The 72,089-nt window shown below is 39.6% G+C and overlaps 1 protein-coding gene across 1 annotated transcript; it reads right to left on the minus strand.

Annotated features, from left to right (window-relative positions):
• Positions 1 to 19,518: 19,518 nt before the first annotated feature.
• Positions 19,519 to 45,007, minus strand: LOC131226189 (protein DMR6-LIKE OXYGENASE 2-like). The gene is made up of 4 exons (XM_058221943.1): positions 44,779 to 45,007; positions 43,709 to 43,956; positions 40,319 to 40,637; positions 19,519 to 19,900 (listed from the first exon to the last, which is right to left on the minus strand). Exons 1-4 carry the CDS (start codon positions 44,971 to 44,973, stop codon positions 19,658 to 19,660), a joined length of 1,005 nt encoding a protein of 334 aa, XP_058077926.1. The 5' UTR covers positions 44,974 to 45,007; the 3' UTR covers positions 19,519 to 19,657.
• Between the last annotated feature and the right edge of the window lie 27,082 nt (positions 45,008 to 72,089).

The raw sequence follows: 72,089 nt of genomic DNA on the forward strand, positions 1-72,089 counted from the left end.
ACAGCGGAAATTGTACACAAAAATCAGGCCGATTAGAAGTTCATGTAGGCCATGCCACTTGGACAGTGAAAATTGTACACAAAATACTTATATTTTTTTTGGGGCCGACCTTGGTGATGAAAGGTATATCTGGGCCATTCATTCACTCCTTCAGACCATTTTAAGTCATGAGTAAAAGAATGAGGCAGATCCACAACTTAGGTGGACAACACTATAAGAAACAGTGGGAATAAAATTCCCTACTATTAAATCATTTGAGTTCTACTGTGACGTGTGACTGCCACCAAAGTTGAGTTAGTCATTAGATCTTAGAGCCAACTCGTTACATGTATTTTACATCCCAGTCGTCCATCATTTAGACCATCCATGTGTCATAAGTCTCACTCGACATATGTACCTTATATCCATGTCAATCATCTAATGGGTGGTATCAGCTATGATGTTGTTTGTTATATGAACTGTTCATGGGGTGAACCCCACCATGTCAATGAGACCCACAATTATACAAAATATAATAATAATAAGAAGAAAAAGGAATTGCATGCTTACCAATGAAAGCTTCCCTAGACATAATGTGATGCATGTGAAGCCCACCGAGGTGCATGTGTTATATACCCACATTGCCTATGTATTTTTCAGTCACTTAGGAAGTGAGCCCACCTCTTGCCCGTGGACATAAGATGAAGTAGAACTCAATTTTAGGTGGGCCAGGCTATGCTACAAGTAGAAACAGTATAATAACCATTAGAAATTCTTAGGCTCTATTATGCCCTTATATGCTGGGATGCTTCCTTGGCCATAGACTCCACTTTGTAGTATGATGTAGATCTATGCCTTTCATCAGTTTATCCTCATCATTTTAGGGTATGGTTCTATAGACTAGTCAGATCCAAATCTCATGCCACGGGAGCAATATTGATCACTTGTCCATCTATTCCTTTTAATCGATCATGGACCACCTAATATACATGTTTTACCAGCCATTCATCTATTTTGATTAGATCATTTTATAGTGTGGGGCTGCCTATATATTTACGACAATCTAAGTCGTTTTCATGGTGCCTATTGTAATAGTTATTCCTCATTTAGTCCGCCAGTTGGTAGGAATCATGTTGATCCTACACTATAGGAATTTGGGATCTCGAGTGGCCCAACTAGTAGTGTGGATTGGTGGAAGTTGTGTGGACCACTACATGAGAGTGCTTGATTTTCTATAGCCCACCTAACTATATGAAAATTGGGGCAATCGTGTGACTACTTGTTTAAGTAGATTTATGATTGTTATGGCCATTAACCATATGATCACTGACGGGATGAGTGATAACTAGATTTGATAAAATGGTGCTAAATATGTAGCTCATAAATCTTGTGATCATGCGTAACGTGGATAGCCATAAATCATGTGGGTATGTGGGGAATGTGTAGCCCAACCATATGATCAAGTAATGCTTTGGTGACTACTAAACTATGTGAAATTGTGGTACTGGCCGCTCGGCTACATGAAAATTTAGTAAAGAGGTTGCCCCATTATGCGAAATATGGTATAATAATAATAATAATAAGTAACCATCTTACTTTAAGTCCCTTATTATGGCAAGTAGAGTGACATTTGTGTGGCCACTCAACCATATGGACTTCTGATAATGGAGTAGCCATAAGACCATGTGGGTATATGAGAAATTGTGTGATTACTCAGACTCATGGACTATGCCGATGGTGTAACTTCCTGGGTACATGAACTTAGGACTTGTGACAGATTGATCATAGGCCCATTGAGATATATTTCTGGCCCATATGATGAGGCTCATTGTGATGTATTTGAGGCCCATGTGTAGGGCCCACCTATTGTGTATTTGAAGCCCATGGGTCGTGAAGCCTGATGTGGTGTATTCATGGCCCATAGGCCGAGGCCCATTACGATGTGTAGTGTACATATGATACAACCCAATGTGATGTATATGCGGTCCATGAGTGAGGCCCAATGCGATGAATGTGCGACCCTTGTGTGAGACCCAAAGCGATGTATCCGAGGACTGATGTGATGTGTGATTTCACCATGATGTATGTATTGATGTTTATGTGGGTTATTCCTTGGGGACAATGTTGGTTAAATGTCCACATTGTCGAAGCCGATTGTTGAGGCCGGTTTTGATACTGATTATGAGTATGTGACAGCATAGCATCATTATACATGCCCATACGCGTCATCTGCATGTTTGTTATGAGATGTGGTTGGCCATTGCATATGTCGTTGGGCAGATTGTTATGAGACTCCCCGATAGGTGGAGGTTATCTCACATGAGTACACGGTATGCGCAGGATTGATGCATGACTGTATTGTATGACTCATGTATCTTACATTGTGTGCCCTAGCGACATCAGGGTCGTAGCCTCCACAGGCATATCGTGGATGGCCAAATGAGACACAGAAAATGTTTGGTTCTAGCATACGGGCGTCATAGATGTCCGTGGGTGAAAATTCCTAAACCTCCGAGGCTAGGAGACGCCCCAACGTCGAGACCGAGTGGATACATGAGCGCCCGAGTCCCGAATACCAGGAGGCCGCATCTCCTAGTGTGTCGTGGTCGGTTGGGAGGGGGTGTGGCCTTACCCACACGAGGGTAGGGGGCATTACTAGGCTGAGTTTGACCAGCTCGTGAATGAGTCCGCTATCGACGTGCCGGATAGGTATTAGCAGACTATTAGCCAGGCGGATAGTGAGGTTTCTTACACTCACTTGGACTGTGCTGCTGGAAGAGAGACAGTACCATTTGGAGTGTACTAAACCCCTATGATGATCCCAGAGATGAACTGTACTGATATGTGAACTTATTGAGCAGGAGTTGCATACTCATTCATTCATTCATTCACGATCCACTCGGGCTGGTGGTGCGCAACTATTTATTACGTGTACCTTCGTAATTGCCAGGATTTCGGTTGGGGCACACGACTAACCTGAGATCAGGAGTTTACCACATTGAGTCTAACTATCCAAATTAGGTATGGGACTAGTTTAGATAAAAGTCCTTTGTGATAGACCCCATAATCTATGATACTACGTACTATCATCCTGACTTCAAACCAGCATAGTCATTTCATTCGCACCACATATTGCATTACATTAGTAACATTTACCATTTCAGGTTACTATGTTTCAGTATTTAGATACGGCTGACGGTATTCGTGAACTCATCCGGAACTGTATATTACATTGCATCCTCGACATCTGATATTTGGCTCTTTATAACTCTTCATTTGCATAGCTGATTTATATTGCGTCTCTGATATTGTATGACTCATGGACTTGTTAGTATTTTCAATATTGTATAATTATGGCATGACAATATGATGATGATGATGTGATTACGAATACATGTAATATGGTTATGGCTGTGGTATGATTTCCTTGTAGCATATTTATCTTACTTGCAGGTAGGACACACTGCACACACGTGTGTACTCACTAGGCTTTTTGCCTAAGCCTCCTATTTCCCATTTTTTTCAGGGCTGGAGTAGCTTAGAAGACTTTTCTTTCTCGATGCATTGCATCTATTTTTCAATTTGGCAATGTTGACGTTGTGTACCTTTGGAAAGCATTGTACTTGTAACCATCAGAATTTCTATTGAAGAGTGTTGCTTAGTAATTTGATCATGGATCTTTATGCTCAGGTATTACTATGTATATAAATAATTAAAAAAAATTCAGTCAAACATCTCCCTTGTGGTGCGCCGAATTCGGGACTTGGTGTATGGAAGTCGAGTGCCGAATTCGGGGCATCACGGAAGCTGTCCGTCACTGGATTTGGGGCGTGACAACCGGTTAACCAAATCAGCCCATTTTTTACCGATAAAGATTTCTAACTCCACTAATGATTTGGCCAGGTTATATATCAAGGAGATAGTGTGAATCCATGACGTCCCGTTGGAAATTGTGTCGGACCGGGACACACGATTCACGTCGATCTTCTCGACTCACATCTAAGAAGTTATGGGAGTGAAGTTGAAGTTTAGCACCGCCTTCTACTCGCAGATAGATGGGCAAACTGAGTGGGTGAACCAGATATTGGAAGACATGTTGCGAGCTTGTGTACTGGACTTTCAGGAGAGTTGGGATGACTGTCTCCCATATGCCAAGTTCGCCTATAACAATAGCTTCCAGGCAAGCATCGGGATGGCGCCTTACGAGGCTTTGTATGGGCGTCTATGCCGCACCCCTCATTGTTGGGAAGAAATTGGCGAGAAAAGCTTACTAGAACCGAATTTGGTGCGGGTTACAACCGAGAAGATTGGAATTATTCAGCGCCGCCTCTTGACGGCTCAAAGCAGGCAGAAAAGCTATGCCGACACAAGGCGGAGGCACTTGAAATTTAAAGATGGGGACCACGTATTTCTCAAAATCTCCCCAATGAAGGGTGTTTTACGCTTTGGCAAGAAGGGAAAGCTCGCGTCACGGTTCATCGAGCCCTTCCAGATTTTGGACCGAGTTGGTGCGGTTGCCTATTGCTTGGCCCTACCCACGCCTCTCACTGGAGTGCATAACGTCTTCCATGTATTAATGTTGAAGAAGTATGCCCTCGATCCTTCATATATCATCAAGTGGGAACATGTGGAGCTCAAAGAAAATGCCACATACATTGTCTGACCCACTTGAATACTAGATAAGGAGTAGGTCCTACGCAATAAGGTCATCCCATTGGTCAAAGTACTATGGACCCACCACGATGAAGAAGAGGCCACTTGGGAGATAGAACCAGAAGTCCACAAACATTACCCTAGCCTTCTTTAGCAATACGAACAGGTACGAAATTTCAAGGATTGAATTTATTTATAAGGGGGGTGGATTGTAACGTCCCGTCCAACCAGAATAATGTCCTGGGGCATCCATGTGGGATTTGCCACAGGACCATTCATTTGAACTACTCGTGGTGAGGTACCACAAGTAAATTAATCAAGGATTAACCCAACTAAGTAAACCAGATGGGTCATGATAGGACCTAGTGCGGGCCGCCAAGCCAGATGGCCATTTACACTTAGCAACAGCCCGTGCCGATTATACCGGGATGCGGGAAGGTCGGAAAAAAATCTAAAAATTTAGAAAACTGAAGATCTCCCTAGGCTTGTGGTCCATCGCAGACCACAGACTGAGTGGGCACCCAAGAATTAATTATCTGTGCCGTTCCAGCAGCACTTGTCAAATACAACCCACCCAAGGCCAATATTGAAATCTGACACTCTTAAATGAAACTGAAATGTGAGACATTTCAGCTGTCAAATTTCTTCTAAATTTATGGTGAAGGTCTAATGTATTTTCCTACGCCCGGCCATAAAATCTAGGACCCGATCATGGAACGGTGACCGTTGATCGCAAATCAGACCCGTACGGTCAGATCCAGTGTCTGATTAGCTTTAAATTTTGCATGGCCCTTCATCGAGCCATGAAGCACCTACCCTATAAGTTTCAGGACTTGAGGGCCACCAGAACTGCTTCAATCACCGGAATGGACCCCATAGGGCCATTTAAAGATCGGAAGCGTATGATCAAACCCCATATTCGTTCATCTGTTTGTTTCCAAATTTTGCATGACCCCTCATCGAACCATGAGACACCTACACACCAAATTTGGTGGCCAAGGGGGTGTTAAGGCCACCCCAACACCAATAGGGAGTCCTAAAGGGCTATTTTGGGAAGTTATTGAAACTTAAGGCCAAAGGACCCAAGTCTAGGAAATAAACCCTAGCTCTCTCATAACTCCCTCCTTTACCACAACTACCAAAGAGTAGAGTGAGAGCAAGAGAGTAAAGAGAGAAGAAGGAGAGAGTGAAGAAGAGCAAGGTGAGCCTTAGATCGAGGTGGGGCCAAGCAAACCAAATCTTGCAACTCCCTATCCCTTCTCTAAAGGAAAACCCTACACCACAACCATAAGACTCATTTTGTTGATCGTCTAGGTAAGATCCCTCATCCCTTTTACTTGAAACTCTTGTGTTGAGAAGGGTTTTGCATGGGATTCTAACATACAAATGTTTGCTTTAGGGATTCCGACCGTTCGACTCCAAAAATTCACATTCCTATGTCGTCTCCCAAGCTTTCAATGATCCAAAGGTGCGAACTATTAACCTTAGGTGGCCTAGCACCAATTGTAGTATGAGTCTAATGATTTTATTTGTTTAGATGAGATATTTGGAGAATCTAGAGAAACCTAGGAATCATATGATTGTTGAAATTATGTGGAATTGTATGTTTTAGTTCTCATATGATGTTGTTCATGCCTCTCACATGCTCGGTTACAATGGATGATTTCATGTTCATGTCTTGTATGATTTTCTTATATGGTGTTGCTTTATAACATGTATGATTCATTAACTCTTGTGCATTTTGGTTCTACGAGATGTAGGAAGTTCTTAACTTCCTCACTAACCCACACAACACACATGCACCTTGTTCATAATGTTGTTAGCTTGGTTGTAGAAAAATCTAAATTGTGTGTGATAAATATGGATGCATGATATTGCCTATGCTAGTTGATAACGCTGATGTTTAACATGTTATGGATGATTATCAACCCTTAGGTTGGTCAGGAAATGAGGAGAGTGAGGGTGGTCCTGTTGGTAGGACTACCCTGGGGCTAAACCCATGAGTTTGGGCGAGTGTGGATAGGCGACAGTAGTTAGACTACATGGGTCGCCCGTACCTGATGTCGTTTGTCGCGTGCTTACTTGAACTTGTGCGGTATAGTTTATTTACTGACCAATCTTGCCTGTTAACCTTGATTGCTCACATATGTATAGAACTTGGAATACCCTATAACCATTGTAGCCCATCGATAACCAATTGAAGCCGATCCACCATCTCATGGGCCGGGCATGATGGAATGGGACACTATGTCTGAGCTGTTAGCCTACGCTGGGGTAACGAACCTCCCCGTAGTGACCGTAAGCAATCCCAGTTTTCAGCACTCCCCATGTAAGCCCCGTATCCTAGACCGTACCGTTCCATAGGCTTTCGCGGTCTTTCCGGTCGAATTCTGGCAACCTTCGACCCTTAACCGGTATTTGCGCACGACCCTGATTCTCATGCCGTCAACCCGAGTCGACTCAACCCAGGACTTGTACCTTAGCGACCGCGTCGTCGCCGCGGTTCCGATGCCGCGACTTGCGCACCGAGGCGATACCCTGGTCGGGAGATGTGGGCCAGCGTTCAGTGCGAGGAAAACGCCGCGCGTGCGAATTTCGAGGGAATCTCTACAAGGTGTCACATCAATCAATCAACCCATCAATCCCATCATGTCAAGTACACATCACCTTTCACCCATTCCCAAGCAAGCCCCAAAAGTCAAAAAAAAATCTTACAAGCCCATACCTTCTCTTACAACTTTTGCCAAAAAAGTCAAAAAGAGCTCTTACACCCATCCCTCTCTCTCCCATCCATCACTCCATCACCCATCACTCCCTCTCTCTCTCCCTTTACAACCCTCTCTCTCCTTCATTTTTTCAAAAAAAAATCCAATCCAAGTAAGAGAGCCTCACATCCAAGCCCTCCCATGGTGAGAAAATGCAAGTGTGGTCCACTTTTCCATCCCTAGATCTCTCATCCTAGCCATCCATTTTTCATCTTCCTCCATCAAAGAGAAGCACTAGGAGCTAGGGAAGCTAAGGGAGCAAGAAGATCAAGCGGTGGGTGCCTTGATAGGGTAGTTTTTTGATGTTTTTAAGATAGGCCAAGTGAGGCCAACCGATCAATGGTTTGGATCTCACTTTGGACCCTAAGATGTGGCCAATGGCCCACTTGGATCATCATGATCATTCCATGATGGGGCCATTCTCCATGGACCCCATCTGATGTTTATTTCTTTGCATGCTTAGGGTCATCTAAACCGTCTATTTTAGTGGAGAAGGGATCTCCACCGTTGGATTTTGATTTCATGGACCCACATGTAATGGGACCCACTTGATGTATGATTTAGTGCTAGGAAGGCCCATAGTGCCGGGGTCCCTCCATCACTCGTGTCCCACTCCCTATCTCTCTCTCTTCCTCTCTATTTCTTTTTCTTTATAAGATTATGATATGGTTGCATGGCCCACTTGGATGGACCCCTCCACGAGGAATGTATTTTTATACAAAATATATAGAAGTGGGGCCCACCTTTTAGGTGTTGCACACACACCATTCATCATGAGGTGGCCCACTTGAGTAAAGCCTCCATGTATGTGCAGCGTGTATGTGCAACGTCCAGGGACGCTGGACGTCACTGGAAAAAAAAAAGTGTTAGCTTATTTCCAAATGGGGTGGTCCATTCATGTAGGCCCCACCTTGATGTAGGTATTTAATCCACGCCGTCTATTCCTTTTCCAAGCTTGTTTTAGGCGTTGAGCCAAAAGATGGGACCGATCAGATTTTCAGGCGGGCCATAACATGGCAAACAGTGGGTTTACCATTGAAATATCCATATTGCTTCTATACACCGAAACAGGCGCAATATTGGGCTTGTTTTGCTTGTCTTGAGCCATGGAGGGGCATTGGACGGAGTGGATTATCAGACGTGGGCCCCACCTGTGAAAAACCACAGGAAACATCAAAAAAAAACAAACCAACACAGCAGCTGCTGCTGCTGTGTTAGAGAGCAGCAGGCGCTGCCTGCGCACAGCGTCCGGGCGGACGACGTACGTACAGCCACCCATGGCCGTAGCCGTGGGCCCCACCTTGATGCTTATCTGTCATCTGACCCGTCCATCGGGTGGGCCACCCCCTGACATGGGCCCACTCCAAAAATCATCCTGATCCAAGACAAAGGTGGCCCACATCATTGGAAACAGTGGGATTGAACCTTTACCTTTGAAACCCTTTTTGGGTCCACAGAAGTTTTGGATCAGGGTGGAAATTGTGTTCACCCTTCATCTAGGCCTACATGGCCTTATCAACGGGTTGGATGGAATATAAACATTATGGTGGGCCCCACATGGAGCCCACAGTGATGTAAGTGTTTTATTGCCACCGTCCGCCTGGACGGTGGAGACCGCTGTGATGGTTGTGTTATACCCCCCACCGTCCAGGGACGGTGGGCCTGTTGTGTGCGTGTGTGTGTGGTGTGTGCGTGTGTGTATATATATATATAATATTATATTATATATAATATTATATGTAATATATATATTATATATTATACCATATTTAATATACCGGTGGTGGGAGGCCCACCTCAGTTTACTTGTGGCCCATAGTTGAGGCCCACTTTGATATATATGTAAGGCCCACCTCAGTTACTTGTGGCCCATGATTGAGGCCCACTTTGATATGCATGTAAGGCCCATGGGTCGAGGCCCATTGATGTATTAGGGGCATATGGGTTATGGCCCATTAAAAATATTTTGGGGCCTATGGGTTGAGGCCCTTTTGATGTACATTTGGGGTCCCATTGGGGTGGCCCATTTGTTACACATAAGGCCCATAAGATTAGGCCCATTTGATGCATTCGAAGGCCCACGGGTCATGGTCCATTGCAATGCACATAAGGCCCATTGGTGCGGCTCATTGATGTGGCCTACTTGATGAATATAAGGCCCATATGAAATGGCTCATTTGATGTATTTAAGGCCCAATAGGATGTACCTAAGGTCCATTGTAATGTACGATCCCAACGTGGGTTATGTAATGATGTTTACGACGGGCTATGCCTTGGGAGCAAATGGTAGTTTGACGTCCCCATTGCAAGTAAAGTGTTAGTTAAATGTTCGTATTATGACTTTTCCTAGGGCCCATGCGTGTAATGTGTAGGCCGTCTAGGCCCATCTTCGTTATGAACATTATCCATCCCATATAACATGTTTAGTTTCATGATTCATGATCATATGCATCATACGTGTACTTGATATGAGGAATGACTGATCATAGCATATGCCTTTGGGCAGATTGTTTAGGGGCTCCCGTATAGGGGGTGTTGCCCTACATGAGCGCACGATACGCGTAGGATTGCTGTATGACTGGATAGTGTGATTCATGCATTCGTATTGTGTGATATGGTTACTGTACGCCTTAGCGACATCAGGGCCGTAGCCTCCACAGACGTATCATGGTTGGAAGGATTGGATACCGAAAATACTGTTCTACATGGGGTGCAATAGATATCCTTGGGTGAAAGTTCCTAAACCCTTATGGTACCAAGAGGTTGCTCCAACGTCTAGACTGAATGGGTGCATGAGCGCTGAGTGCCGATTACCAGACGGTTGTGCTTTCCACTGTGTCATGGTCGGTTGGAAGGGGGTGCGGCCTTACCCGCCCGAGAGTAGGGGGCAATGCTAGGCTGAGTCTGACCAGCTCGAGGAATGGGTCCGCTATTGACGAGCCGAGCCCGATATTGGCAGGCGGATAGTGAGCTCTTTTCCACTTACCTTATTGTGCGCGATGGGGCGGCAATCTGGCTTGGAGTGTACTAGACCCCAGTGATATTTCAGATTTTGAGCTGTATTGATATGTGGATCTAGATGAGGATTTGTATGCTTGAGTTACATTTCGCATTGCATGGCCTTGATATGGCCGACATCATTCTTTACACCGCATGGCCTTGGTACGGTTAATGATATTCTTGGCATTCATCAGCATGTTCCGCATTATTATGATACTGCATAACTGCATTACCACCTTGAGCATACACTTTCACCACCCTCTAAGCTTTCTATAAGCTTATGCACGACCGTTGCGTGCAGGTGACGTTGGATGGCAGCAGCGTTAAGGCTTGAGCTGTAGCAGATTATTTTGGAGCTTTTGGTCTATCTTCATTGTATTCCCGTTTATGCTCATTGTACTTATAAAGTTTTTTATCATAGTGGAAGTGTGATGGAGTTTTTGATTGTTGTTTGTGGGTTATGCCTTTGGTTATGCTTATTACGAATCAAACTGATGTTGAAAATCCTCCTTGTAGCATCCTAGGATCGAAACCTGGCGAATGGGCGCTGGGAGCCGAGAATGGGGTTCTACGGAGGCTGTCGACGCTGGATTCGGCGATCGAAAATTTTGTGAGCCCGATTTCCGAGTTTGGGGCGTGACACCCCATGTGCTTGAAGTCAGGGATGGAAAACCCGACGGGATCAAGGATCACGGTGCCTTGGCCTCGCGCGTTAAGGGGTTTTGGCATCGCAACTAGTTGAGGCATTAATATGTGGGGTGTATTAGATTCCCCAACCTGCTGGATGAATGGACTTAACTAAGAACTCGGCTAACACGATCACAATACATCGCAGTAGTTAGGGTGGCAACTCGGCAGTCGAGGTCACTCTGAGGGAGTGTTGGTTATACGCGATCGTTAGATGGAGTCGCTCGAGGGTGTGTTGTGACGAGTGCATGCATCATACCATCTATCATGCATACGCATTAATAAAATTTGTTCAGTGTTTATTAATGATTGTTTTTCATTAAATTTAAATTATAACTAATGCTTGTTACTACTTAAGATTAATAGTACCCACTGAGTTGATCACTCACTCCCACTCTATGACAGTGTTTTAAAATACCAACCAGACTTACCCATAGATGCAGGTGATGAAGAGTATGAGGAGCCCGACGACGCGAGCCTCGAGGAGGAGGACGAGTTCTCCTACTTCCAGTTGATGAGCGGGTCTTCATCGGCTCAGTAGATGGGATGTTGGATCGTTGAGTAGTAGACTCAGCTTTATTATTTTGGACATACTATTCTTTTATGATTTTGTTGGGCAATGCTTGGTGCGACCCATGTATATTTTTAGACCTGTATATATATACTTGATCTCAGTAGACATGTGTGGTTGTGCATCATGTTCCAGGAGATTCTAGGCTGCGTATTTAAACCTGATTAATTGCACTTTAATAAGAAAATTGGTTATAAGTGATACCCGGGAACTCAGGAGTCGAGTGTATGCACGACCCCCAATTCCTATGGTGTTACATGATCATAGAAAGAGCTATTAGCAAGAATAATAACGGGTAGATCTATTCTATCTTTTCTAAGATTTTGGTACTTATTTTTCTAACTTAACTTTGCTTAACTTGACTTGGCTCTGATACCATTCTGGCCCATATAATTGTTTTAATACTTAAGTAGTTTAATTATTATAATGTCTAAACTATCTAGTAGGGTTGAATTCAATTTCTACAGATCCATCTGAATGTTCGATTATTTGTTCTAAATTTCTATTTTCAACTTGTTAGAGAGGTTGTAATTATGTTAAATTCTAACTTTGTGGTAGTTGAATTTGATTCCATATAATGGCTTTTGGGACTACTGTATTAGCTTTATTCATATCTGTTTGCAATAGTATAGTTTGACCTTTTTGATTTCCTCTAATTGCTCTTGGTTCTATACTAGTATTCATAACTTTATAATGAATCCGGTATACTAAGGCTAATGATAGACTCCCATCCATTAATTGATAGCCACTTGTTTTAATATTAAGTGTTAGTGCATGTAGAGATCTTTTAAACTTATAGTAAAGTTTGGATAGCAGTTGAAGTAAATAGGTCCATTACATAAGCTAGACTCAATAATTCCTACTAGTAAAATTATCAGAAATGATATTATTAAAATGCTTATTAGACAAATATCATTTTTCGAAATATAAATATAAACAATAAATTCCATATACTAAAAACATAAAAACACAAAGAAAAATGCTTAGCGGAACATACAGAGGCATTACTAAACTTTGCTAAGAAAATTTCTTCTTAATAAAAGGATTACAACACAAAATACATCAACTAATAAAATACTTACAAACTTAAATGGACACTACAAGGTGATGAAGATACAAAGACTATTTGGGTTTACAAGGGTTGAGTAAGAAGGGAGAGGAAAGGCTTATGAGTGAGAACTATCTGATCTTCGGAGTTGAAGGAGTATGCTTCTTTGATGCAGGAACTATGCTTATATAGGCGACGGATTCGAAATAGTATGAGATCCAGAAGCTGCTACGGAATTGCCTTGGATTTAATCTTGTTTAAAGTCCGAGCGCATAATGCTGCGGATTTGAATGAGAATGGAGTCCAGAAGCTTCGCGGAAGGTGCTAGACTTGTCCTTTTGCTGCTATAGTATGCTGCAATAGTAGTTGCTACAGTATTCTTGGCGGTTTTATCCTTTCATGCTACAGTAGTATTTTTGTCTTGTCTTCGCTTCTGCAACCGTTATAGTACTTTTGTCGGAGTCTTGTCTTCTTATGGCAATAGCATCTTGAGAATATTCTTGGAAGACCTGGTATATGATTACTGTTGAAATTACTAATGTGTTATTACTTGATTACAATTGGGGTATACCGTCAATCCCATAACAATTATCTTCATTTTGTTGCAAATAATGTGTACTTGAAACATCTGAATCTTCTTCTGGTTTTAAGGCTGATGCTGCTTCACTTAATATTGCCATGTATTCAGCTTTGGTCTTAGCGGCTGCTAATTTTGCTTGAATGGAGGACTTTGAAACTAGGAACTAATGATCTTGTGAAGAAACTATTTTGACTTTTAAAAGATGGGGATTTTCTTGAAAGTACTTTTGAAGTGCTGGTTTTAAAAATCTGTCTAGTTTAAGTTGTTTCCACCATTTACTTTTAAAATGCCTAACTAAATATGAAGATGGAGATGAAGAAACTTGTTGAATATTGTATTCCCATGTACTAATCCATGTGATTGAAAATAATGAGAAAAATACTAAAGATTTTGATAATTGGTTTTGTTGATCAGAAAACTTGTAATTGTCTATAAAGTAAGTAAATCCTTCTTGTACTGGAGGAGGTAAAATTCTTGTATCTAGTCCAAAATAATTTCAAAATGTGTGAAACCATAAAGGGAATTTAAATTTATTTTCTGGTGAAAATGAAAAAACCATGAATGTGAAAGACTCGAGTTTTAGTAGAAAAATGTGTACAACCATGCCTTTTGGTAATCATAATATGTAAAACTAGGTGGACTAAATACTTGAGAAAATTGTCGTGCTGAGTTGGGATTTGGCCCCCAGTCTGAGAAAGTAAGGATTTTTAAAATTTGGCATTTTGAATAAGCAACTTTCGAATTATCTTGTCTGTCTGGTATATGAGTGAAAATGCAGGAGTCAATATCCACTAAAATAAATTCATAGTACTTTTGTATTTTACTTCCGATGGTTGTTGGCCAATGCGAAGATGGAGGAAAACATTGCTGGATAATGAGGGGGATAGGCTTATCTTTGAATTTTGCTTCAATGGGTATTATTGGGTAAACTTCTGGTTTGTAAAAATATTGTGGTTCTAGAGTAAAAATGTTTGTAGGGGATGGAGGAGAATGAGGGATCAGTTGGAAAGAGGGATGATCTTGTAATCCTGGATTGGTACCGACTAATTTACTTGCAAATGTTTGATGAGTAGAAGAGGAAGAAGAGGCTAGAGAAGTTAATGGACTAAAAGGATTTGTAGAAAGAGGAATGGTAGGTCTTAGTCTTGTTCCTATTGAAGATCCTAATTGTCCTCCAAAAGGACTCCCTAATCTTGTTTTTGCTGGAGAATGTGTGGTTGGAGAAAGAGAAATGGGTCTTGCATTTAATGGAGATGGCATAGCATAATCTTGTTTACTTGTAGGCTTCGATCTGTGAGTCATTGTTGCCTTGTAAATACTCTCTGGATAAGAAATCTGGTAAAGAATTGGAATCGCCTTTAATAAATTCAATTTGAAAATCAAAACTTGATAAAATAGCTTACTATCTAGCAAAAATCTGTTTATGAGCTAAATTTTTAACATCTTTTTCTAAAATATATTTTGCACTTTTACAATCTATTCGAAGAAGAAAACATTGATTTAGAAAATCACTTTGAAATTTTGAAATACATAATACAATAGAAAAAATCTCCTTTTTTATAGTACTATAATTTTTTGAGTTTCATTTCAGGAACCAGAAGTAAATCTTATTAGTTGTTCTGAATCATTTTTCTTTTATTTTAGGATTCCTCCGTATCCTAAATCTGATGCATTAGTTTCTACAATTTTAAGGGCTAATGGATCGCTTATATGTAATAATGGTAATGGTTTAATTTTAAGTTTTATTGATTTTCCTATATTAGTGTGTTGTTGGGTCCATGGAGGAGGATTCTTTTTTAACCTATCATACAATGGTTTACATATTTTATGCAGGTCTTGATAAAAATATCTTATATAGTTAAGACTCCCTAGGAATCTTTGTAATTGTGTCTTATTTTTAATTTCATTGAAAAATTTATCTGCAAATTCGAGGCTTCTTTCTATAGGTATGATTGTTCCTTGGGATATATGATGTCTTAAAAATCTAATTTTGGTTTGAAATAATTTGTTTTTTGTTGCTGAGACAACTAGTCTGTTTGTTTTGATGACGTTTAGAAATATTCTTAAATGTTTCTAGTGTTGTTCTAAAGATTCTGAAAATATTAAGACATCATCGATATATACTATGGTGAAGTGAATATAGGGATTGAAGATGTCGTTCATGATGTTTTGAAATTTTGATAGTGCATTTTTTAATCCAAATGGTATAACATTCCATTCATATTGGCCAAAAGATACACTAAAAGCAATTTTATATCTATCTTCTTCTGCTATTTATATTTGCCAAAATCCTAACTTCATATCAAACTTTGAAAAAAAAAATTTGCTGAATATAATCTCCCTAATAAATCCTTTTTATTTGGTATTGGATATCGTATCCATTATAATACTTTGTTTAGTGGTTTGTAGTTTATTACTAATCTTGAAACTCCTCTTTCTATTTTGGCTGATTTGTTAACATAAAATGCTGAACAACTCCACGATGATTTACTATATCTTATTAAACCCTTTTGTAGTAATTCTTCTATTTCCTTTTTACAATATTCTAATAATTCTTTTGCCATTTGAATTGGTCTGGCTTTTGTAGGTATTTGTGATTCATGAAAATTTGGTTCATATGGTAATCTAACAATGTGCCTTTTTCTATTCTAGAATGTTGTGGGTAGATTAGAACATATTTCTTTCTTTAATAATTCTTTAAAACCTTTAATTCAATTTTTTGTTTCTGGTAATTTTAGATCTTCATTGATTTTAATATGTTGAATTTGATTTTTAACTTGCTTAATATGTTCTTTTTTATGTGTAATTAGATTTATAAATTTTGTTATTAAAACTGACTTTAATTGGTTTACGTCCCTAATTTTTGGAGGACTGATAAATTCAAATGTTAGATCCTGACCTATTAGATTAGTTTTTATTCCAAAATTGTCTGCGCTAAATGGTTTGATTAATTCTAAAAATGGTGTGCCTAGTATGACAAGTTGTGTTAAATGTTTGATTAATTAAAAAGTTATTTTTAAACATATTCCTTGATTACATACTTCTGCTTTTGATAATTTATAATTTATTCAGAGTTTCGATCCACTGACAGTTGTTAATTGTTCTAAAATTTTCTCAAAATATTTACTGGGTACTAATCCTTCTTGGATACAATTCATATCTGCTCCAATATCTATTAAGACAATTGTATGGATATGAAATTCTTTATTTATAATAATAGTTAGGTTTATATACCATTTTTTATAGTCTATGTTGGTAATTATATTTAGTGCATCTATTTGGTTATCAGTAGTATTTTCTATATGAGGTTCTTTATTGGATTCTAAGAAGTATACTTGTTCTTTTAAGCTATTATGATTTTCTAGTAAGTATTTAATCTGTCTTTTTAAATCTTGTATTTCTCTTTTATTTTCTTTTACTTCTAAATATAAATCATTTAAAGTTAATGTTTTTTCTTGGGTTGGTTAGAATCTGTCTAAAATTTTTGTAATATTATATAGATTTAATAGATTATTTATTTCTACTGGTTTAGATAGAGATTCTTGTATGTTTTGTACGTACATTCGTTTTAAGTCTAAATCATGTAGATGTTATTTGTTCTTTTGTTAATGTACATATAGATTTTGTTGACCACTTTAGGCATGTACCAATCTTTTCTTCTTGGTCTGGTTTATCTACTTCTTTTGAACTAGAATCTTCTTCTTGTTCGGAGTCTGTTGATTATATGTTACTAGTATTTTCATTAATATTTTGTATATTATCTTCCAAATCTTCTGAGTTTGTTTGGGTAGATTCTGAGGAGTCAGGTGATGAATACTCTTTTAAAATGTTATATAATCCTTGTTTTAATTTTTCATTTATTTTTAGTTCAGTAATTTTATTTTTTAAGCTGCAGTTTTTTTCGAAATGGCCTATTTTACCACATTTGTATCAGGTTGGTTTTTTCTGAAAGTAAGATTGGAATTGTTTTTTCTTATTAAAGTTAGAATGATGAGCCTTTTGGTTTTTATATATTTTTCTTTTATGAGTTTGATATTTTTGTTTCCAATGATATAATTTATTAAAATTTTGTTTATATTTTTTCTTTCTAAAATAATTTTGCTTTCATCTTCTTTTTCTTTCAGAAGGAGCAACAATGTTTTAGTATCCAAACTATTCACAGAAATTTCCTAATTCATGTCGAGTTAGATTTCTATCTTTTTTTCATTTTAGCTTTAAGTCTAATATCTGTGCATAAAGCTAGTCCTTCGTTTGTAATAAAAGCTATTAAATCTCCATATGTTATTCAATCATAGGGTATATTCCCATTATAGAGTTGTCTTAATTTTTGTCAAATTATTTTTACAAATAGTTTTGGTAATCCTGCAATAAAACGTTCTTTCCAATATGACATATTACAATCTTGTCAAATTATTATTTTACTAATAAAATTATCTTTGTACCATTTAAAGTCATCTAATGTTGGGCATCGAAGATTATTTAAGATATCACTAGTTCTTTGTCTAATATTATTCGAATCTCCTACAAAATGTTTAATGATTGTATATAAAAGGGTATTAACTGCATCTTGAATAGGTTGTCCTTGGTCTAAAATAAGTTGTCCAGTTGCTTCTAATTTAATAGTAGATAATAAATGTTCTCTATCTTGTAAGGTCATATAGTTATCCCACCAGCTTTTGAGTTGAACAGTAAAACCTAAGACAATTTATTATGCAGTGGTAAAATCATCAACACCGCGATTCCGTTTATAAACGGTGGCTACCATGGTCATTTCATGAACTAGATTAATAATATTATATTCAAACATACCATCAATGTTCTATTCATATATAGAGCCACTAGAATAAGAACTTTGAGTTATTTGATTGCGCTCTTCAAATTAGAGATCAACTGGAGTGAGTCTGGAGTAATAATTTCTAGTTGTAGAAAAAGGGGTAGTATATTTAATTTCATTACATTCGATATCAGAGAGAGTTCTTTCTAAAGTAGATATATGTTTTTCAGTGTGGTTGATTGATCCAGGAATAGAGATATTAGCTAATTTTTTTTGTAATTTCTTCTAACATTTCTTCTGTGGAATCTTTAAGTGCAAATTACATATTTTTAGGGAATTCATGTGGTTTAAATAGAGGTGTTTGGTTATTAATGTCAAATGAAAATTGTATAGTAGTAGAGTCTAAGGAAGCATTGTATAAATGTTCTGTTAAGTGTTCGATTTTATTTGTAACATTTTCTATTCGATTAGTTTGGTCTCCTATTGTTTGTAAATATTGATTTGAATAATTATTTTGGTCTATTATGGTCTAAATTCCTTTCATAATAGTAAAGTTAGTTGGAGTAATCAGGTCACTGTTTTGTATGCTTCTAAAAGGGGTAGCTTGGATTTTGGTATTTTTTATATTTAGTTGAATTACATCAGGAGGTGGATGTGTGGAAGTAGTAGTTTTGTTTTCTTTTATCTTTTATTCTTGAGTTGTTTTTATAGTTACATTTACCTATTTATTTTTTGATTGTGTAGAATAAGAATTATTACGCCAATTAGCAAACCATTGAAAAAATTGGATATTTTCTTTGTATTGTCTATAATATTTAAAATGTAATTCTTTCATATAATGTTATTTATATTGTTGTGGATATATTTTACAAAAAAAATTTCTATTTTATTTATTATAATCTTGATTAAACTCATAACTTATAAATTGTTTATCTATGATAAATTCCTTTTGTAAGACAAATATTCCTGGATCCATTTGTGACTATGTTAGTAATTGAGTGTCTTGGTCTTCCTGGTGTGTTGTATAATATGGTTGAGTGATATTAGATTGTATTCTCGTCCCTTGGATTCTAGGTTCTTCGGTAATATTAGTTCTTGTATTATCATCTAGTCGTCTACTTTTAGTTATGATTTCTGGTAGAACTTGTATCATCATCTAGTCACCTCTTAACTCTTTGTTTTTTCTATCTTTTAAGCTTTATTTGATAGTTTTCAATTACGTTAATTGTCTATACGTGCGCATCTTTGCATCTTATCTGCTTCAAAGCTGGCGCGTGAGGTGATTATGAGGGTCATAACAAGGCAAATAAACCCTTCCTCACAGGATAGGCCGATTAAATAATGTCATCTATCATATCTTTAAGTACTTCAAAAGGCACATCCTTGGCACCATCTCTTAGAGAAATGCCCTTCTATTCACTTTTAACACTTCACCAAGGCAATCATACCACACTAAAATCATTCTAATAAGAGTTGCTAAGCCCATGTTACTTCAGATCAATAGCTTATATAAAATACCTTCTACAAACCCTTGCAATGTTTATGCATACATAATAATAAGCATTATTTTCTTTTAAAATAGTGGATATTATTTTTAATCTTAAAGCTTAAAATGTTTCAATGTTGTTTCTTTGTCGTCAGATATATCCGTATAAGTGTTAACGAACTCTTGGAATCGAAAGGCCCGGTAGAGCGGCGAGCTTTTTACATCGACCAGCGTTGGTGCAGGGGCTATAATGCTATCCTTATCAGGATAGATGAAGGCCACGACAGTCGTTCGAGCAGCAGTGGAATTGGTAGCGACGCGGTGCTTGACGCTCTTTAATCGCCCATTACTGATAATCTTTAAAAAAGAAAAAAGAAAAAAAGATTCATATAGTTCAATGAAGCCATATTGTAGACACAGACTACATTTTAAATGGGACAGTAGTAGGTGGATAAAAACGCTACTTCACATATAAAGATTGATATAATTCTCCTCATGCATGGTTTGTTGACAAAAACACAACTTCACAACATAAGCTGTTTAGATTTGAGCATTGTGTCATAGTTGGAAAAACCATATATACATGTCCATAGTTTGTAAGCCCCTTATGCACATGAGCAAGTAAAGTTTTGGACAAGTAATCATAGATATATAACTGGTGGACCATGGTTCAGCATCTTCCTTAAAAGTAATAACTAATTTTCAATGAGACTTATGGTTTCAATGCACACCAGAATAACATATATACATGTACATGTATAACATGTTTCAATGTACCACACATAATTCCTATCCAGGTGGTGCATATGTGCCGCTATCAATCTTCAAGCACTAAAAAGTGTGATGTATGTTTGAATGTGCACATCCCTACATGGACTTGTCCCACTAACCAATTTTTAAGTCCCCCACATATGCCTCAATCTATCCTACGTTCTAAGGTATTTCATAAGCAAGCAAGGGAATAGCTAGTCAACAATAGCTTGTCCATAACTAGCTAACTCTGACAGCATGCATGGATTGCTAAGTCATAACGCAACTTAGTTAAAAAATTTTAAAACAATGCCCACAAGGTGTAAGACACATATGATGGGTCTCTCTAGGTTGAATACCATTTCCCTAATAGCTCTCCATGATATCCACTTTATCCATTGGATTTGCCAAAACATCCTCAATGCGATTTGAAAAATCAAACGGATTCAAAACTCAAGTGAGACACACTAGGAACAATGGGAATTGAACACCAACCATTGAAACCTTATTGGGCCCACAGAAGTTTTGATATTTTAATCATCTTATGAACAAGTTGAAAACCAAATAAACATCACAATGGGCCAAAAATGTTTAAAAGGTGTCTCCATCCCCAATGTTTCTTGTGTTGTGATCCACTTGAGTTTTGAATCCATCTCACTTTTGGGCTTAGGTCTTGTAATTAGCTGGCAAAATGGATAGATTGAATGGGTATAACACAGACATCATAGTGGGTCCCGTAGAACATGGGAAGTAGCAACCCATTGAATAGGTAGACCATTTGTTCCTATTTTTAATTGATTTTCTCGTACAAGAGTTGCTTAGGACGCGCTTGGCATAATGGAATCGGAGGGATTGTGGGGATTTTCTGTTTTGATGTAGAGCGGGTCACGAACACTTTCATGGCCAGGATGGACCAGAGAAGGTCCGATCGGAGGCAGAAGTGATCGGGACCATCAGAACCTCAAAACAATCATATCTTGCAAACTGGAATGAGTTTTTTTTTTTTTACATATCATGCATATATTATTTTGGGGTAGGAGAAGCTACTTTAACCAACCAACCCAGCTATGCCAGGTTTCCCAGGCCAGCTTTGCAAGATTCCATCAAATCGACGGTCGAAAGTCTATTTTCCGTTTTTATTATAAATAGTAAGTTTTAATTCGATCATAACTCTTGATCCTTTTAGTTTTAGAAGTCTTGCCCAACATTAAAAGGACTTGGAAAAATTAGGAGAATAACGTGGTTAAGCCAAATTGGACACTTATTTTTGGCTGAAAATCATGAAGTCTAGTAGGAATCATGACTGCCTATAAACAGTAAGTTTACTATTTATAGTAAGTCACGTTTTTAGGGAGTTTAAGTTGGAGTTTGATTCTAAAACTTCGTTCTAGGTTTGAGTTCATTGTTTAAAGGATTGTAATTTCAAATTTTTTTATCATTAATCAATTTATTTTGAATTATTAGAAATTATTTCCATTTTCATCTCTCATAGATTCGAGGAATCTCTGTGAGAAGTATAGAGGAGCTCCATGGATTCAGAATAGTTATCCCTACAAAAGATGATGATCGACCTCATCACGTCCTTCCCTACGTCATGTTTGCATTTGGTAGCTAGGAATTAGACGGATTTGGATTTGAGTGGAATTAAAATCATCCAAAATAGTTCTTCTTGGACTCCCACCATGAAGCTCTAATTTCAAATCAACTTAATTCCATATGGGCTAAAATCACTTGGTTCCACAAGAGTTCAAATCCATGTTGCCAAACAAGTCCGAAGTTGTTTTTCAAAATGTTTTTTTCAAGTTGTTCAATAGTTGCTGCTAAATGTTTTGGTTACCTTTTACGGATTCAACTTGTAATTAAATAAATCTTCTAGGGAATCTTCATTAAAGGTCCCACCTATTGAATGGCTTGGATCAAATGTTCACATGAGTCATCTCTTCAAGATATCCTTTGACAAATTTCTTTTGAAATTTTCCCTTGAGAAATGTTCTTATATGAATTATACAAGTAGGGAATGTTGGAGACGTAACAAGCCCTAGCGCGACTTGTCGAGTGCAGAAGCAACCTCAAACGAAATCAAATAATATAATAAATAATGAAAATTCAAGCAACTATAGAGAACATGCGAATTTTATGTGGAAAATAACCCTTGTGGGAAAAAACTAAGGCACCAAGCAACAAATAATTCATTATAATAAAAAAAAGTTACAAGAGATTGAACAACTTACATATTCGAAAACCCTAGCTTTCTCCCTCTCTAAACCCTTGGCTCTCAATCTCTCACATTCTTATTAACCTTAATTACATAATTAACATAATATTTATACACCCCATACACAATCAGAAACAAAACCATGCACTTATGCAAAAGTTGCACAAACTGTTGATCGAATTGACTACATTCAACAAACCATCAATCGAATCGACAATGCCCAAAAGTGTCCAAAGAATAAAATTATATTTTCAGGATTTTCTTGATTAAATTGACAAGGCTATCGATTAAATCGAAAATCATGTTTCAGCAACAAATTAAAGACACTCAATCAACAATCTCTACCGAGGCTTCGATCTTCCATCTCCACTATTCCAAGTTGTCATCATCATCTCTACTTATCTTCATATTAGCACCATCATCACCCATTCTTGTGCATACTTCGTCTTCATTCTTTCTTTGCCAAGCGTAGAGAAGTCAAGTAAAATATGAACTTCTCTGTAAAAACAACATTTGTAAGCATGTCCGCCAGATTCTCACTAGTGTGAATTTTCTTAAGAGAAACATTGTCTTCCTTTAGCATCTACCGGATAAAATGATGACAAACATAAATGTGTTTAGTCTGGAAATGGTACACCTAGTTCTTCGCCAAGTTGATCACGCTTTCGCTATCACAATGCACATGTACAACTTTCTACTAAAGCCCCGACTTATTCATCATTCATTTCAACCAAACAACTTCCTTGGATGCTTCCACCACTGCCATATATTCCATTTCAATTATCGAAAGAGCAACCATAGACTGAAATTTCAACATGTAATTGATCGTTCCACCCACTAACACAAATGAGTGACCGAAAGTCGACCATCTATTGTCTACATTTCCATCATAATCCGTATCCACATAACCTATAAGTCTCTTGCCAAATTTTTCTAGTGTCAAGACAGTCCATCATACCTCGTATGTAACGAAGTAGCGATTTCACTGCCTCCTAGTATTACATGCCAGGGTTTGACACGTATCTGCTCACAACACCCACCACATGTGAAATATCCAATTTAATACAGACCATGACATACATAAGATTGTTAACCACAATCGAGAAGAACATACGAGACATATACTGCTTTTCTTCATCTGAAGTAAGACATTATTCTAAAGAAAGATGAAAGTGAGCAACACGGAGTTTGCTAATTGGTTTAGCCTTTTCAAGTCTGAACTTGACTTACACCTTCTCAAGATATTCTTCATAAGACAACCATAGCTTACTCATTTTACAGTCTTTATGTAAATCGATGCCAAGAATTCTTTTTGTAAACCCCCGATCTTTCATCTTAAATATCCTGGATAAATGAGCCTTCAATATGTTGATTTTAGCTATGTTGTAGATGGCGATAAGCAAATCATCAACATATAATACCGGAATAATAAATTCCCCATTACTCAGTGATCTAAAGTAGACACAATGATTGAACTCACTTCTGATGAACCACTGGCTCAACATGAAAGAATCAAAATTTTTGTGCCACTTCTTATGCAACTATTGCAGGCCATACAATCATCTCTTTAACATGTAAACCTTATTCTCTACTACCTAAACCTTGAACCCTTTAGATTGCTTCATGTAGATCTACTCTTCTAGTTCCTCATGTAGAAACATAATCTTCACATCTAACAGTTTCAATTTCAAATTGTATTGGGCAACCAATGTCAACACAAATCCAATAGGTACTTGCTTGACTACGAGTGCGGATATCTCTCCAAAGTCAACACATTCTTTCCGAGCATATCCCTTCGCAACTAATCTCGCCTTGTACCTATCCAATTTCTTGTAGAAAATTCACTTTCCTCCTAACGAGTAGCTCCACCAGTTCCCACGTTTCATTCTTGTACAGAGAGTTCATTTCATCATTTATCATTGCCATCAACTTCTCAGCATCTGTGTGTTCTAATGCTTCATAGAAGGTAGATGGATCCCCCTCATCCGTAATGAGAGAAAATATAATATTTAAGTCATCCATGTATCTCAACAGTAAAGTGTTTCAAATTTATCATTTTTAACATCAATCATTTTTTTTCATTTCCTTATACTCATCCTTCTAGAACAAGGAATCCTCATCGAATTTGACATCCTCATTAAATCTTGCTTAAAGTTCGACCACATAGTCTATATTATTTCACTTCATCATCATAGCTGACAAAAGTACACTTTTTATCCATTTGGTCTAGCTTTTCGCTCTCAACTAATGATAAGTGAAAGTAAGCTTCACAACTAAATATGTGTGGCCTTAAGTAATCAACTTTCTGACCACTCTATACTTCTTCTGAAATTTTACAATCAATCGGTGTAGACAAAGATTGATTCCCTAAATGTTAAGTCGTGTTTATGGCCTCAGCCCATAGCTCATCACCCAACCCAGCATTACTCAACATACTTCGGGCTCTTTCCAAAAGAGACTAATTCATATGTTTAGCTATATCATTATGCTCTAATGTATGCTACACTATGTTATGCCTCGTGAACCCCTCCATCCTTCCAATACTGATTAAATCCCTAGAAGTAAACTTCCCATCGTTATCTGTCCGTAGAATTTTCACCTTTCACATTGTTTGTTTTTCTACCATTACCTTTCATACTTTAACAGTGGCGAACATATCAAATTTATGTTTCATGAAATAAACACAAACCTTTCTAGAGAAGTCGTCAATGAATGTGATAAAAAATGACGACCATTCTCTAGATATAACGAGTGACAACCCCCACACATTCGAATGCACATAATCAAGTTGTAATTTATTAACATGTTTCTCGGTTTTAAAACTCAACTTTGATTATTTTTCCTATATACAATAGTCACATATATCTAAAATAAAAAATAAATAAAACTAGGAATTAAACCACAATCAAGAAGTACCTACATACCGCGCTCGCTCATGTGACCTAAGCGTGCATGCCAAAAAGGCATCGAGGTGGAATCCGCTACCGATGTTGCAGATCCACCCAATATAGTATTCCCGATCAACCTATAAAGGTTTCTGCTCTATTATGCCTTCATAACAGTAAGTGCCCCCTTTGAATCTTTCAGGATACCTTCGTAGCCAGTAAATTTACATCTGAGTGCCTCAAAAGCTCTCAGAGATATCATGTTCTTCTTTAAGTCCATAACATGCCTCACATCTATCAGAGTATTCTCCAACCCATCATACATTCTTATGTGAACCAAACCAATTCCTATCATCTTACAAGCATGATCATTGCCTACAAGAATCATGCCACCATCATATTCGCTATATGTGGTGAATCAACTCCGATGAAGACATATGTGCTACGATGCCCCCGTATCTAAGATCCACTTATCATACAAGCGTCCGACCTTGGACACAAACAAAATGTCACAACCACTTGTCTCTTCGTTGGATTCCGCTAAATTGGCTTCCTTCAGCAAATCATCTAATTTCTCCTCCTTCTGGGTTTTAAGATTTGTACGGTACTTCATGTGTCCACCTTACTATAATTCCAATACTTCAACTTTTCTTTACCCTTCAGCTTGGACCTCGATCGCAACTTTTCATTCTTTCACTTAGATAATCTTCCCATAGCAATCAGTGCACCTGTAGAAGTACATTCCCCTTTGTTATTCCTTCTCAACTACTTTAACTGAAGGGATAAGATAATTGTATCAAGTCCAAGGTATCTCTACCATAGCACATAGTATCCACTAGATACTCATAGGAATCTGGAAGAGATGTTAACAAAATTAGTGTCATCTACTTCTTCGATCTTCACCTCAAAACTTGTCAGTTTATAAAGTAGTTTATTGAAGATATTGATATGCTCAGAGAGATCCGACCCCTCCACCATCTTCTAATTATAAAATTGTCTTTTCAGATACATGCAGTTGAAGAGTGATTTCATCATATAGATGCTCTTCATCTTCGCACACAATCCGGCAGTGGTCGTCTCATCAATGACATTATACAAGACTTCATCGACTAAGCACAATTGGAGTGTACTAATCATCCTTTAATCAAGTTTTTTCCAATCATCTTCTTTCATCGATTCAGGACGTATAACATCCTGAATTTTTGCTATTCTGGATTGTCAAAAAAGTCCTTAAATTTTATTTTATTTTTATAACCAGCCCACTTCGTCACTTACTGACCCTTGACACTTAAAGTGAGCCTATACGTAGGTGATACCGATAAAGAACCACACAAATTCAATTAACCAACCGTATGAAGCCAACTAATCCGCCTGATCACTTAAACTTCAAGTCTAGCCTCGTGAATTGTTCATCTAAGGCCCAAATCTAACCAACCCATTACTGACTAATCAAAATAACCATAACTAAATTAAAGATCTACCCAAAGCTAAGCCAACTATGGCCTAAATCTTAACTAATGGACCAAATCAACCCGGTCACTCATTTAGCCTAAGAACCAACAAGCTAAAATGATCATGACCAAATAACCATTTTCACTAATTTCAAATAGGCCACACTATGAACTTATTTAATCTAAACCTTAACAACTGCGCCTAAGAAATCTCCCTACCCAATTCATTCAAAAAATGCTCCAATTACCCGAACGAGCTCCAGACCACTCGTTAGTGGCCCACTAGTTCCGAAATTATAAAATAATGTCCATCTCATTGGGCTTGACGTCTATCATGGATGGCGAACCAAGAAAGTACCTAGAACTACTCAACTTGGGCTAGAAGCCAAGTGCATAAAACACGCGAATCTCCTAAGCTGAAATCTGAAAACTTAAGTGAAATAGACCTTCCACTCTTTGGCAAAGTTGTGACATTCCAATTACTGAATCGTAATCAAACTCGGGCCATGAACTAGAGATATTTCCCTGCTCATATCTGTATAACTGCCACCCCGATCGAACATCGGTGACTGTTGATCGCAAATCGGTCCCCTGCAATCAATTGACTCATCCATTTGCCGCCAAACTTAGGACAACCATTCATCTGACTATGGGACACCAATTCCATAGTGTAGATGGACTAGGGGGGCACTGGAATGGCCCTAGGAACCTAAAATCAACCCACTAGGGGTATGCATGTTAGAATAAGAACTCCTAGGGCTATTAAATTAAAATTTCAAACTATATAAAGTCTAAAATCTCTCTCCTTCACTCTCATACGAATTTTGCTGCAAGGAGAGAGAGAGAGAGAGAGAGAGAGAGAGAGAGAGAGAGGAGAGAATAGAGAGACAGAGAGTTTCAAAGGAGCTGGATTTTTTTTATAAATCCTCCCTTCTATCACAACTCGCATTGGAGCCCCGACCCCATCGCCGTAAAAGTAGCCCATCAGTCATAAAAAGGTAATCAGCCCTGCCCCTTTCTAAATTTTGGGTGTCTTAAGCCATACATGCCTTCTAACATGCAATTTTATCGGCACGGGGCTCCGGCACACCAATTCGTAGGACCGGCACCTTAGGAACGGCTCCACAAGCCGTCAAACCATTCCTAGGTGTGGACCATTAGCTATAGGTGGTTGTTTATCAAATCTATGCCGAAATTAGTAATTATGGGTGTAGAATTTGCTTGTATGTTAGTTGCATGTATGTTAATTATAGAATTGGAGTGTTGTTTCGAATGTTTTCAAATTTGGGGGGAACTCGATGTTGAGGGTCAAATATTGCATATTAGACCCCAGTCATTGCTTGGATTTATGAATATGATATTGAGTAACGGTCTATCTTAATCGTGTTTGTGTTGCAAGGTGACTTTAGGTGCTTAGACTGAAACAGGGTACTAAAAGCTGAGATTTAATGCTCAAAATTCACCAAAGCATGGGACAGACCCCAGGAGACCAAGATAGACAGATTTACATGCCAGGGATCTAAGAATATCAAGAAACTGAAGCTCAAGTGGCCCGAAAGACGTCCAGAATGCAAGATCACAGGGTTCCCACCATCCGTTTAGCTTGAAACTTCATACATGGCCTGAGGACCATAAATTAACTGTACATGTCGAATTTCATCCATTCGATCCTTGTGCAAGTGTCCCAATGAACTAATCAGCCTATAAACCATTGATTTTGGGCCCACCTGCTATCTGGATATGCTTCAAAATTGGTCTCAACGCGTTAAATGAGCTGACAATATGGATGGACAGAGCGGATTTCTCACGAACATCTCCATAGGACCTCATGTATATCACATGTGCACGGTGCACAAGTGCACTAGCCGTGCACTGGATTTCTCAAAATCGGTCAGCGTTACATCTTCTCCAACTCATAAAAGGACACAGCGTCCTCCCATCGTCCGTCTGTTTCTCACTAGTAGGCCCCACTCCTCATACAATAGATCAATCTAGACCGTCCATTGTGTACATGGGGGGTATTAACCTCACCTAGGTTCCCCTCTGGTCCCATGCAAGCGATCGTGTGAATTTCTCTTTCAAAACGTGGGACGGACGGCAGAATAAAAACTCCATGGGCCGCACCGAAACAGACCCAAAAATCATCCACGTCTGACCGGTTGTGCGAGGGGAATCCAGTGGACGAACTGGATTTTCCATATGACGATGATCAGGGACCCACCGAATGTCACATTACGAGTCGCGCAAGCTCTGTTTCGCAATAGAGCCTGCGGACGAATCTTGTGGGCCACCACCATACTTCAGGAGTCTGATCTGGACCGTCCATCAGAAGCCCACGCTTCCTATCATCCAAGCCTAGATGAATGAACTGCAGGAAGTAATGAAGATCGGTTTTCGATCGTCCAAATGGCGGACAAACGGTGGAAAGATTTGATTCGATGGATCACACTAAACCCAAGAAAAAACACTCCTTCTCGACTAAAATTTCAAGAGGAATTCAATGGACGGGTCGAATTTCTCGTCTGACATCAATCCTAGGCCCACCAATCATTATAGATGCGTAAGGCTTTACTTTTGATTCCACTGCGTAAACAGGGAGTCCGGCTCCGTTGCAAACTGACTGCGAAAGAGAAGTTGGTGTTCGACTCGAGCCACCACTTTCGGAATTCTATAAAGGAGAGAGAGGGAGAGAGAGAAAGGGCATCTTGGCTAGGGGGATCAAGGAAGCTGGACGCGTGGAGCAGAGAGAGAGAGAGAGTAACAATTATTTATTTTATTTTTACTGTTTATTTTTATTTCTTTTACCATGTTTAGCCTAATCATGCCTAGTATAAGCTAAACCTCTTAGCTAGGGCTAAGAGATGAAGCTTGTAGTGTGATGAGAGACTTTTTTGCTTGTGCCTTTTGTTTAGACTGAACTTATGTTGATTTTAGTTTAATTAAGGGAATGTTTTTAGTTTTTAATGGTCTATTGTGACTAAAATTACAATGGGTCTGCGATAGCTTTGAGCATGTTCCTTTCCTTTTTATGTTTATGACGTCAGGAAGCCCTATTGTTCACCATCATCTCCTGGGCATGGTCGGATGACGGTACCCTTCCTAACCTTCATACATTATTGATTGGTTAGTAATTAGTTTAATTCTGTTGTTTACTTTGTCTCATGGGCATGGTTTGGTGATGGAATCCATTCTAATTCATATACCTTTCATCTCTTAAAAACTATATCAAAGGAAGTTCAGTCTTGATTTTCATGAAGATGGGACTCTAAGTCCAGTTGAGTTCTTGAAACAGGCATAAGATCTCCCTGATCTCTACAAGTGGATCCTCTGAATCCCTAGTTCCTTTCCCTGAATTGTTTAAGTTTTATATAATTATTTCATCATTATTCCTCAAATTACACTCGATTTAGATTTCATCTCATTCTAGTTCTAGTTCTAGTTAGTTTCAGATTACGTACAAGTTTTAGTCCCCTGGGATTCGACCTCGGTCTCACTGAGTTTATTACTACATCACAACCCTATACTTGGAGAGTGAACACTCAACCTCTCAATCGCCCAAGATCCTTGCATTGCCTTAATTCCTGATATTCATGAGCATAAAATTAGGACACATTCCCCAAATTCTGAAATAAATAGGAAAATTTCACTGCATGTCCCCTATGCATATGATTAATTACTGATTTTCATTCTATGCATGATTGTTTCTTTGAAATTGAGCTTGTTTACATGTTTATTTAAATTTTCCATGTATTTAAGAATCCTTGATGAATCATGATTTCCATGTCTACAATTTACTGCTATGTATGTCTAAATCCCTCACAACTAGAAGTAGACCGACATCTACTTTAGTATTATTCATGTATACCCTGCCCTCTTGTCGGATTGGCCAGCAATTTCAGAACTCATATGGGCAGCCCCTCCAGTAGGGCTGCCCACGGGAAAATTTGACCCAATTAGTCAAATTACGGGTAGTCGGCAGTAGTCGGAATATGCGGGACGTTGCTCCTAATGCCATACGATTCGTAGTTCGTCCATAGGGGACAAACTGGCTCACTAGCTGGCCATCCATGTTCATTAACCATGTACGTACATGCCTGCTTGAACCCGAGACACCCCGCGTCCATTTATACCCACTGATAACCCGCTGGTTGCGGCCCACAAGTCCTGGGAGCCGATCATGGTGGTATAGGACACTATGCCCGAGCTGTCGGCCTACGCTGTGGTGACGAGCCTCCCCGTACTGACCGTGAACAAGAACTCTTCCTTACAATTGCTCCTTGTATGATTTTATTATTAGGAGTGACAAACTCAAAACAGGCCAAGGATCGTGAGAGCAATATTGCCACGGCCGCGCGATCGGAATAGAGCATTGATTTGTCAAGGTGTCCCAATTTTCCCAAACTGCTGGATGAATGAACGTAATTAATTAACGCGATTAGCATCTCACCATCACATTGCATTAGTTAGGATTGGCGATTCGGCGGTCAAGGTTATATTGAGGGATTGTTTGACATTGCGATTGTTAGACGGTGTCGCTTGAGGGAGTGTTGGAAGTAAAGGCATGCATCATATTATGGAACCATGCATATGCATTAATAAGAGTAATTAGAATTTTTGTGAATGTTTATTTTTCATTAACTTCGTTTATTGGTTTGATAACATGAGTAAGGTACTGTTAATAGTATCCACTGAGATGATCACTCACTCCCATTATGAGACAGTGTTTTAAAATACTAACCAGAACCTGTCTTAGATGCAAGGATTACAGAGTTTGATGCGCTTGATGGAGCAAGTGTGGACGAGGAGGAGCGATCGTACTTCTAAATTTTCGGCGGGTCCCCATTGACAGCCTTAGGAATAACGATCGGGTTAAAGGCAGGGTTTATATTTCTGGATTATGTGTATTTTTGTGAGACATGATCCCTCATGTTCACTTACATTACTTTTTTGTCGGATCTGCTTACTCCATGATAGTTGCACATGTGTTTACTATTTTATTCTTGATTTATGTTGCATGGTCCACTTAAATTTCTCCATTGCTTATGAAACAAACCAATTATGCATATTTCAAAACCCAAAAGGGCATAAGTGGCACCCGGGAATTCGGGTGTCGAGTACCTACTTGGCCTCCCCAAAATCCGGGGCGTTACAGGTGGTATTAGAGCATGGTTTAAGGTTAAGTTGGGCCGTGGGCTGTGGCCCTATCGCAACGCAAGTTCTCGACATGGGTGGGGGCAATCAAACCTAGCGACATTTAAAATCCTAGGACCAAGCCCTCTAAATATCTTGAATGATATGATTTTAGTCTACGATTTAGACTTAGAAGAGACTTGGATCGAAGAATATAGTGGCGATAACACTAGGGACAAGCCCTTAGATCGCTGAGGGATGGTTCGAATCGCACTTAGCCGAGTACTCATAAACGTAGCATCGCAACCCGGCGTAACAGGGTTGGATGGCCCAAATAACTCGCCCAACTCCAAATTCATGTATAGAACGTTTGGTAACCTATTTTGGTTCATGAGATACGTCCATTTTAAGTTTTGATGGTCAGGATCATTCCCACTCCCAATCGGGACTTTTCCTAGCGCACTTGAACCATTGGACGGGCGAGCCGAAGTCGGATTATGAGAATAGGGGAATTATAGACCTGGGAAATCTAGATTTGCCACATGACGACACCCCTAAGCCTGAATGGGCCACCGCCGACTCCCAATCAATATTCTTGGCCCATCTCGGGTGCAGCACGCCGCTCAAATCACTCGAGAGGACGTGGGGCCAAGGCGAGTAAGCCACCTCCACCCAAAAACACCACAAATGACTAATGAGAGGTGGGCCACCACTATTGGGGCATTCACCCACTGAAAAAAAAGGGACCAGTAGTGGTTGGACCACCGCCGTTTGGGGTGCTCTCGCCGAGGCGAAGCAACAAGCAGCGGTGGGACCCCACTGAGAGGTCCAGATGGTGGTGGGGACACCGCCAGTTCGGTGGGACCCCACTAAGATGTCCAGAAGGTGGCGGGGCCCCCGCCGAGATGTCCAGATTGTGGCAGGGATTCCGCCGAGTGCCATTCGTGTGCCCCCCCCCCAAATGCATGTGGGCCCCTCCTACCCTTACTTAGTCCCTTTCTAAAACCCTGTTTACCTTAAACTCCCATTTTTAACCCCTCCTAACCCTAAGCAACCCTCCATTCCTACCCCCATCTCAATTCAAACCCTTCCTAAGACCCACAAACCCATCTTCTCCAAGGTCCTCCATTTCCAAGCACCTAGAGCCTTCCTTTTCTTCATTTCCTTCACCTATAGGTTCCTTGCCACAAGAATCTTCTTACCTATCACCATTCCCTACATTTCCCTAGACCCTTCTTCCCTAAAACTCATCCTTTTCTCACACTCTTTTCTTTCAAACTCATTACCTTATCCCTTACTCCCTTGCTCCTAAACCCATTTCTACAACAACTCCCCACCGAATCTCCTTCCCTAGATTCTTTCATATCTAGGCCTTCCATTTGCCAAAACCATCCTTTCCTAAGCCCATCTTCCTCAAGGCCACCAACTTCTCACATTCCACCACTTAATTCTTCTAATTTTTCTAATCACTTTTTATGTTCGACACAAATCCTAAAGCTCAAGGGATGTAAAGTTATAATCAAACTAAAACTTACTATAAATAGTAAAAAGGTAAATAAAGTGTATTTTTGACCATTGACCTAATATAATCTCACAAAATAATCAAGTTATTTGGCTAAAGCAGCTTCTCCTACCCCAAATTCATATATGGCACGTCGAGTAATTCATTCTAAATTGAGAGATACACCAATTTCAAATATCGAGTGGCGGGGCCACCGCCGATTTCTACCAACAGGTGGCAGGGCCACCACTGACTTAGTCCAGTGAGTGGCGTGGCCACTGCTAAATCAGCGGGACCCCGCCGGAATTTTCTGCGATTTTGTCTTTTTAAAGTAACTTCAAAAAGTCATATCTTCCTCAATATAAATTTGATTGAGGTGATTAAAAAGTCAGATTGAAGCTTATATAATAACTATAGTTTCATATAAAAATAAATTAAAAATAAAATAAAATTTTAAACATAGTTAAGTTTAGGATGTATTGACAATTGTCTAAAAATTGTAGTTTCAGAAGTTGTTACTTCTAGAATTTTAATAATTTATCTACAACTCCAAATGAGATTAAATTTTGTAAGATGGATTTAAACTTAATGATAAAATATCATAAAAATTTTAAAAATAATTCACTTACTAAAAGTATAAGAAACGTTACAAGAAATAGAGACATTTTGCAATCATACAAAAATCGTTAGTTTCAGACAACTATCACTTATAGAATTTTAATAATTTTTCTACAACTCAAAATGAGATAAAATTTTGTAATATGATATTAAACTTACTAATAATTTTTTATAAAAATTTAGAAAATAATTTAGTTACTTTAAGTATGAAAAACATTACAAGCAGTAGAGGTATTTTAGAAACAAATAGAAAATCGTTGGTTTAGGACAACTAGTACTTCCTAAATTTTTATAAATTTTATGGAACTTCAAATGAAACGAAATTTGTGAAATAAAAGTAAGCTTAATAATGGATAATTAGAAAATTTATAAAAATAATTTAGTTACTAAAAGTGATAAATATGTTACAAATAATAGAAGGGTTAAAACCGAAAATTTCTGCAACTTCGAGTTGCCAATAGACTAGTCATATCTTTTCATATTAAAGTTTAGTATTTGGTGTCTATTTAGGAATTATTTATAATCATACTAGGAATCATCCTATAATTAAATTTAATTATATATATTTTTTTAGTTTAAGTTATTTTTTATGCAATTAAATTAGGACCCTTAGTAAGATTGAGTTTCATAGTTTAATGCTCTGTAAGCTCATATTAGAGGCGAACAATAGTAAAATATTTTAAGTTTTCTTATTCTCTTATGAACTCAAGGTTCAATCAACATTGAGAAGACGATATTTTTCGTCTTTCCTTTTCTACATCCTTATTAGCGTATTATCACTCCAAACATCTAGAATACCTTAGAACTTTCAAATATTTCTTCCCTCTTAAAATTAATGAAAGCTAAGTGCAGTTTGCTCATAACCCACTAACCATAAGATTGAAATGGCAATATACATATAAAATTTTATGCTATTAGAAATCTTTTTAGGATGATCTTTGACCATAGACATATTGAGAGATTTATTAATCCCCAGTTTGAAAATAAATTAAAATGAGAACTCTCTTTAACCAAGACCCGAAAGGCAACCTTATAAATGTAAAACTCGAACTTCCTAATGAATTTTGATATTTCCAAAATGTCTAGAATAATCGGACTATGGAATTACGGAACCATACACGTGTAAAACATTCGCGGCTTGGCTCAATTCTCAATCCTGGACGACTACCAATGGACTCACTACTTTGACCGATCAAAAGATCAGGATCTACCAAGACTAGGAAGGGATACATTGAGCCTTCTACCCTTGTCAGGTAGATGATCGACGTATTGGGTTCAAACCCACTATAACCGTCTCTCCATGTTGGACGAATATTTAAAAACATATATTTTTACTCTATATAGAGGAGAACCGTCGTCATGAATCCAAAGCTTTTGAAAATTTGTAGTAAATTGTTAGGTCAAAAATTTTTTAAAGGGGGTAGACTACAATAAGTCAAATGAGCATATTTAGTTACACCCTACCATACATATGAACACGAAATCAACAAACCTTAGGCGTATGAAATTAAAATATCTTTACATATTTATATTAGGCAATTTCGAGGACAAAATTGTTTTTAAGGGGGGTAGATTGTAACATTCTAAATTTTTGTTATTTTCGATTGTCAAAAAATTCCTTAATTTTTTTTTTATAACTAGCTCATGTCGTCACTTACTGAGCCTTGATGCTCGAAGTGAGCCTATACGTAGGTGATACCGATAAAAAACTGCACAAATTTGATTAACCAACTGTATGAAGCCAACTAATCCGCCTGATCACTTAAACCTCAAGTTTAGCCTCATGAATTGTTCATCTAAGGCCCAAATCTAACCGACCCATCATTGACTAATCAAGACAACCGTACCTAAATTAAAGATCTACCCAAAGCTGAGCGAGCTATGGCCCGGATCTTAACTAATAGACCAAATCAACCCGGTCACTCATTTAACTTATGAACCAACAATCTAGAGTGATCATGACTAAATAACCATTTTTGCTAATTTCGAATAGGTCACACTATGAAATTAGTTAATCTAAACCCTAACAACTGCGCCCAAGAAATCACTCTACCCAATTCATTCAAAAAATGCCCCGATTATCCGAACGAGCTCTAGATCGATCGTTAGTAGCCCACTAGTTCCAAAATTATAGAATAATATCCATCTCACTAGGCTTGACGTCCATCGCAGGTGGCAAACCAAGAAAGTGCCCAGAACTGCTCAACTTGGGCCAGAAGCCAAGTACTTGAAACACGCGAATCCCTTACGCTGAAATCTGAAAACTTAAGTGAAATAGACCTTCCACTCTTTAGCGAGTTGTGATATTCCAACCGTTAAATTGTAATCAAACTCGAACCATGAGCTAGGGATATTTTTCTGCTCATATCCATATAATCGGGACCTCGATCGAACCTCATTGACCGTTGATCGCAAGTCGGGCCCCTACGATCAACTAACTCATCTGTTTGACACCAAACTTGGGACAACCCTTCATCTGACTATGGGACACCTATTCCATTGCGCAGATGGGCCAAGGAGGCACTAGAATGGCCCTAGGGACCTAAAATTAACCCACTAGGGTATGCATATTAGAATAAGAACTCCTAGGGCCATCTAGATTAAAATTTCAGACTATATAAAGTCTAAAATCTCTCCTTCACTCTCATACGAATTTTCCTGCAAGAAGGAGAGAGAGAAAGGAGATAGTAGAGAAAGGGAATTCCAAAGGAGCAGAAATGTTTAGAAATCCTCCCTCCTACCACTACTCGCATCGGAGCCCCGACCCCGCAGCCGTAGAAGCGGTTCATCAGCCATAAAAAGGTAATTAGCCCTGTCCCTTTCTAAATTTTGGGTGTCTTAAGCCATGCATGCCTTCTAACATGCAATTTTATCCGCACAAGACTCCGACACACCAACTCGCGGGACCGGCACCTTGGGAGCAGCTCTACAAGCCGTCAAACCATTCCTAGGTGCGGACCATTAGCTATAGGTGGTCGTTTATCAAATCTATGCCGAAATTAGTGATTATGGGTGTAGAATTTACTTGCATGTCAGTTGCATGTATGTTAATTGTGGAATTGGAGTGTTGTTTCGAATGTTTTTCGATTTGGGGGGAACTTGGCCTCTCAATCGCCCAAAATCCTTCCATTGCCTTAATTCCTGATATTTATGAGCATAAAAGTAGGACAATTCACCAAATTCTGAAACAAATAGGAAAATTTTGCTGCATGTCCCCTATGCACATGATTAATTACTGATTTTCATTTTACGCATGATTGTTTCTTTAAAATTGAGCTTGTTTACATGTTTATTTAAAATTTCCATGCATTTAAGAATCTTTGATGAATCATGATTTCCATGTCTATGCTATGTATGCCTAAATCCCTCACAACTAGAAGTAAACCGACATCTACTTTAGTATCATTCATTTATACCCTGCCAACTTGCCGGATTGGCCAGCAATTTCAGAACCCGTATGAGTAGCCCATCTAGTAGGGCCGCCTATGGGAAAATTTGACCCAATTAATTAAATTATGGATTGTCAGCAGTAGTCGGAGTACGCGGGACGTTGCTCTCAATGTCGTACAATTCGTAGTTCGTCTAGAGGGGACAAATTGGCTCACCAGCTGGCCATCCATGTTCATTAACCATGTATGTACATGCTTGTTTGAACATGAGATACCCCACGTCCATTTGCGCCCACTGATAACCCGCTGATTGTAGCGCACAAGTCTTGGAAGTCAGGCATAGTGGTATGGGATACTATACCCAAGCTGTCGGCCTACGCTGGGGTGATGAACTTCTTCGTAGTGACCGCGAATAAGAACTCTTCCTTACAATTGCCCCTCGTATGATTTTATTATTGGGAGTGACAAACTCAAAACAGGTCAAGGATTACGAGAGCAATACTACCACGGCCGCCAGGGCCGCGCGATCAGGATAGGGCATTGATCTGTCAGGGTGTCCCAGTTTTTCCAAACTGCTGGATGAATGAACGTAATTAATCAACACGGCTAACATCTCACTATCAAATTGCATTAGTTAGGATTGGCGATTCGACGATCAAGGTCACATTGAGGGAGTGTTTGACATTGCGACCGTTAAACGGTATCGCTTGAGGGAGTGTTGGAAGTAAGGGCATCCATCATATCATGGAACCATGCATATGCATTAATAAGAGTAATTAGAATTTTTGTGTATGTTTGCTTTTCATTAACTTCGTTTATTGATTTAATAACATGCGTAACTTATTGTTGATGGTATCCACTAAGTTGATCACTCACTCTCACTCTGGGACGGTGTTTTAAAACATCAACCAAAACCTGTCTTAAATGTAGGAATTACAGAGTTCGATGCGCTTGATGGAGCAAGCGTAGATGAGGAGAAGTGGTCGTACTTCCAAATTTTCAGCGGGTCCCCATAAACTACCTTAGGATTGGCGATGGGGTTCAGGGCAGGGTTTATATTTCTGGATTATGTGTATTTTTGTGGGACACGGTCCCTCACATTCACTTACATTATCTTTTTGTCAGATCTACTTACTCTATGATAGTTACACATGTGTTTACTATTTTAGTTTTGATTTATGCTGCATGGTCTACTTAAATTTCTCCATTGCTTATGAAACAAACCAATTATGTATATTTCTAAACCCAGTAGGGTATAAGTGGTACCTGAGAATTTCAGAGACAAGTACCTACTCGGCCCCCTCGAAATCTGGGGCATTATAGGACATTATGCTTTTCCAAGGAGTGCGTGTTGTAACCCTTGTTGAATTAGGATGGCTTTCATCTTCAACATCCACAATTCAAAATTGTTTTTGCCTATGAACTTCTATGCCTCTAACTTCATATTCGATCCCCTTGATTCCATGTCTCAGATTCAATATGAAAACTCAACGTTCACTCTAATACCACTTGTTGGGGACACAACAAGCCCTAACACGACTTATCGGGCAAGGAAGCAACCTTAAACAGAATCAAACAACGCAATAGATAACGAAATTTCAAGAAACTATAGAGAATACACGAATTTTATATGAAAAACCTTACGGGTAAAAAACTACGATACCAAGTGGCGAACAATCCACTATAATCAGAAAGTTACGAGAGATGGAACAACTTACAGATTCGAAAACCCTAGCTTTCTCCCTCTCTAAACCATTGGCTCTCAAGCTCTCACATTTTGTTGAACCCTAATTGCGTAATTAGTATGGTATGTATACACCCCATACACAATTAGAAACAAAACCGCGCACTTATGCAAAAGTTGCGCAAAATGTTGATCGAATTGTCAATCGAATCGATTGCAATCGACACACTATCGATTGAATCAACAATGCCGAAAAGTATCTAGAGAGTAAACTTGTATTTTCGAGATTTTTTTATCAAATCAACGAGGTTGTCAATCGAATCAAAAATCATGTTTCAGCAACAAATTGAAGGCACTCAATCAATAGGGAACTAGCGATGTCCTTTGTAGGACCAATACAGCGTCTTTTAGTTTTTGAGTTGCCCAACTTCAGGTTTTCTAAGCTTTTGAACTATGATGTGGATCAATGTAAGACTGACTTGAGAAGGTTGGCTAGACCATGGATCAATAATACAGCTAGGGAAGACCAAAAGACTCCTTGATGTCCTTTCTATTGTCAAAATGTAAGAAGCAAATGAATTCTCGAAGAAATCAAAGAAATTCTTGGCAATGCCATGAGATCAATTCATTCTTTCTTGTTTGATAAATGCGCACAACTTCGTCTGGTTTCGAACCCTAGTAAGAGGTGCACACATGCATGATGGCTCTCACTTTAAAACTTTCTTCCCAGCGAGGCCTAAGCCCGCCTCATAACAATTATACATAACCTGGGCTAGAGCCCTGCTGGAATCTAAGCTGGGCCACGCGTGACAGAGATTTGGGTTGTTCATCAGGTATGCATCTCACCATGCATGATATATGACTAAAGAAAGGGCCTTTGAAACCACAAAAACGGGGGCTGAAGAGCTCTTAGACATGGCCTGATCTTCGCTTGAAATTTTAGCTAGGCCTGGATCCAGTCCATGGGCATAACGTTTCAGCCCAAGCCAAGCCCAAAAACCCAACGCCCCATCTCAGTTCATTGACAGTCCTAATGAAAACAGATCATGTCCAAAATTTCACTAACCATGTAATTGGATTTATAGAGAGAGAGAGAGAGAGAGAGAGAGAGAGAGAGAGAGAGAGAGAGAGAGAGAGAGAGAGTAAAAGTACCTGCATCTGTTGGCCTAAATTCACCACATATGCATTGGGAAGAGCCTCTACACCCATCCATTCCCCATCCTTGAAGACTTGGAGGCCACTTACTTCACCTTGAAGAAGAAGGGTGATGATATTTGGGTCACAATGCTGTTGCAGACCCCAAGTTAAGCTTGGGTCTGGACATTTTGGATAATGGTTTATCGACAACACTTGCGTGCTGCTAAGTTCATCGCCGAAGTAGTCCCTTTCAAGCCCCAATCCTTCGCATATTAGCTCTAAAATCCTCAAAGCCACTCCTCTTACCTCTACACTGTATGTTGCAGCCACATCCCTGAAAAAAAAAAAAGTTGAACAATCCTAATGCCTGATTCATCGATACTTGTTAATAGAAATACGACTATTGGCTATTTTTTATTTTTAACTGTCCAATAAATGTCTACCAATTTAATAGTGAGGTAATTAAAGAAGCATGATTTTTAATAAATACATCAAAACTGCTATACGTATTTTGAATGGATTTATTTTAAATTACTTGTATGTCATGTATATGATTTTCAAGTATTCTAGGTGCCAGTGTATCATCCATCACACTCTACTCGAGTATCAAAGCTTCTCTCGTAATGTAGTCTACAGTGCTTGGGTTCATATCAAATGATTAATTTCTATTATCGATCGATGGGCTCCACTTGTACAAAATGAAAACATGAAATGCAGTGCAGAATCTTTAGTTTTTGGCACTGTATTACCCAACACATCTAAGTAGTCCTGCAGACTATTATATCTGTTCTATGTTTATAAATGAGAGAAAGGGGGAGAGAGAAAGGTCTAATAACTCAACTTTTGTAATATGATATCAAAGCTTCTGATGTGGGGCTTTTAATCCATTCAAACCTGCAAACCTAAAACTTCTCCTTGTTCATTAAATACAAATTGAGGCATTAGAGGGTTCTCCTCCCCTTTTTCTTATCTATGAACTTGGAACAAATATTATAGTCCGGAGGAGCACACAGATACTGTACACCATACTAACAAAGTCTGCTTTGATACTCTAATAAAATGTGATGGATGGACGATACACGGGCTTGTGGAAATTACCTACAAATTGCATACCTTTTAGAAAATTAATTTAAATTAAACTATCCAAAGTACGGGTTCCAATTTAGATGTATTGTCAACCTAAATGTAAGCTTATTTGATTAGTGAAGCTATATGAGGCCCACTGAGATGCCCAAGAGAAATCCACTCTGTCCATCAATTTTACAAGCTCACAATAGGATAGTGCTCCAAATATGAAGCATATCAAACAATTAGGTGGGCCACACGAAAGGAAACAGTTAGAATGGAAATGCCCAGCATTGAACCTTCCCTGACGCAGGGATAAACGTGATGAAGATAACTACTCCGAATCCACGGAGCTTCTCTGGACTCCTCACAGAGACTTCTCGAATCCACGAGGAAAGAAAGCATAAAATAGAAATAAATTCTAAGAAATTCGAAATTGATTAATTCCCCCATAAAAACGAGTTCACAACCCTTTAAATAGGGGTACCAAGCAATGGGAAAGAAATCGAAATCAAACTATAACTCAAACTCCTAGAATCCGCGACTTACTATAAATAGTAAACTTACTATTTATAGACGGTCGTGATGTCTTCTAGTGCGCAAGGTTTTTGGCCAAAAATAGTAAGTGTCCTATTTGGCCTCACCAAATCGTTCTCCTAATTATTCATAGCTCTTTTCAAGTTGGGCACAACTCCTAAAGCCCGATGGATGAAGAGTTATAACCAACTAAAACTTACTGTTTATGGTAAAAATGAAATTAAAACAAGGAAACGACCATCGATCCAAGGGTTTTTCGCAATTCTGGGCTGCGCAACCCGGCATAGCTAGATTGGTTGGCTAAAGTAGCTTGTTCTACCCCAAAATCATATATTTTACGTCAGGTAACTCATTTCGAATTGCGAGATACGCCTGATCTAAGGTCCGACGGTCTGGATCACTTCTGTTGTCGACCGGACCTTTTCTGATCCATCTTAGCCATGAAACTGTCCGCGACCCACTCTACATCATTCCCGAAGCCCACCATGGAGTTTATTTACCATCTAAACCATTCATAAGGTTAGTACCACTAGTATTAACAGTAGGCACAAATTTCATCCTGATATAAAACTTGTATGGCCCCCACAAAGTAGCTTCCAATGGTGTGTTGTGGTCCACTTGAGTTTTGGATTTGTCTCATTCTTGGACTTCTTTCCTATTACGAGCTGCAAAAGTGATGAATGGACTGTATTTCTCACAGGCATTCAACAATATTTTTTTGAGAAAATTGACTTATATTTTCAAATCATATGTTTGGAAAAATTAAAATTCCCTTGAGAAAGTGTTTTTTTTTTTTTAGTGCAACTCCATGTTTTAAAGTGTTTACGTTACAATGCGAGCATGATACCTATATGAGATAAGACCTATTACATATATCGTAGTAATTGACTTACATGTAACAAAAAATTCCATCTTTTGTTGCATGAGCTCTAGCAAGTAAAATAAATTGTTTATGTGACATTCACTCTGCACATCTAGCCTAGCTTTTCCTTATTCATTACACAACCAAAGCCCACGTTGATCGACAACTCAGGAAGGCCACCAGGTAATGGATGATTGGATCAACCTAACTATGAGACAATGTGACTATAGAGTAGCAATCTCCTCATTAACAACTCCCACCTATTGGACGTGTGTATGGTTCAGAGGCAAGTTACCAAAAAAAAAAAAAAATTGCAATCCAGTGGATGGATTTCTTAAACAACTACCATGAGGGGCCCAACATACATTTCAGCAATCCAAGGCATTCATCCAGTAGTGTACATTGTGATTATGGACTAAAAAATTATATTGGCTTGTTGATCATCTAATGGCAGATCACACCATGTAAGAAAGATGAATGGTCAAAAACTTAGAAATTGTATAACTTAAATTAAGCCAACTAGACTATGAAATCTACGGTCTCCAAGTCACAGTGCAAAAGTCAATGGGTTGATCAATGTTTACCTTTGATTCTTTTATGTTGAAATAGGACCATTGAATATTTTTCATTTTTAACAGTTTAATAGATTTCCACCAATCCATTAGTAAGATGATCCAATAAGGTAATGCTAGGTTTATGATACATCTAAAAGCCTGAACAGTTTATTTTGAATTACTATATATATTCCACATATGTAAGTTTTAAAAACCAGTGTATCATCTACTACACTGCCCAAGTATCAAAGCTTTTTTAACTCTACGAAGTTTGAGCCAGTGGGTCACCTCCACCACTGGCAACATTGATACGGAGGGTTTGTTGTTTAGATGTTCATGCATGCATAAATACCTTCAAAACGTGTAATACTATGGACGAAGGATTACCTATATCTACTCGGTTTTTCGGGCCATAAATTTATGAATTTCTCGACAGGATGGGAAGGATGTCGTAGATTTTCCCTCCAATAATGCACATCTTCATTGTCATATCTGATGCTTGCCTTAACTCTCACAACCTGGCTAGGATCTTCTGAGTACAGCTTTGCTCTCTCCTCGACTGGCATCTCGAAAAATTCCATGGCGACGCCCATCATGTCATTGATGCTTTTTTCGGGGACTCCATGATTAACTAGCTGCATTAGAACAGGTACATTTATTTTTTAGTGTGTTTTTTAATTCTATTTTTGGGTCACTGAAGGATTTCCAAATCAACTCATTTCATATCAAGGGGTGAACCGATCTTGGGCTACTTTCCTAAACAAGTTTATGAGATCCACACCATCCATCAAGTACGCTGCCTCAGTTTAAATAATGAATTTAAAATTCATGAAAAACAAAGCTCAGATAGGCCACACAACAGTGATACAGTTGCGATGGAATGCCCATTAGATTTACGTAGGTCCCACTGTAGCGTTTATATGCTATCCAATTCATTTATCCGATCAGTCTCATCAGGATGAAAGAATCAGCTAAAAATCAGATTATTCCAATCGCCACACCACGTGAATTTAGAAGTTTTAAGTCTCAGTATTTTCTTTTTGGGGGTGGCCCATCTGATTGTTGAATCAGCCACAGTTTTTGCATCAAGACAAAAAAAGGGGTTATATATATGATGGACGGCATGGATTTCATGCAAGGTAAGTCATTTCTCCCACTTTATTGAAAGAAACCACGTGGGTACGGTGGGGATGGACCCGCCACAGGGTGCCCAAGTGTTTTCCTTAATGGACCAAGGACTCTCAGGTTAATATCTACCAGTCTGCTAAGTCCAGCCTACCCTGAAATGGAATAATTTCAACGGCTAAGTTTGGCCTATCTTACGAAGGCCAATTCAAATCTTGGCCTTTGCTTTTATATATATATATATATATATATATATATATATATATATAGATAGATAGATAAAGAAAGAAAGAAAGAAATGGTTAAAAATGCTGAAGGGGAAAGTGGAGGACCTGAAAGAAACCATATTCTTCACAAGCTCTCAAAATTTGCTCGATTACTTCAGCCTGATCGCTTCCACCCAAATCAATGACCGGGATCGAGTTGCAAGTACGAACCGCCACATCGCCGGGACGTTTTTCCGGTGGAAATACGTAAGATTCCGGCACCGATTGCTTGTTGACACGGGAGGAAACGAGCTTCTCCATCTTCAAACTGCTAATGGACCACAACAACTTGAATGGTTGAATTTATAAGGGAAATTGTATTAAAATAGTTCTTGGAGGCTGGCGGAATTTCCGACTGGACGACCCACTTATTGCCCACGAACCTTTTTAGGCCCACTTATTTTTAGCTTCCAAAAATAAGCCCCTTCTGTACGGACGACTTTTCACCGGACCGAAATACCCCGCCATTTCTTCCGAAAGCGGATTAGCTGGTGTGCGAAGACGAGCGCTGACGCTCCTCGAACTCCGAGTTGTACGAACGGTTCAAAAGAGGTCAAAGTTACGTGGGTCCCACAGTTATGTATTTATTAAATCCACAACGTCCATCCATATTTCGAGATCATTTCAGTTCATTATAAAAAAAAACCAAATTATATCCAAAGATCAATTAGACCACACCACAAATAGCAGCGGGAAAATTGATTTTCACTGTTAAAAATTTCGTAGGGCCCACCGTAACATTTACTTTCCATCCAATCTATTCATAAGGTCACAAAGACCTGGATCAAGTGGAAAAACAAATTTCATATTAATCCAAAACTTCTGTAACCCCTAAAAGGGTTTCGATGGTAGACGTTCAATTCCCCACTGTCGTTTACAGTGTGGTCCACTTGATAGTTAGATCTGTCTTATGTTTCGTCTCAAGCCTTAATATGAGCTCTCCAAATAGATGGACGGTTTGGATATAACACAGACCTCATGATGGGACCCACAAAAGCAATGGAGATTCTATAAGCAAAAAAAAAAAAAATACCGCAGGCTGGCTTTTTTTTTTTTTTTTTAAACAACGAGAATTTTTTCCCCAAACCTTTTTCTCTAATACATATTTATGTAAATATGCATAAATAAGTATATAAAAATACTCTTCTCTCTTTTAATTCAAGTCTTTCTCTATTCATTTAACAAGCATATCTCCTAAGCTAAGATGAGTTACTTGAAGCACCCTATATGATTTTGGAGCAGAAGTAAATTTAGCCAACCAACATGTTTATTTTACAAGATTCCATCAGGTTGATGGTCAAAAATCCATTTCATTCACTTCGCGGTCAATTTCAATCAGTTCGTGGTCAATCTCAATCAGTTCATTCAGTTCGCGGTCAATTTCATTCACTTCACGGTCAATTTCATTAACTTCGTGATCAATTCCATGCATTTTGCGGTGAATTCCAACGAATTCCCTTCACTTCACGGTCAATTCCCTTCACTTCATGGTCAATTCCATGCATTTTGCGATCAATTCCGACGAATTCCCTTCACTTCACAGTCAATTCCATGCATTTCATTGTCAATTTCCTTCACTTCATGGTCATTTTCATGCATTTCACAATCAATTCTGGCGATTCTCCTTCACTTCACGGTCAATTCCATGCATTTCACGGTCAATTCGCTTTACTTCACGATCAATTCCATGCATTTCAAGGTCAATTTTCTTCACTTCACGATCATTTCCATTCATTTCACGGTCAATTATCTTTTCTTCACGGTCAATTCAATGCATTTCACGATCAATTCACTTCACTTCAGAGTCATTTCCATGCATTTCACGGTCAATTCGCTTCACTTCATGGTCAATTCCATGCATTTCACGGTCAATTTCCTTCACTTCACAGTCATTTCTATTCATTTCACAATCAATTCCGGCGATTCCCCTTCACTTCATGGTCATTTCCATTCATTTCACGGTCAATTCCCTTTACTTCACAGTCAATTCAATGTATTTCACAGTCAATTCACTTCACTTCACAGTCAATTCCATGCATTTCACGGTCAATTTCCTTCACTTTATAGTCATTTCCTTTCATTTCATAGTTAATTCCAGCGATTCTCCTTTACTTCACGGTCAATTCCATGCATTTCATGGTCAATTCCCTTTACTTCACGGTCAATTCAATGCATTTCACGGTTAACTTGCTTCACTTCACAGTCATTTCCATGCATTTCACGGTCAATTCGTTTCACTTTACGGTCAATTCATGCATTTCACGGTCAATTTCGGCGATTTCCCTTCACTTCACGGTCAATTCCACGATTGATTTTAAAAACCATTCAATAAATGGATGTGGGGCCCACCAAAATCATGAATATTGAGTGTGAGGCCCATTCAATATATGTGGGGCCCACTGAATAGTTTAAAAACAAATCCGGGCGACAATGCCGCCGGCCTTTGGATGTCCGAGCGGTAGTGCCGCCAGGGTGCAATAGTGCCACCCGGGAATTTTTTTAATTTGGGTGGGTCCCATCGTGGGCCCCACATAACAAATGTATATAAACTCCTCACACACCCAAACCCTCATTCCTACCGATAACACTGGCAGCAATATCAATAACGTTGGTAGTATCAAAAATTTCAAGTATTATCAATACATCGCTAAGTGTCGCCAATGTATTAATATCGCTAATGTAATCACCAATATTTTCAAATATGTAAATTGTGAGACTCGTATTCTAGCCCGTGCCATTCTGTATGCCTTCGCAGTCCTTCCGGTCGCATTCCGGCGACCCGCTATCTGTTATCAGCGTTTGCGCGCGATCCTTGAATCATGTCCTGTATTCCAAAGTCGACTCAACCCGAGACTTATACCCTTACGACCACGCCGTCGTCACGGTTTCGACGCCGCGTATTACATACCGAGGCGATACCCGGCTAGGAGATATGCGCTCGCGTTCAGTTCGAGAAAGATGCCGCACATTTACAATTCCAAGACAATCTTTCAAATCAATCACATTACATCCCATCAATCAAGTGCAACATCACCTCACATATCAAGTACATGCCCCATCCCCAAGCAACTCCAAAGTCAACTGTCTCTCTCTCTCCACCCATCACTCCCCATTACTCACCCATCTCTCTCTCTCTTACAACCCTCTCTCTCATCTCTCTCCCTCATTCTCCAAGCAACCCACGTCCAACATTTCCATGGGAGAGAGGAGAAACTAGTATGACCCACCTCCCTACCACTCAATCCCACCATCCAAAGACCATCTCCACCGTTGAAATGCATCCCTTGGAGTTCTAGGATGCGTTGATGGAAGAAGAAGTCCAAGAAGATCAAAGGTGGATGTTCATAGTTGTAGATTGTAGTTTTGATGTAGGGCCCACCTATTTTGGGACCCATCTTGATGCATTGTAAGATCTACGGGAGCTCATAGTGGCGGAGCTCCCCCACCTCTCTCTCTCTCTCTCTCTCTCTCTCTCTCTCTCTCTCTCTCTCTCTCCTTTTCTAGATTTTTTTTATGGCCCCTATGATAATCCATGTCATCCAACTACGTAGGACCCACCTAAGTGTGGTTTTCATCCATGCCGTCCGTCCATCTAATGGGACCGACATGAAGTATGTTTTAAATCCACACCATCTAGACCGTCCATCATCTGGACGGTGGATGTGGGACACCTCACATCCAGTCCTTAAGTGTGGGACACCACCAGGATGTATGTATTTTATTCACACTGTCCTTATGTGTGGGGCCACTATGTTGTATGTGTTTTGATCCACACCATCCAGGCCATCTGGAAGATACTGGGTCAGTTTGGATGGTGTCAAGCCCACTCGCAGCGTGCAGGGCCACCTTGATTATTTATTTCATATCCTCTCAGTCCATCCGTCCAGTTCTGTGGGCCATTATCGTGATGGGTGTTTGATCCACGCCATCTGCTCCAAAATGAAGCAGATTCAACCTCAGATGTTCAACCGTGGACCACACCCTGCTGCAGTGCTTCATTTGCACCATCCAGGTGCCCTGGATGGTGGTACCCATCTAGATTAGTGTTGATCAGCACGTGCTCCACCATGATGCATGTGATTATCCACACTGTCCCTACCTTGCATCCAGGCCATCCGTCTAGGACGCTGGACACTGGACTCCATGTAATGTATATTATAATAATATATTATATATAACGTTGTGGTGGGTCCCACGTGGGACCCACCTGATGATGATGACAGCAAGTTCTATGGGACCAACCCTGCACGTGTGAGGGTGGGGACCACCTTGATGTTCGTGTTATATCTAGGCCGTCCACCTGTTTTAGATCTCAGCCGTCCATCTCTTGGACGATGGGCCAAGGGCCACCTAGCAACAACGTGGCTACTGTTTAGATGTCAGCAAGTTTTGTGGGTCCCATGCATGATGTATGTGTTGTTGATCTACACTGTCCACATGCGTGGACCATGCCCTGATGTATTTGATCCCCACCGTCCAGTAGTAGCGGACGGTGGGACCTGCCTTGATGATATGTGTTGTATACACCGTCCACCCATGTGGGGCCAGCCGTGATGTATTTGTTATCCAGCTCGTCCATCTGGGCAATGCTACGTGGGCCCACTTTGATGTATTTTGTGGCCCATTTAAGAGGCCCACCTTAATATACTTGTGGCCCACCTGTGAGGCCTACTTTGATGTATTTTGTTGCCCATTCGAGAGGCCCACCTTGATATACTTGTGGCCCACCTGTGAGGCCCACTTAGATGTATTTTGTGGCCCATTCGAGAGGCCCACCTTGATATACTTGTGGCCCACCTATGAGGCCCACTTTAATTTATTTTGTGGCCCATTCAAGAGGCTCACCTTGATATACTTATGGCCCATCTGTGAGGCCCACCTTGACGTATTTGCGACCCATCCGTCAAGGCCCACCTTGATGCAATTGATGCCCATGAGAACGGCCCATAGTGATGTGTATTAAGCCCATGTGATGAACGCAACCCTAGTGATATGTATTAGGCCCATATGATGGGGCCCGATGTGATGTATAAAGCCCATGCGAAGCGGCCCACTTGATGTATCCGACCCTTGTGTAAGGTCCATTAAGATTATATGCGGCCTAATGTAATTGTATGTGGTCCATTGATGAGGTCCATGGTGATGTGTATTGGGCCATTGTGTGAGGCCATGGGCCCACGATACGCTTAGCTGTAAGTGGGCCACTCCTTGGGAGCAATGCTGGTTAAATGTATACATTAATGAGAAATGATGGTTTAATGTCATCATTGTGACCTTCCCTTAGGCCTTTTGTTAGGCTGATTCCGATTATCGAGGCTGATTCCGATTGTTGAGGCCGATTCCGATTTTGATTGTCGAGGCCGATTCCGATTATCGATACCGATTGCGATTGTTGAGGCCGATTTCGATTGCGATTGTCGAGGCTGATAATCGAGGCCAATTCTGATTGTTGAGGCCAATTTCGATTCCCATTTCGATTGTCAAGGCTTCGATTGTCGATTCTGATTCCGATTGTCCAGGCTGATTCCAATTGTCAAGGCCGATTGTTGAGGCCGATTCCGATTGTCGATACCGATTCCGATTGTTGAGGCCGATTTTAATTCCGATTGTCGAGGCCGATTATTGAGGCTGATTCCGATTCCAATTGTCGGGGCTGATTCTAATTGTCGATTTCGATTCCAATTGTCGACGCCGATTCCGATTGTCAAGGCCGATTGTTGAGGCCGATTCTAATTCTGATTGTCAAGGCCGATTATCGAAGCCAATTCCGATTGTTGAGGCCGATTCTAATTATCGAGGTCGATTCTGATTCCAATTATTGAGGCCGATTCCAATTCCGATTATCGAGGCCGATTTCGATTATAGAGGTTGATTTCGATTGTCGATACCGATTTCGATTATCGATGTCAATTGTTGAGGCCGATTCCAATTCTGATTGTCGAGGCCGATTGATGAGGTCGATTCCAATTCTGATTATTGAGGCTGATTTCGATTGTTGAGGCCAATTGTTGAGGCGATTCCAATTCCGATTATTGAGGCCGATTCCGATTGTTGAGGTCGATTCTGATTCTAATTGTCGAGGCCGATTCCAATTTTGATTGTCAAGGCTGATTCTGATTGTATAAGTCGATTGTCGAGGCCGATTGTTGAGGCCCAATGTGATGTATATGTGGCCCGTATTTGAGGCCCAACGTGATGTATATGTAGCCCGTATTTGAGGCCCATTGCAATGTGCATTCGGCCTGTGTTTGAAACCCAATGTGATGTATATGCGGCCCGTATTTGAGGCCCGTTGTGATGTGTATTCAGCGCATGTTTAAGACCCAATGTGATGAATATGAGGCCTATGTGATGAGACCCATTGTGATGCATTTGAGGGCCAGCGATGGAGCTCATTGTGATGTATGTTAGGCCCGTGTGAAAGGCCCATCGTGATGTGTATTAAGCTCTTGAGTGAGGCCCATAGTGTTGTATATTTAGGCCTTGTGTGAGGTCATGGGTCCACTATATGTTAGGCTTTATATGAGCCATCCTTAGGAGAAATGTTGGTTAAATGTCCGCATTGTCGAGGTCGATTGTTGATGCCGTTTATTGATATCGACTATGAGTATGTGACAGTATAGCATCATGATACATACCCATACGCATCATCTACATATTTGTTATGATATGTGATTGACCATTGCATATGTCATTTGGGCAGGTTGTTATGAGACTCCCTGATAGGCGAAGGTTATCTCACATGAGCACACGGTATGCACAGGATTAATGTATGACTGGATTGTATGACTCATGCAGCTTGCATTGTGTTGTGATTACTGTACGCCCTAGTGACATAAGGGTCGTAGCCTCCACAAGCATATCGTGGATGGCCAGATGAGACACCGAAAATCTGTTATTAACATCGGGCTGCCATAAATGGCCTTGAGTGAAAATCCCTAAACCTCAGAGGCCAGGAGACGCCCCAACATCGAGACCGAGTGGATACATAAGCGCCCGAGTGCCGAATACCAGGAGGTCGTGTCTCCCACTGTGTCGTGGTTGATTGGGAGGGGGTGTGGCCTTACCCGCCCGAGAGTAAGGGCATAGCTAGGCTGAGTTTGACCAGTTCATGAATAAGTCTGTTATCGATGTGCCGAGTAGATATTGGCTAATTACTGGCCAGGCGGATAGTGAGGTCTCTTCTACTTGCATGGTCGTGAGTCAGTGGGCGGCGATTTGCATGTAGAGTGTACTAGACCCCGGTGATGATCCCAAAGATGTACACTACTAATTTGTGGAGCAACAGTTGCATACTCATTCATTCATTCATTCACTATCCGCTTGGGTTGGTGGTGCATAGCTATTTGTTATGTGTACCTTCGCAATGGCCAGGATTTCAGTTGTGGGGCGTGACTAACCTGAGATCAGGAGTTTACCACATCGAGTCTGACTATCCAAATGAGGAATGGGACTGGTTTGGATAGAAGTCCCTTATGATAGACCCCATAGCCTGCGATATTACGTACTATCATTCCGACTTTACACTCCAGCATGGTTATTCCATTCGCACTGCATATTGCATTACATCTGCAGCATATGGCATTTTGGGTCACTGTGTTTATGCATTTATATGATTTAGGTATAGCTAACGCTATTCATGAACTCATTAGGAATTGTATATTGTGTATTACATCCTCGACATCTAATATTTGGCTCTTTATGACTCCTCATTTACATATCTGATCTGTATTGCATAATCTGATATTGATTGACTCATGGACTTATCAGTATTTTCGCTTACTCTGATATCGTATGATTCATGATCTTACCAATATTTTCGATATTGTATGATTATGGCAATGTATTGAATACTTGGCACTTACCTTGTGTACACACTTACACAACTCTCTAAGCTTTCTATAAGCTTATGCACGATAGATGCGTGCAGGTAATATTAGGTTGCAGCAGCATGGAGTTTGGAGCATGTAGCTGACTTCTGAAGCTTTGATTTTGACATATATATTTCCCTTTTAGCATTGTATTCAAATGCTTATATTAGTGGATATATGATGATGATATTGCTTTTATAATTTGGGTAAACTTGTGGTTATGCTTCTTACAAGATAAACGTACATTGAAAAATCCTCCTTGTAAGATCTTAGGATCGGAATTTGGCATATGTGCGCTGGGAGCCGAGAATAGGGTACTAAGGAGGCTGTCGGCACCGGATTCGGTGATCAAAAATTTTGTAAGCCTGGTTTCCGAGTTTGAGGCGTTACATAAATTCTAGGTGTCGCTTGTATTGCCCGCATTTTTGGTTATCAACAATATTATCAACAATATCGATACTGTTTCCGTATCCCTGTCCAGCGAAACTTGTAACGATACCAATACTTCAAACACTGGTCCCAGTAATTTCTCCAACTGGAAAGCATTACCCAAATAGTTGATGTGTTTTTATAGTTGAATGTGGACTATATGCAACTCCGACGAATTCCAAGACAATTCCATTCACTCCCTTATTGAGAAGTGACTGAATTAACCGTGAAATGCATGGAATTGACCGTGAAGTGAAGGGAATTGACCGTGAAATGCATTGAATTGACCGTAAAGTGAAGGAAATTGACCGTGAAATGCATGGAATTGACCGTGAAATGCATGGAATTGACTGTGAAATTCATGGAATTGACTGTGAAGTGAAGGGAATTGACCTTGAAATGCATTGAATTGACCATGAAGTGAAGGAAATTGACAGTGAAATGCATGGAATTGACTGTGAAGAGAAGGGAATTGACCGTGAAATGCATGAAATTAACCGTAAAGTGAAGGTAATTGACCATGAAATGCATTGAATTGACCATGAAATGAAGAAAATTGACCGTGAAATGCATGGAATTGAAGTGGATTGACCGTGAAGTGAAGGGAATTGACCGTGAAATGCATGGAATTGACTGTGAAGTGAAAGGGAATTGACCGTAAAATGCATGGAATTGACCATGAAGTGAGGGGGAATCGCATGGAATTAACCAATGCATGGAATTGACCGTGAAGTGAAGGGATTGACCATGAAATGCATGGAATTGACGTGAAATGAATTTCTTATTAGAAATTTGAATCGTAATGGTAAGAAATTCGCAATTTCAAATAAAGCAATAAATGTATTCAATATATAACATTCACAGTCGCATTACAAAAAATATACTACAAATTCACAATCATTACAAAAATGCACCACAATTTGACGATAAAATGCGTGAAATTGACCAAGTAGTGTATGAAGTTGATCAATCAATTCAGTAAATTGACCAAAAACTAAGTGAAATTGACCGCGAAACTTCGTCAAATTGAATGTAAACTTCTTGAAGTTTATTGCATAACCACAAAAAATTCACTTAGCAATACATGAAATTGACCACAAACTTTTAAGTAATTTCTTAAGAATTTAAATGTCCTTACCTCACACAGCCATCGTATCAATAAAATCCGTGTTCAAGAAAAAGAATAAGAGTGCATTGATGTGTAACACGTTCCTCGAAGAAAAGCCTACACTATTTCACGTTTATCAATGCATTCACGTCCTCTAGAAAATGAATGCAGGTAGCTTTGAGTAGAATGGAACATGGAAGATGTAATGTGATAGTAGGATGGATATTCTATAGAGATTTAACGAAGAAAATGAGTGAAAAGAAGGAATAGGGATGACAGAGATGAGTTTGAACATTTATTTGAGTGTAAGAGAGTGAATGGAGTGAAATTGATTAAGAAGGGGCATTTTCAACCTGTGAAAAGCTATCCCTACAGTTGAGGCTTATTCTTGGAAGATAAAAATAAGTGGGCTTTAAAATGTTCGTGCCCATAAGTGGGTCGTACAGTAGGAAATTTATCCGGGGGCCGCTCGTAGCGTCACTTGATATGTCAGCATAAGCCAAACATGCATTAAAATAGCTTCCAATGGGGCCATTCTAATATGGGATTTGGAATAATAGTACAATTGTTTCATTTTAAAAAAGAACATATATTCTTATAGATAGGTCTTATTAGCAAGCGACAAGATGTTCTTCATGAAAATCAATATAAATATATAAATAAATACATGAACATGCTCCTTAGTCCAAATTCAAAGTATTGACTAAGGCTCCTTAGTTCAAATTCAAAGTATTGACTAAGGCACTTTATGTGGATCACTTTATGTGGATGCATTCACGTGTGATTCAGATAAGGATTGACTACTGCACTTTTGGTGAATACATTCAAAAACATGCAGACATGTGTGTGACATCAAGGCCGTTTATCAGGTGATCTACATGTATGGACCATAACCCAAACAGCCAGCCAAACCACGGAAACATACGGTTGAAAAGATGAATAAGAAACTATATCCAGAATCATTATAGGTGTTTGGCCCACCTGAATCAAGGGTGCTTGTATTTGGCATTCTCTGGATAGGTAAGTTCTTGCAAGGGAAACGGATTGGATACTCCCCCTGCCACCAGCCAATGGCTGGTGGTCGATGCTCTGTGGGGCCACCATGATGTATATGTTTCATTCACGTCGCTCATCTATTTTTATAGATCATTTTAGGGTATGAGACCAGAAATAAGGTATATCCCAGTCTCAAGTGGACCACATTACAGGAACCAATGTTGAATGAGTGTCGACTATTAAAAACTTTTTGAGGACCCATAAGAGTTTTGGATTAAGCTTATTTTGTTTTTCTCTTCATGTAGGTCTGTATGACCTGATCAACAGATTGGATGTCAAATAAACAGTACAGTGAGCCTTAGGAGGATTTTAATGGTGGATATCCAATTACGATTGTTTTCCTGTGGTGTGGTCAACCTGACATTTATATCCCTCTAATTTTAGGTATCAAGCCCTAAAATGATCTATAAAAATGGATGAACGGCATGGATGAAACACTTACATCATGGTGGTGGGGTCCACAGAGCCCTGACCATCAGCCACTGGGCTGGTGTAAGGGGGAGTTGCCAATCCGTTTCCTCTCGCAGGTAGCATACCTGGGACCACAAGTAACTAGTGCATGCTGACAAAGAAGTGTTGCAAGCTAACAGCCGTTAATTTTCGATCAGTCAGTATGTGAGGACCACGGCCTAAAATCGATTAAGTGGGGTCCACCAACCAAGTAAATCTGTCAATGAACGTGTCACCAAAATTATGGTGAGAGTGATTATAATGGACCACTTGCCTTGAAGTGGCCCACTCTGATCTGTTCCACTGGATGTACAAGAATTGATGTTCTTCACGTATGAGAGGACCGCTGTTGGATCCAATCCGTCCATCGGGCGGATCCTGTCCATTAATGGTCCTATGGTTGAAAATCACATGGGAGGAATGACCCTACTCATCAATTTCTTTTATCAAATCATCTCAACCTTCCATCTGAAGGCCAGAGTTCATATTAATAGGATTGTCTAGTTAGTTCAATTCTCCGCTGAATTGAAATATGCGTATTGTAAATCTTAAAAGTATAAGTTGTTAAAAATCAAAATTCGTAAAGAATGTTTTGGTAAAAATATTTACTTTTTTAAAATGCTCTTCATCTCTTTATCTTTTTATCTTTTCTAAACTAAGATGCTTTTAGAAAGGAGCCCATCTACCTAACACCCATGTGACAAAGTAGCACACGTGGGAGATTGAAGCCATCATGCAAATTACCTAAAGGAAAAATAACATTTGTGTAGACTACTTCAATCAGCTGGGACAACGAGTGGATGATGATACTGACTACTACGTACGGGTATTACTTCTATCATTATTCCCAATTGGTGAGCCAATGTGGTTGATTTTGCCTGTGACCCACTCATATAAAGTTTCTACACTTGAAACTTACATGGGGCCCAAAAAATGTCACTTTGCCATTAGGTTTTTTTTTATTTGGAGGGAAGGACATGCTGAGATCCAGCACCGTCTTCCTCACGGAGATAACTATTCCAAATCCATGAAACTTCTTTAGACTTTTCACATAAATGTCTCGAAATCACAAGAAAAATAAATTAAAAAATAAAATAAATTCTAAAAATTCATAATAAATTGATTGATTGATAATTGTCCCAGTTACACCATTAATATAGAAAAAAACCTAAAATTTATAATTACGAAAAATAACAAAATTTTAATTATAATAAAAATTTTAATTATAATAAAATTCTTTTAAAGCCTAATTTCTAAAAATAAAAATTTCAAATAAACTTTTACTAGAAGAGTCTTATCATGATTACCAGTTATTTTTTAAAAATAAGAAAATCTTAAACTTAAAAAAAAAATTAAAAATAGTAATTTTTTTTAAAAAAAAATCATTTTTAAGTTGAAAGTGTGCATTTTCCGATGAAGTAGATAAATACAACCCACTTTGTGGGTTAGTTCATCTCAGATGGCCCGTTTCAGTAAAAATTGATAGGTTGCCTGCCCGTGACAATACCCAAATCAAAAGTTATAGTTAATTTATGGTCCAACTTCTTTTGGCCCAATCATGCTATATATATATATATATATATATATATATATATATATATATATATATATATATATATATGACACGTTTTGCATCAACTTTTCAAGCTTACAATAAAACAAGAGTCCAAAAAATTAGCCAATCTAAAATTCAAGTAGACCACGCCACATAAAACAGAGTGAATGAACCGTACACCATTGAAAGCTTCTTAGAGTGTACCATGATGCTTATATGCCATCCAAACCATCCATAACGTTATTACCATTATGTACAAATATCATCCTATTCAAAACTTCCCTGACCCTCTCAAAGTTTCCAATGGTGGGCGTTTGATCTTCACTGTTTGGTGTGGCATGGTTCACCTGAGTTTTAGATCTACCTGATTTTTGAGCTCCTATCCTACCATTGAAACTCTAAATAGTCTACCACTGAGGCACGATTGTACAAGTGGCACTGGGATTTAGTGATCCAAGTCATATCATGGGCCCTGCTATAGATGACCCATAATCCAAAAATCTCTTGTACGGAGAAATCCTCACCTTTAGATTGGTGGGCGGAGAGATTTTTAAGACAAAAACGTAGAGACAGGGCAGATTCAACTGAAACTGCCGAAATATTAATGGTAGACCATTCAACTTAAAGAGTGGATTAGGTACTGACAAGTTGACTAGCCAGACTTGCTACTGAAGTGACGTCACCAAGCTCCGTGGACCCCACTATTATGTATGTTTTGTATCCACACCGTCCATCCATTTGGAGAGTTTATAGTAAAGCATTAGCCAAAGAATGAGTCAGAGACAAAACTCAAGTGGACCCCACCACAGAAAACTAGGGAGAGAGTGACGACGAGCATTAAAAACTTCTAATGGCCACAAAAGTTTTAGATCAAGATGATATTTGTGTTTTACCTTCTTTCATGTCTTCGTTAACACATGAACAAGTTGGATCTCAAATAAACATCATGGTGGACCTTAAGAAGGTTTCAATGGTAGGCATCACTCTCCTCACTTTTTTCTGTGGGGGTCCACTCCAGCTTTGGATTTTCCTTATTCTTTGGAACATGCCCTAAAATTCTATCTCCAAATGGATGGACGGTGTGGATACAACACATACATCATGGTAGGGCCCACGGAACTGGTGACATAACTTCGTTAGCGAGTCAGGCTACTCAACGTGTCAGTAGCTAATCAGCGTCCTATAATTCGACTCGACCACTGACTTTGAAGGTGAAGCTCAGGTAGTCTTGCGTTGGTGTGGTGAGGTGGTGAGATGTGATGGTGGGGCTGCGTGCTGTCATGTATGAGCTGGGTTTGTGTCCGGCCAAAATCCTTAAAAGAAGGGTCTGTCCCCTTCTCGAACAGTGTACGCCTCACCAATCACCTCTCACTGTCACCGCACCGAGAGCGGATTACGTGTTAGCCGAGTAACAGCTAACTGGGTGTTACTTTTACCGTGGGGCCCACCTTAATGATGTGTTTTGTATCCATGCCGTCCATCCGTTTTTCCAGCTTATTTTAGAATGTAGCTCCAAAAATTAAGCAGATCCAGTGGACCATATCACAGGAAACACAGTGGTGTTTGAGCATCTCACCATTAAAAAGTCCAGGCGCCCAAGGTAAGGTTTTAGTAATGTTTATTTTCTATCCAACCTGTCCGTAAGTTTCTTTTGATATGGTCTGCCTGATATTTGTATCTTCTTAACTTTAGGTATCTCGCCCTACAACAAATACATGAAGGTGGGCCCCACAGCGTTAGGGTAACACCCACTTGTAGACATAGGAGAGCAGATTTCTCAATGGTATGGGAGATCTATTCTCGTCTTTCCACTTAGTCACCTCACTCAAAAGCTTTTGTGATAGGGTGAAAATGTTATATTTGACCGGAGACACCACTAATTAATTATTACGATTCTATAGTTGATTAGATTTCATAGAAATACTTAAGATTGAGAATCCGAATATGATTAACCCTGAGATGACTCGTAAATTTATGTTACAGAGATTTTGAGTAAGGGACCACGGTTACAAAGAGGGAAGGTGCACATACGGATGCACGGTCTTTATTTTACAAGATTTGACTAATTTCTGAAGAATAAAGATAATTCTCGCATGCAAAAGTATAATGCGATGCAATGATATTACTGACTGATCAATTCAAATTTCTGATTGGCAGGATCCGACTATATCAGCAAATCACAAAGCATACGTTTGAAACAATCAAGTGCAGGGTGTATGTATGGGATACTTATAATGTTGTATGGATCCCTATAAAACGACGACTAACCGGCTAAGGTTTCTGGTGGACCTACTGTGATTATATCGGTAAGTCTCAGAGCATACGTCTGCTAGTCAGATACGATGAAAACAATGGAATGTAGTGTATATGCTAAAACGACGGCTAACTGGCTAAGGTTTCTGATGGGCAAGATCTAATTATATCGGCAAGCCACAAAATATACGCCAGCCAGTCAAATATGTGAAAACGATGAAAATTTACTATGATGTTGATGTATATGAGAAGCATGAGGGTTAAGAGGGGAATGAATGTTGCGCAATGCTGATGCATTGGTTTGACGAAACTAATAGAGGCTTAAACAGTTAGATGAATGGTAGTGTCGCAAGGTTAGATTGAGTGGCTCAGGAGGCTTGGACTCTGACTAGGATATGATAGATCAAGATTGGACTCTCTCTCTCTCACCCTCACTCTCCTTGGTGGAAGGATGGCAAAGTCTAAGACCAAGGGTTTTTCGAAAATATAAGTGAGTTGAAATGAGAGTAGATGCTTGAAATGAGAAGAGGGGGCTATTTATAATCTCCAACCCATTTTCTGGTAATTTCTTATGATTCTAGGGACAAAATGTGGTTGAATGGCTAGGATTGGAGATTATGACATAGCATCATCTCATGGGTTGGATGAGGTGATAAAAGAGTAATTTTAGGTATGGAGATGGGCATCGGAGTAAATGCACCTTAACCACACACTTGATGTTTGAAAAAGGAGAAACTCACGTACTTGAGGGGCACTGCCCGAAAGAGGGGGATTGTCACGTGGCTGGCGGCAACCTAGCTGCCATTAATCCTCACTTGGACTCCCTGGTCTGGTAGGCAGCATCATCTAAGCATGTGGAGGCTCTGCTGCAAGGGTTGCTGCTGCTTTGAGGTTTCGACCATTTCTCCTATTGTGCATAGTTTTAGACTTGGAGATTCGAGCTTTGTTTTGGGCTTAACTAGGTGAGTTGACTAGGTTGCTGGATCGGGTAGGTTGACCGGTTGAGTTGATATTCACTCCCTAAGTATAGGGTTATGATGTAGTAATAAACTCGGTAAGACCGAGGTCGAACCTAAGGGACTGAAACCTATACGTAGTCTGAAACTAAGTAGAACTAGAACTAGAAGAAGATGAAATCTAAATCGAATGAATTTGAGGGAATAATAATGAAATATTAATCTAAAACTTAAGGAATTTAGGGGTAGGAAACTAGGGATTCAGAAGATCCACTTGTAGATATCGGGGAGATCTTATGCCTGTTTCAAGAACTCAACTGGACTTTAGAGTCCCATCTTCATCCAGTTGAAGAGTGTAACCATGGAAATCAAGATTGAACTTCCTTTGATATAGTTTTCAAGAGATGAAAGGTATATGAATTAGAATGGATTCCATCACCAAACCATGCCCAGGAGACAAAGTAAATAACAGAATTAAACTAATTACCAACCAATCAACAATGTATGAAGGTTAGGAAGGGTACTGTCATCTGACCATGCCCCGGAGACGATGGTGAACAACAGGGCTTCCTGACGTCATAAACATAAAAAGGAAAGGAACATGCACAAAGCTATCGCAGACCCATTGTAATTTTAGTCACAACAGACCATTAAAAACTAAAAATATTTCCTTAATTAAACCAAAATCAACATCAGTTCCATCTAAACAAAAGGCACAAGCAAAGGTTCTCCCATCACGCTACAAGCTTCACCTCTTAGCCCTAGCGAAGAGGTTTAGCAAATCATGATCATGATTAACCAATCCCTAAATAAAACAAAAATAATAAAAATTAAGAATAAAGGAACTCAAACTGCTTCAATCCCTTGAATGCCTCCACGGCTGCACACAGACAAGATTCAGATCCAAATGATCCCCCTCTCACGTTCTCTCTCCCTTTCTTATATGGACTTGGAGTTGGTCGGCTGAAAGTGCATATGGGAGAAAGTCGGTTGCTGAGAGAAGACCGCGTAGAGAAGGGCGGTGGAGAGCGTACGCAGCAACGAAGGTCGGTGCGTAGGTCTTTTTGCAGCCAAGAAAACGGATGAAAAAAACTTCCACTTTCCTTATATTTTTTTCAAAGAAATAATGTCCCTTGGGGCATTTTTGGACGAGCTACACAATGGACGGTTTGGATCATCTATTTGATCAAAGATAATGGCCCACAGGATTTCAGAACATCCGGAACTTGCGGACGTACAAAAACAGGGGCCTGCGAACTCTCTTACGCTGTTCTGATGGTGGGGCCCACTATCAGCATCGGTTGAAGAATCCATGCCATCCATTGAGTTGTCCTCGAAAAACCATCCAGAAATGAGTGTTTTTTCTTAGATTTAGTGTGGCCCATTGAATCTTTGCTTCTACCGTCCATTCCTGCGTTTGAATGGTAAAAACCGATCTCCATTATCTTCTTCAATTCTGTCACCTAAGCGTAAGTGAGATGATCCTTGGGCTTCGAATGGACGAACCAGATCAGCTCCACGAGTTGTGATGGTGGCCCTCAACAGTTCGTTCACGACCTCTGTGTGAACGCTGCAAACGGAGATTTCCATTTTTAAATGGATAGTCGGTCAAACCAACTTGGACTAAGAATTCAAGACCGGTGCACGGCGAGTGCATTCGTGCACTATGCACGCACAACCCAGGTGGGGTTCAATGTGATGTTTACGAGCCATCCAATCCATCCATTCATTTTGTCTCCCCATTTAAGGGGTTGAGACCAAAATTGAAACATATCCAGATATCAGGTGGGCCTGAAATCCTTAGTTTAAGGGCTGATTTGTCCATTGGGATACTTCCTCGGCGATCCAATGGCTAAAATTTGATATGTACGGTTAATTTATGGTCCTCAGACTATATATGTAGTTTTGAGCCAAACAGATGGTGAGAACCTTGTGATCTCGCATTCTGGATGATTTTCAGGCCACTTGAGCTTTAGTTTATCGATTTTCTTATATCTTTGGCGTGTAAATCCATCGATCTTGGTCCCCTGGGGTCTGTCCCTTGCCTTGGTGCGTTTTGAGTGTTAAATCCATGCTTTTAGTACTCTTTTTTAGTCCACGCTCGTAAATTCACCTTGCAACAAAAACACGATTAAAATAGGACATTAAACAATATCATGTTCGTAAAATCATGTAATTACTGGGGTCTAATATGCAATATTTGGCCCTCTACACAACCCCCAACCAGCATCTTGCTAATCCCGAGCAAAGTATGCAAAAAATAAGTTGAGCATGACAAGACAATTTCTATGAACTCGAGTGAATTTTTAAAACAATCCAGATACTAGAATTCTAAGATATATGAATGTTGGGCATTACTTTCTTCTAGACTCAAGTGTACGGTAAACTTCATTGTCAAGTTTAAGGTATTAATCCACCAATTAGAAGACTTCTAAACATTAAGATGAATGGGTGTATAGTGTAACCTCGACTTATCACCCTCAAAGATTCAATTCTCTACTTCATGATATCATTGGTAACCAACAAGAGCATTAAGGACACCCAAAACCTAAACCAAAACTTGCTTTACGGATCATCTTTTTTATCCTACCAACTTTTGATTTTTCCATTAAAATAATGCCAATAAGGGAAATCAAATCCTCACCTATAGGAAGCAAACCTATGGTGAAGACCGTACACCCAACCCTTTTCACATATCATCCATGGGGAATTAAATCTACACATATAGGGAGCAAACCTATGGTGAAGATTTTTCGCCCAACCCATTCCAAAGGTATCTTCAATTGATCATGACGGGTAAATTTTCCGTGATTACCAAGTTAACCCTTTGATATTAAATTGAAACCTTAATGTGAAAGTGAGATGTGACATATGAGATCATGACTCAATTAATGTTTACAACTTCTAATTTTGGATTAACACTTCAAACTTAACTGTGAAATCTAATAAATAGCTGAATGCAAGGGTCATAAATTATCAACATCACTTATCTTATAATTCTAAATCCAAGATGGCCATCAGAGTCACTTCGAATTCACAAGAATTTTCAGAAAAAAAATTTTAAAAAATTTTAAAAATTTTCACAATTTTTGCTCAAGACTAAGAAAACACTGATTAGGTAACCTAATCTCCCACCCCCAACCTAAAATCTACATTGTCCTCAATGTAAAAGATATAAGCATGCAGTGCACATGGGACATCGAAAGTAAATGAGAAGTGATGGGAAGATAGTACCTGGATAACGAATCGAGAGAGACTTTCCAAGAGATCGCAGTATGAAAGCCGATCAGCATGACAGTGAAGACACGAAAGCAAACTATCCTAAAATAATGCAGGAAGCAAACTAACCTAATGGCATAAAACTGGCTATCCTAGAATAGCATAAAGCAAGTTACCCTAGTCCTATGAAAGTAGGGAAAAACTATTGAGTCACACCGCGAGGTTCTTCTTTCGGGCAATATCTTGATAAGTTTCTCAGTAAATTCTTCAACAGGATCATCCAAAAGCCCTTTTTACAATAGGCTTGAACGCCCTGGAGCATGACTTTCCAAAGAAATTTATGGACCTCAGCATAAGGTTTCCTTTTAATTTCTTGAGGTGTCCAAAGTATATATGATTCACCTGTGATAGAAAAAGTTTCAGAGTTAGTACCCCAAGGTGAATTGGAGACTACAGGTAAATAAAATTCAGAAAAATTCTCAGGAAGTGATGTAGTCTTGACACATTCCAAAGTTTCATACTTCAGTTCAATTTTTAGCTTCTCCTCCCTTAATGGTAAACAGTTAGGATCTGGGGAATAAGGGGCTTCAGAGTAAGGGTTCTCTCAGTTAGTAAAAACTACCAAGGTACTGTCTTGTGAGGCATCCACTATTTCATGTATCATAGGGTTGTCAAAATCCACAAAGTGTGCCACGCATATAGTCAAAGGATTGGGACAATTAGCTGAGAGTGACTCGTCTCCTACATCGAAGTCTGTGATGATTTGTCCAAGGATTCCATCGTCTTTTGAAATGGATGGAAACATGCTCGCTTGCTCTTGCCCTGCACAGACAGATTGAAAATCAATATGGGAATCATTGATGTGATCACTCTGTTCATTGAAACTACTCAATCGAGGCATTGAATTGTCAAACGTGTACAACTCAGATGGTGGCCTCAACTGAGTGGTTTCAAATTCTAGGGTCGTAGAACGCAACTCGTCCTTCTCCTGAACCACATCATCATTTAATTCAGAGGAGTGGTCCAAACATGTTTCTCAAAAGTTAGAAAGGTCGGTTGTAAGGAGCTTATCCTCCACTTTGAAATAAGACATGTCAGGTGAGGGGAGTGGCTCATTATGACCGACCACTTCGTGTACGTCTTGATCATTGACCTGGACCAAACTTGAGATTAATTCTAGGGGAATTTGGGTTGTACGTTCATAATAGTCATCCCAATACTTATCATTGTCTAATTCCGTCCAGTAGTGCACACTTGGGGTGGGATAGCTTTCCTCACATTCCATTCCTGAATTGGGTTGAGGTTCGAATAAATTATCCTTTACCTCATCATTGAAATCTTGTGTGTCATGTGAGGGAGGTGTGTCATCATCATTATATTTGAAAGACACCCATGTATCTTTACCATTCTTTTGAACAGTCATCAAGATCGACTCATCGAAAAATTGAACCGTATGCTCATTAATGGAATCCAACTCCTCATTCCAAATTCCAGATTTCTTTAAAAGCGAGTGAGGATCACTTTCCTCGCATTGTATTTCTGGATTGGGTTGTGGTTGGGATGAGCGAGTTTCATCTATCCTATCGAGGCGCGAATTGAGTGCTTCCATTACTTTTCTAATTTCCATAAGACCGGACATGTTATGCTAAAATGAATCCTCTTGGATCGTTTCTGGTTGGATCTCAAAGGTAGAGGATCCAAGAAAATAATAATTATAACATGTTGTTGGTTCATTTTTTCAATTTTGATATTTCCACTGATTATAGTCATACGGATCATAGGTGGAAGAATCTGATGGTTGGTAATACATATTATCACTCATAATATAATCACGCATTGTTTTCTTTTTATCGGATGGGTGATAATAATTCTCACTCTCATAGTTATGATAACCCCAACACTCATATATTGTTTTGTTAATCCATGGGGTGTAATTGTTCTCTTGCATATGATCACGTAAAGACTTCTTAACCGGTGGATCTTTATATTCCGATCGGTTCTCGATGATAGTTTCAGAAAAGTTTTGAGACATAGGTTGTTTTCTATCATAATCATCATCCCAATATATGTTATTCTTCTCAGCGTACTGACGTTCCCGCTCATGCATATACATGGTGAAATCCGAACTCTGAATCTAATCCTAAGAAAAAGAAAAGATCCTACAGCAATATGAAAATTAAGAGGAGGAGAAGTTAGAAAGAAGGTACCAAATAAAAAGTTCCTATGTTAAGATCCAATTTAGAAGTTTATGTCAGGATCCTACAAAATAAGAAAACAGGTTAGTTTCTAGAAATCAAATAGGAAAAAAATTCTAACCTAAGATTAGAAAAATTCTAATCTTAAACTAATCCTAAAACTAGTTAATTTTAGAAAACGTAACGGTCAATCCCCGGCAACGATGCCAAAAACTTGTTCACTCCCCAAGTATAGGGTTGTGATGTAGTAATAAACTCGGTAAGACCGAGGTCGAATCCCAAGGGACTGAAACCTGTACGTAGTCTAAAGCTAGAAAAAGATGAAATCTAAATTGAATGAATTTGAGGGAATAATAATGAAATATTAATCTAAAACTCAAGGAATTCAGGGGTAGGAAACTAGGGAATCAGAGGATCCACTTGTAGAGATTGGGGAGATCTTATGCCTATTTTAAGAACTTAACTGGACTTTAGAGTCCCATCTTTATCTAGTTGAAGAGTGTAATCATGAAAATCAAGACTGAACTTCCTTTGATATAGTTTTCAAAAGATGAAAGGTATATGAATTAGAATGGATTCCATCAACAAACCATTTCCAAGAGACAAAGTAAACAACAGAATTAAACTAATTACTAACTAATTAATAATGTATGAAGGTTAGGAAGGGTACTGTCATCCGACCATGCCCAGGAGACGATGGTGAACAACAGGGCTTCCTGACGTCATAAACATAAAAAGGAAAGGAACATGCACAAAGCTATCGCAGACCCATTGTAATTTTAGTCACAACAAACCATTAAAAACTAAAAACATTCCCTTAATTAAACCAAAATCAACATCAGTTCCATCTAAACAAAAGGCACAAGCAAAGGTTCTCCCATCACGCTACAAGCTTCACCTCTTAGCCCTAGATAAGAGGTTTAGCAAATCATGATCATGATTAACCAATCCCTAAATAAAACAAAAATAATAAAAATTAAGAACAAAGGAACTCAAACTTCTTCGATCCCTTGAATGCCTCCACGGCTGCACACAGACAAGATTCAGATCCAGATGATCCCCCTCTCACATTCTCTCTCCCTTTCTTATATGGACTTGGAGTTGGTCGGCTGAAAGTGCGTATGGGAGAAAGTCGATTGGTGAGAAAAGACTGCGTAGAGAAGGGCGGTGGAGAGCGTACGTAGCAACGAAGGTCGGTGCGTAGGTCTTTTCGCAGCTAAGAAAATGGATGAAAAAAACTTCCACTTTTCTCACATTTTTTCCAAAGCAATAATGTCCCTTGGGGCATTTTTGGACGAGCTACACGATGGACGTTTTGAATCATCCATCTGATCAAAGATAATGACCCACAGGATTCCGGAACATCCGGAACTCGCGAACGTGTGAAAACAGAGGCCTGCGAACTCTCTTACGCTGTTCTGATGGTGGGGCCCACTATTAGCATCGGTTGAAGTATCCATGTCGTCCATTGAGTTGTCCTCGAAAAACCATCCAGAAATGAGTGTTTTTTTCTCAGATTTAGTGTGGCCCATTGAATCTTTGCTTTTACCATCCATTCCTGTGTTTGAATGGTAAAAACCGATCTCCATTGTCTTCTTCAATTCTGTCACCTAAGCGTAAGTGAGATGATTCTTAGGCTTCGAATAGACGGTCCAGATCAGCTCCACGAGCTGTGATGGTGGCCCTCAACAGTTCGTTCACGGCCTCTGTGCGAATGCTGCAAATGGAGATTTTCATTTTTAAATGGATAGTTGGTCAAACCAACTTGGACCAAGAATTCAGGACCGGTGCACGACGAGTGCATTCGTGCACTACGCACGCACAACCTAGGTGGGGTTCAATGTGATGTTTACGAGCCATCTAATCCATCCATTCATTTTTTTTCTCTCAATTTAAGGGGTTGAGACCAAAATTGAAACATATCTAGATATCAGGTGGGCATGAAATCCTCAGTTTAAGGGCTGATTTGTCCGTTGGGATACTTCCTCAGCGATCCAATGGCTGAAATTTGATATGTACGGTTAATTATGGTCCTCAGACTATATATGTAGTTTCGAGCCAAACGGATGGTGGGAACCTTGTGATCTCGCATTCTGGATGATTTTCAGGCCACTTGAGCTTCAATTTATCGATTTTTTCAAATCTCTGGCGTGTAAATCCATCGATCTTAGTCCCCTGGGGTCTGTCCCTTATTTATGTGCATCTTGATGTTAAATTTATGCTTTTAGTACCCTTTTTTAGTTCACGCTTGTAAATTCACCTTGCAACAAAAACACGATTAAAATAGGACATTAAACAATACCATGTTCATAAAATCATGTAATTACTGGGGTCTAATATGCAATATTTGGCCCTCAACAGTTGACTCGCCGAATTGACTCAAGATTCTAAGGTTTTGGGTTCCTAGGGTTCAGTGTTAAGCTGACTAGGTTGACTGCATTGAATGGGCTGATTTTAGAGTTTATGACTGTAGATCCTAAGGTTTAGGCTTCTAAGGTTAGGGTTTAGTATCGGGGTTTGGTTGTCCATTCATCTGTTCAAACTCAATCAACTTATTAGCCGGGAGTGGAGTATCTACACCGTTAAGTTGTTACTTAGATAATAGCTAATCGGCTCCCCACCCCACCACTAGGGTATCAATGGCCTAGGCTCGAGCCTTAAAAATCAAATTTTAAATAAGACCAACCTGATGACCCAGCCTGAAATAATTCAAAATTTAGGTTGAGACCTACCCCAAGCTCGGCCCATTGACATCCCTACACACCACGTTGAAGATGGGGATTGCGTCCTACCCCTGCCTGTCTTTAGCCACGAACAGACAATACTATGGATAGGCCCATTGTGATGTATCTGTTTATCCACGCGGTTTATCCATTCTCTTATATCATTTTAAGGTACGTCCACGTAAATAAGGCACATCCAACACTCAACTTAGCCACACCAAATAAGCTTGGGTCGCATTAAATGCTCAAATCATTAAATGCAAGTTGCATTAAGGGTGCGTTTGATTTTCCGGGGGAATGGTAAATACAGTGTAAAAAAGTAATAATTATTTCCCGTGCATTTACAGCATACCTGATTTGACTGCTTACTTTTTGACACGAAAACCAATAATATTTCAAAATATCTGTGGGTTCCACTATGATGCATTTCGCTTATCCACACCGTTCATCCATTATTCCAGTTGAATTCATAGCATGAGTAAAAAATTGAGGCATATCTAATACTCAAGTGGACCATGTCATACAAAAAAGGGAATCGAATACTTACCGTTAAAAACTTTGTGGGGCCACTGTTTCTTTTGGCGTGGGCCACTTGAGTGTTGGATCTGCTTCATTTTTTGTCTAACGCTCTAAAATATTGTAATAAAACAGATGGACGGAATGGATATATCATATGCATTACCTTGCAGTTTAAAAATTAAAATTATCCCTTTTGAACCAATTTCAAAGGCAAGAATTTCTATGAATTTTCAAACACGGTGAAATCGTAATAATTACCATTTCCCATGTATTTCCCATTGCTTTGAAAAAACAAACAGGCCCTAAGTGCAAGAGTTGGCTCTGGTGTGGTTCACCTGGGCTTTGGGTATGCCCACCCATTGTACTGCCCATTTGTGGCTAGAGATGGGCAGGGTGCCACTGCTAAAGGTTGTGTGGGCCTGACTACCTAATCCGTGGTAGGTCATGCTGAAGCGACTAGATCTATACATGAGTCGAACCGAGTCGAGCTTGGCACAACTCGACTCGGCTCGGCCAATAGTTAACCCCCAGCTTGAAATCCGCTCGGCTTGGTCCTCGAGCCTGTCTGGCCAGCTCGGCTCGGTTCAGTCAGTAGCTCAGGCCAGTTTGAGCCGAGTTCGAGTTTGTACGACATTTTCTCAAATACATATAATGTATCCTCAATTTCTCTCATGAGGCAAAACAATAATAACATTTTACACGTATTTCATCAAACACCCGACGAGCAACATCAAAATCAAACACTCGACGTATCCATTCCTTCCTCGCCAACACTTCATTGAGTCATTTCATCGGATACTTGGTGAGCAACATCCATACTAAAATAACCGAGTCACCGAGCTGATTCGATACTAGTTACTTCGAGTTGAGGTTCAATCTGAGTCGAGTTGAGCTCAGACAAGTTCGAACTTGGCTCGAAATTTTTTCAACCTCTAAAAACTAGCTCAACTTGGTTTGAATCCAATTTCAAGCTAAGGCCAGTCAAGCTTTTCCGAGTCAAATCGAGCAAGCTGACTGAGCTAAATGACTCATGCACAGTTCTAGATGAGACAGCAGAGTTGCTTGCACAGAAAAGTTCCTATAGCGGTAAGCTACATGGACCTACCAAAATGTTTGTGAAAAATCCACCCTTTCCAGCTGTTTATACGGCTCATGTTAAAACATCATCCCAAAAATGCAGCAGATTGACAACTCAAGTGAATCCTACGATTAGAAATAGTGTGGATGGAATGCTCATCATTAAAACCTTGTGGGGGAATAGAAGTTTTGGATCATAGGATAATATTTATTTTTTTGGGTTCATCCTGTCACGCCCCAAACTCGGAAACCGGGCTCACAAAATTCCCGATCGCCGAATCCGGCGCCGACAGCCTCTGTAGAACCCCATTCTCGGCTCCCAGCACCCATTCGCCAGGTTCCGATCCTGGGATGCTATAAGGAGGATTTTTTTTTGTACATTAGTTTGATTCGTAATAAGCATAACCAAAGGCATAACCCACAAACAACAACTAAAAACTCCATCACATTTCCACTATAATCAAAAACTTTACAAGTACAATGAGCATAAGGGAAATACAATGATGATAGACCAAAAGCTCCAAAAGATCAGCTACGCGCCCAAGCCTCAGCGCTGCTGCGATCCTACGTCACCTGCACGCAACGGTCGTGCATAAGCTTATAAAAAGCTTAGAGGGTGGTGAAAGTGTATGCTCAAGGTAGTAATGCAGCTATACAGTATCAGAGTAATACGGAACATGCTGATGAATGCCAAGAATACCATTAGCCATACCAAGGCCATGCGGTGCAAAGAATGATGTCGGCCATACCAAGGCCATGCAATGCGAAATGCAACTCAAGCATACAAATCCTCATCTAAGTCCACATGTCAATACGGCTCAAATCTGGAATATCACCGGGGTCTAGTACACTCCAAGCCAGATTGCCGCCCCATCGCGCGCAATAAGGTGAGTGGAAAAGACCTCACTATCCGCCTGCCAAAATCGGGCTCGGCTCGTCAATAGCGGACCCATTCCTCGAGCTGGTCAGACTCAGCCTAGCATTGCCCCCTACTCTCGGGCGGGTAAGGCCGCACCCCCTTCCAACCGACCACGACACAGTGGAAAGCGCAACCGTCTGGTAATCGGCACTCAGCGCTCATGCATCCACTCGGTCTAGACGTTGGAGCAACCTCCTGGTACCATAAGGGTTTAGGGACTTTCACCCAGGGATATCTATCGCACCCCATGTAGAACAGTATTTCCGGTATCCAATCCTGCCAACCACGATACGTCTGTGGAGGCTACGGCCCCGATGTCGTTAGAGCGTATAGTAACCATATCACACAATGCAAATGCATGAATCACACTATCCATCATACAACAATCCTGCGCGTATCTTGCGCTCATGTAGGGCAACACCCCGTACGGAGCCCCTAAACAATCCGCCCAAAGGCATATGCTATGATCACCATTTCTCATATCAAGCATACGTATGATGCATATGATCATGAATCACGGAATTAATCATGCTATATAGAATGGATGACATGCATAACGAAGGTGGGCCTAGACGACCTGCACATAACACGCATGGGCCAAACAATGGGCCCTAGGGAGAGTTGTAATGTGGACATTTAACCAACATTATACTTGCAATGTGGACATTAAACCAACATTATTCCCAAGGCACGACCATCATAAACATCATTACATAAACCATGTTAGGATCGCACATTGCAATGGACCTTAGGTAGACATTTAATCATATGGGCCTATATTCATTAAGCGGGCCGCACCAATGGGCCTTATGTACATTGCAATGGGCTATAACCCGTGGGCTTTAGAACGTATCAAATAGGCCTAAGCTTATGGGCCTTACACGTGTCAAATGGGCCTCGACAGTTGGGCTCCATATGTACATCAAATGGGCCTACTCACCTGGGCCTTATATGTATCAAATGGGCCTCGCCAATTGGGCCCCATATGCACATCAAATGGGCCTCAACTCATTGGCCCCATTACATCTTAATGGGCCTCGACCCATG

The sequence above is a fragment of the Magnolia sinica genome, chromosome 14 (genome assembly GCF_029962835.1).
Source record: "Magnolia sinica isolate HGM2019 chromosome 14, MsV1, whole genome shotgun sequence".
Classification (NCBI taxonomy): Eukaryota; Viridiplantae; Streptophyta; class Magnoliopsida; order Magnoliales; family Magnoliaceae; genus Magnolia; species Magnolia sinica.

Excerpts from the sequence above, each read along its gene's own strand:
- LOC131226189 (XM_058221943.1), bottom strand. The coding sequence starts at position 44,973 with ATGGAGAAGCTCGTTTCCTCCCGTGTCAACAAGCAATCGGTGCCGGAA. Across the intron at positions 43,957-44,778 it reads AAGAATATGGTTTCTTTCAG|CTAGTTAATCATGGAGTCCC; the intron begins GTCCTCCACTTT and ends GTTCTAATGCAG. Across the intron at positions 40,638-43,708 it reads GAAAAACCGAGTAGATATAG|GGATGTGGCTGCAACATACA; the intron begins GTAATCCTTCGT and ends TTTTTTTTTCAG.